Source organism: Melanostigma gelatinosum, assembly GCF_949748355.1.
Source record: "Melanostigma gelatinosum genome assembly, chromosome: 21".
In the NCBI taxonomy this organism is placed as follows: domain Eukaryota; kingdom Metazoa; phylum Chordata; class Actinopteri; order Perciformes; family Zoarcidae; genus Melanostigma; species Melanostigma gelatinosum.
The window spans coordinates 7310656-7382135 of record NC_136654.1 but is presented as its reverse complement, the minus strand read 5'-3'; the positions used below and the strand labels follow the sequence as shown (position 1 = coordinate 7382135).

General features: G+C 41.9%; 6 protein-coding genes and 1 pseudogene across 7 annotated transcripts in view; 3 read left to right on the top strand and 4 right to left on the bottom strand.

Moving 5' to 3' along the window:
• The window catches only part of LOC306794794 (putative nuclease HARBI1), a 1655-nt gene extending 846 nt beyond the window's left edge, over nucleotides 1-809 (bottom strand). Inside the window, exon 1 of the mRNA XM_079293000.1 lies at nucleotides 28-809. Coding sequence (XP_079149126.1) covers nucleotides 28-709 — 682 coding nt within the window. The 5' untranslated portion in view covers nucleotides 710-809. The remainder of the gene's footprint in view (nucleotides 1-27) is intronic.
• Nucleotides 810-1468: 659 nt separating this feature from the next.
• pigp (phosphatidylinositol glycan anchor biosynthesis, class P) lies at nucleotides 1469-3385 on the bottom strand. The gene is made up of 5 exons (XM_079293009.1): nucleotides 3221-3385; nucleotides 2873-2957; nucleotides 2491-2563; nucleotides 2224-2342; nucleotides 1469-1952 (listed from the first exon to the last, which is right to left on the bottom strand). The coding sequence occupies exons 2-5, from the start codon at nucleotides 2952-2954 to the stop codon at nucleotides 1819-1821; spliced, it is 408 nt and encodes a 135-aa protein (XP_079149135.1). The 5' UTR covers nucleotides 2955-2957; nucleotides 3221-3385; the 3' UTR covers nucleotides 1469-1818.
• Nucleotides 3386-3542: 157 nt separating this feature from the next.
• Nucleotides 3543-6419, top strand: rexo4 (REX4 homolog, 3'-5' exonuclease). Its single transcript, XM_079292995.1, has 8 exons — nucleotides 3543-4038; nucleotides 4146-4483; nucleotides 4571-4717; nucleotides 4960-5153; nucleotides 5239-5327; nucleotides 5417-5491; nucleotides 5607-5681; nucleotides 5869-6419. The coding sequence occupies exons 1-8, from the start codon at nucleotides 3814-3816 to the stop codon at nucleotides 6019-6021; spliced, it is 1296 nt and encodes a 431-aa protein (XP_079149121.1). The 5' UTR covers nucleotides 3543-3813; the 3' UTR covers nucleotides 6022-6419.
• Nucleotides 6420-12659: 6240 nt separating this feature from the next.
• On the top strand, nucleotides 12660-53886 carry LOC306794788 (voltage-gated potassium channel KCNC1-like; annotated as a pseudogene). The gene is made up of 5 exons (XR_013773209.1): nucleotides 12660-12708; nucleotides 19872-20559; nucleotides 36270-37251; nucleotides 38325-38519; nucleotides 52076-53886. The product of XR_013773209.1 is annotated as a voltage-gated potassium channel KCNC1-like (transcript).
• Nucleotides 53887-59563: 5677 nt separating this feature from the next.
• Nucleotides 59564-62890, top strand: LOC306794789 (potassium voltage-gated channel subfamily A member 1-like; the record flags this gene model as incomplete). Its single annotated transcript, XM_079292994.1, has 2 exons — nucleotides 59564-60250; nucleotides 61988-62890. The coding sequence occupies 2 exons, from the start codon at nucleotides 59564-59566 to the stop codon at nucleotides 62888-62890; spliced, it is 1590 nt and encodes a 529-aa protein (XP_079149120.1).
• Nucleotides 62891-65371: 2481 nt separating this feature from the next.
• On the bottom strand, nucleotides 65372-66348 carry fgf21 (fibroblast growth factor 21; the record flags this gene model as incomplete). Its single annotated transcript, XM_079293005.1, has 4 exons — nucleotides 65372-65662; nucleotides 65750-65853; nucleotides 65982-66059; nucleotides 66201-66348. The coding sequence occupies 4 exons, from the start codon at nucleotides 66346-66348 to the stop codon at nucleotides 65372-65374; spliced, it is 621 nt and encodes a 206-aa protein (XP_079149131.1).
• A 3524-nt stretch (nucleotides 66349-69872) lies between these two features.
• The window catches only part of LOC306794786 (liprin-alpha-3-like), a gene marked incomplete at its 5' end in the record, with an annotated part of 14733 nt that continues 13125 nt past the window's right edge, over nucleotides 69873-71480 (bottom strand). The window contains 6 exons of the mRNA XM_079292991.1: nucleotides 69873-69940; nucleotides 70067-70129; nucleotides 70402-70564; nucleotides 70872-70940; nucleotides 71114-71289; nucleotides 71400-71480. The exon at nucleotides 71400-71480 is cut by the window's right edge and continues 17 nt beyond it. Coding sequence (XP_079149117.1) covers nucleotides 70083-70129; nucleotides 70402-70564; nucleotides 70872-70940; nucleotides 71114-71289; nucleotides 71400-71480 — 536 coding nt within the window. The 3' untranslated portion in view covers nucleotides 69873-69940; nucleotides 70067-70082. The remainder of the gene's footprint in view (nucleotides 69941-70066; nucleotides 70130-70401; nucleotides 70565-70871; nucleotides 70941-71113; nucleotides 71290-71399) is intronic.

Genomic DNA, 71480 nt, shown 5'->3' with positions numbered 1-71480 from the left:
ACGTTATGCTTTTGTTTTACATCTTACCAATGACCCAATATGGTCCATGCAGTTCCTCCTCAATTTCTTTTCCTTTGAACGACGAGTCCCACATTTCCTGCTCAAACGTGCTGCCCACACAGCACTTTTCCACACTCAGTATGTTGCCGTCGGAGTCGCATATGAACTGGCTCACCACCGACGTGTAACCCAAGGTGTTGACGAAAGACCTGAACGTCTCCTTCTCGTACGGAGAAGCTCTTATCTTGAAGTGAGCTGGAGCCAAGACGCCCAGCGCGTAGGGGATGCCGCAGACTTTCCGAATCTTGGAGGCGACATTGGTTTTGGCTTCCCGGAGTAGCGGGAAAGAGATGAACTGATCGGCCATACCCGCGATGACTTCGGAGACTGTGCCGATGACCGCGAGGCTGCCCGCCTGGTTCGGTCCGACTCTCTGCAGGACTTCCGCGGAGGTAACGCCGTGCGCGTAATAGTTCAGCGCCACCATCACCGCCGCGTCCACCGACAGCGCGGGTTTCTTCAACGCGACGTTCTTCATGCGGATGCGGACGGCGTCCGTGATGAAGGCGATGCAGGGTCTGGTGAGGTGGAACATCTGAAACAAAGCGTCGTCGTCGAAATCGTCGAAACGGCTCGGAGCCGCACAGCACTCGTCGTGTCCGAGCAGCTCGTCCTGGACCGCGAGCCACACCGGCAGTGCGAAGGCCATTTGTTTACTTGTGCAGTGGAACACGTGCGACTCTGGCTGAAGGTGCAACGACTATTACTGCATGACAGACAAACGACGTATAGCATCAAGCAACATGGAAGCACGGTCTTCTTCTTTTAGATAGTCCGAAAAGCTGCCCTTTATCGCCACCCAGTGGACAGGAATGCAGCTATCGGTACATTAATAATGAAGGGAATACAATCCCGATGGAGCAAGTACTTCAGTCATTTCAGTGGAACATACTTTGGGGAAACTATGTTCCATGACTTCCTGTTTTTTTACCCAGAAAAGTGTGATTTCCCCTCTCAGGTATCAGTGTGGAAGTAGAAACCCTGTACTAAAGCGAAACAAATGCTCATAAATTGAAATGTGTTTAGTATCTCTACAAAATACATTATCTGTGGGGAACTACAAGTAAAAGAGAGGAATTGTAGGTAACACACCATAATAAATATTATATTTTAACTTTTATACCTGTGGCCTGAATTGTAGACTCTCCTACCTCGGAGCAAGACCCACAGCCTTTGTGCTGCTTTTGTGGTCGATGTATGTCTCTGAGATTATGTATGCATGTCTCGTTTGTATCGGTCCGGTCATTCTGCATCTCTTTGAGGTCAGTACGTGTCTCTTCGGTCAACATTTCCCAAGTGAAAGGGGGCCCCTTACACTTTGGCCCCCTGGGCCTGTGACCGATAGGCCCGCTCAGTTATCCATCCATGACAGTAACGTTAGAAACTTCACCATGAAATCCAAAATGCAACAGCTCATTTATTTCATATGATATCGTCATATAAGTGTAGTATTGCACAAGACACGTGTATAAAAAGTATGTCATTTATTAAATAAAATCACCTTGTTCGTACAAGTTCCTTACTTTACTAACTATTATCAAAGTTACTTTGATAATAGTTAGTTATATTGTGTTACATCACATTCAGCATATCTCTGTTATTAACACACATTTTGTGCATAAAGGATTAGAAAAAGTCAATTCTTTCAGTACATACTTTCCCATGTTGCATTGTTCCTGGATAAATAAATAAAAGCAGAAGCCTTCTTTTATAAACAGAGGATAATCCCGTGCAGCTTTACCTCGATTCTTCCTCTGGCTAAATGACTTCCTGTTTGTTATGACGTGGGGACAAATAAAACATTTTGTTGACTTCACTGATGGAAACATCTTTCAGTCTGGGTATTCCGCCCTTGTGGGAGTCTGTTGTCTTCTGGCCTTGAGCGTACACATCTGTGACAAAAAGAAAACAATAAATGACGTTAGGATCAGGGAGTTCCAAACTCTATAAGAACATTTTTAACACTTGAGTGTTTTCTTGTGTCAGGGTCAGTTTCTTCTATCTAGGTCATGTGGGTTTCACCACTGCCCCGCCCCTTTACGAGACAAGCTGCAGGTCCTGAGTCCATTAACTACAATAGGAAGTTAATGGACTAAAACAAACGTCGCCGCTCGATTGTCACCTATCCAGTAGGTCGCAGTTAGCCTAAGGCAATGTGTTCACCTGTGAAGTTGTCCAGGGAGTTGAGTGGAGCCGTGTTGTTCATGTTCACTCCGAACAGCAACACCGCAGTGATCACTATTGCAACCAGAAGATAGATCGGTACAGCGAGGGCCCAATATCTACACGAGGAAGTAAAATGTTTCAGTCAACGGGTCATACAACTTCTAATGTGGTACATGTATTTCCTGAGGCACACTGTTTAATTTAACAGTCAAGAGAGGGGACTGGTTATTGGATAACTAATAACCAACATGATTTTCTACTTACTTTTGAGGCCAGTAGGTGAGCCCGATGGAATGAAGCCACTCCTCTGGTATAAATGCCCACAGGCAATACAGAACTACAGAGAGAAGAAAGGAAAGTAGACGTCACATTGCAGACGTGGTTGACTGGTTTTTTTTGTTTGGATTCCTAATCCCACTGTTTGACATTGAGGAATAGATGATTGGGCTTTATCTGCAGGTACCACACACACACACACACACACACACACACACACACACACACACACACACACACACACACACACACACACACACACACACACACACACACACTTCACTTCCCTGAATGTCTCTGATGGATTTTCAACATTAATTAGACATGTTTAACATTTTAATGTATGAAAAGGGACATGACAATTACTTACAGAAGCCAAACTGTGAGCCGAGGTAAAGGACAAACCCATAAATGGCTCTCTCAGGCAGAGGAGAAGGAGAGCTTACCACCATTATCTGAAACCAAAACGAAAGACAGAACGGTAGAACATTGTAGAAGTGTCACAATTCATGGCATATATAAAGCGTCAGACCTAAAGTTGAATCAATTTAACGTTAGTTCATATAACAGCTAACGTTAGTAGCGAAACAAAGCTAACGTCACCAGATCAACACACCTAAACTGAGCTTTTGATACAAGATGCCCTCAACATATGTGTGGAGTATTTATCAGAACTGTGAGAGAAGGACATGTCAAAAAAAATAATTAAAAAACAAACCCCGGGTGGCTTCTTTACTCTAATCTGCCATATATCGTCGATCAACTAGCTTGCCTGTGTTTGGTCCTATATATTTGTCGGTCCGATGTGAAACGATTGGCACAAAACGTGGCACGAAATGTTCCGCTTTCTCGAATAAAAACAAATAAACAGAAAAATATATATTTTTAACGAATCAACATATAGATTAACATGTCATATAAATTTAAGTGAATATTGTATTTGAAAATCGCACCGTTGGATTGTTTAGTTATTTCAATTACAATTTCCTGTTTCTGCCGGACACATTTCGCTGCTGCACATTTGGGAAATATACATTTCAGCATGGCTTTGGTGCAGCTTCAGTTAGCTACCGAGCAATTCTCTCAACAGTTCAGAGAAGTATTCGAACAACACCTCTGCGTCGGTGCGACTACACGTTAAACGTGCTCCTCGGAAACATCTTGGTGAGACAGTGTTGACCGCTACTTTTGTTTTTACGTTACCCTGTGACCAAGTGACGGAGCTCTACGGTCCAGCGTGGCTGAGGACGTCTTAGATACTTTACTTACTTTAACCAAATAACACGCAATATTTCACCGAAAGCGGCCATAATGTCGAAGGTGAAGTCTAAGACAAAAGAGTCGCCTGCTAAGACACAACCAGCCACATCGTCAGAGAAAAAATACACATCGAAAAAGAATAGGAAACGGTGGATGACAGAGAAGTTCATGAAGATAAAGCCACCACCCAAGAACCAAGATAAAGCTAAAGCTCAGCAGCCAATACCTCCAAAAGATGGCCTGCAATTCTCTGCTAACTGGAAGATATTACAGGAGGTTTGTCATTATAATAGCTTGTTACAATGTTTACATGTCTTATCTTTGCATCAGATTGTGTCACTTTCCTTTAAGATTGTTCAAAACTTTTGCAAAACCTTCCACAGATGCTAAAGGCCAGTCAACCGGAGAAGAAGCAGCCTGTGACACCACAACCTCAGAATGGTGCTCTTCCAAAACAAGGGGCTAAAAAAAAAAATTCCACTAAAAATATTTCCAAGAATAATGTCTGTCCCAAGGAGACAGATGCTGGGACAAAAGTGAAACACAAACCTGTTCCTAAACGTGTTGCCCCCAAGGACTCTCAGGTGAACTCGAAGGTTCCAGCTGTAAAAGAGACAGAACAGTCTGCTGCTCTAAAAAGGAAAAAAGACACCGGAAAGTTAAACAGCGAGCAAGCAGCCAAGAAACAAAAGCGTGTGGTGGAAGAGAAGAAACCCACAGAGTAAGTGCACAGAACTCACTTCTGCTGATACTCGTGTCCAAAAGAATTGTGGCTGCTAACTTCATATTGTTCTGTGTGCTATTGCAGAGAGGACATGTGGTTTGATGATGTGGACCCTGACGACATTGAGGCAACAGTGGGAGCAGAGGCAGCAGAGATCATGAGGAGGAAGCAGGGCATTCGGAAGAACCAGGACACAGAGAGTGCCCTGGTCAAGCAGGGAGCCTTTGCAGGGTGAGTGAAGGCGAAGTCGGTGTATTTGTGTAGCCCCGCAGATGTGCTTCAAAAGGGTTCATGTCTTACTTACGACAGTTAGGTCACAAGCCGACAAATCCTCCGAAAAACGTGAATGCAGCGTTGGCACCGGTCTTGTTGCATTGTTGTCTGTGCACATATGTAGAAGACGAGTTTGACTTTTCCGTATATATTCCCTTATTTTTGTGTGTTTCCCTTTCTGGCAATGCCCACTCACTTAGCCTCACCAAAGCCGTGGCCATTGATTGCGAGATGGTGGGAGTCGGTCCTCACGGAGAGGACAGCATCTTGGCTCGCGTGTCCCTCGTGAACCACTTTGGGAAATGCATCTATGACAAATATGTGAAACCCACAGAAAAGGTAACAGACTACAGGACAGCTGTCAGTGGAATCCGACCAGATGACATTAAAGACGGTGAGTCAAGTCGGTTATAATTTATTGCTTGAAAATAGTCTTCATGAACTGCTATACCGTAACTTCCATGTTTGCCTCATTGCAGGAGAGAATTTGCAGATTGTGCAGAAGGAGGTTGCTGATATCCTGCAAGGCAGAATCGTGATTGGACATGCCCTACACAATGACCTAAAGGTAGACTGGATGTAATATCTGAGAGGGAATTAAAAATGTTTCTAAATATATATAAGCACTCGTATACCAATCTTAAATTCCGGTTCCAGATTTTACTTTTGGATCATCCAAAAAAGAAAATCCGGGACACACAGAAGTACAAACCTTTTAAGAGGGCTGCTAAGGTACGTGTACTACTCTAAAGTCGACATACCATGTGTACGTGGACCATAGAGAGTCCCTCGCCCAGTGCTTAGAATCAGTGTTGTATTTTATGCGATTCTTTTCTTTTCTTTTTAGAGTGGCCGACCTGCTCTGAGAGTCCTCTGTCGAGAGATACTCAACGTTAAGGTCCAACAGGGTGAACATTCATCCGTAAGTCATCAACACTTCAGACACAATTGTCACTTACCACTTATTTTTCAAATCCGTAATAATGTGCTATTCTCTCACATTATTAACAGTTGATTTAGGAAACACAAACTTACAAAGAATACCTGTACAAATGTAAAACACAGCATCTTGGACTGAACTCCCTCGCTCTTCTTCAACTGTCCACCAGGTCCAAGATGCACAGGCCACCATGAGGCTGTACACGATGGTGAGAAAACAGTGGGAAGCAGAGATTAAAGCCAGTCATAATAACAAAGACTCTGCCGTGAAGAGTACAAGGAAACCAAAGTTTGCCAAGAACAAGAATCTCATGGGAAGATGATTTCAAAACCAGTATGCAAGAGGACAGATCGCATCTGGATCAGAGCAGCCGCGACTGAAACGGAGAGGTTTGGGAACATTTCCGTGAAAATGTGTTGTTAACAGGTGGCCTCTCAGACTGGTCATTCCAAGAATTGAAAGACATCGTTTCCCAGCATATCATCTCCAGCAGTCAGAGGCAGATGTTCACATCATCCAATTTCATCTCCTGTTGCTCATGAGAGCTCAATCATTTGTCCACTAGCACGACATCCGTTACGTCTGCATAATGGTTCCAGTGTTATAAATGTTTAGTTTAGATCTTTGTTCTCTCATGACTTGGTTTGCAGTGATGTGATTCCTGGTTGCCTTACATGTTTTAAGAAGTATGAATAAAATGAGAGATATTCTTTCTATGTAGCTATATTGCAATTATTGCTCATAAAACCCCTCACCAGTGATACCGGTTTCCTCAATGACAGAAATGAACCCATCTGGGTCCAGTCTGGCCTTAAACTGATCTCTCGAAGAAGCAAACTTCAAAAGACAGTCCTCACAAATAACCTCCAGAGGAGTTCTCATGAGCCACGCAGCATTTGTAGAAGTACATGCCATCTATATGTATTCTAGCTTCGGTCTCCACAGAACTATACTGTCAATGATTTTTTTTATTTTTTTTATAAACTGCGCCACAATGCGTAAGACAGATGTTTCATGAGACTGTTTTTACCTTTTATGATCTAATATGAATAGAATAAAAATCTCTTGGACCTTTATTATGTCCGAACATTAAAGTTTGGACATAATAACGTGAGCGTGAATAGTTATGCAACCCTCAGCAAGTATTCCAAGAAATAGCTTTCTGTCGGATCCTTTTAATAAAGTACATCTGTTTTTATGGTCAATGTGGTGGAAATTCATCTGTCAAACACTTTCAACAAAAGTATTAAACCGTCCATGCAGTGAGGTTTTATTGCAGGATGTCTGTATTAGACGACATTAGTTTCACCTATAGGTGTACATAATAATCTGACAACTGAGTGTAATATGAAAGGCTGTTCTCCACGATCAAAAGATGTAAAACCTGGTAAGAATCAGCTTCCGATGCTCTCTGGGGATTAATCACTCATTCATTAACGACTGCAAAATACTGTTGAGGTTCAACTTTTGGTACAGAGATTAATTCTGGATAGATTCTGAACAGTATGCTGCTGTTCAGAATGTTACACCTGCCAAGCAACTATTTCTGTGATATCTGGATACAGCACACATTCATCAAACACACACAGATTATGACCTTCCGAAAAATGAAGCATTGCTCAAGAGAACTTCAAATAAACATGATTTTATTTCTCAGAAATTGTAAGCAAATTAGAATCTGCTTACAAACAGCTGTTTTACACTCCCAAAAAGCTGCCGAATGATCATTTTCTTCTTCATAATAATTATATTTGCATTTCTTTGTGGATCCCAATGTTACTAATGAATACAAATGTGAAGTGGCAAATGCCTTGAATGGAAATAGTCTTCATGAACTGCTCTACCGTAACTTCCATGTTTGCCTCATTGCAGGAGAGAATTTGCAGATTGTGCCGACCCGCTCTGAGAGTCCTCCGTAGAGAGATACTCAACGTTAAGGTCCAACAGGGTGAACATTCATCCGTAATCATCAACACATCAGACACAATTGTCACTTACCACTTGTTTTCAAATCCGTAATAATGTGCTATTCTCTCACATTATTAACAGTTGATTTAGGAAACACAAACTTACAAAGAATACCTGTACAAATGTAAAACACAGCATCTTGGACTGAACTCCCTCGCTCTTCTTCAACTGTCCACCAGGTCCAAGATGCACAGGCCACCATGAGGCTCTACACGATGGTGAGAAAACAGTGGGAAGCAGAGATTAAAGCCAGTCATAACAACAAAGACTCTGCCATGAAGAGTACAAGGAAACCAAAGTTTGCCAAGAACAAGAATCTCATGGGAAGATGATTTCAAAACCAGTATGCAAGAGGACAGATCGCATCTGGATCAGAGCAGCCGCGACTGAAACGGAGAGGTTTGGGAACATTTCCGTGAAAATGTGTTGTTAACAGGTGGCCTCTCAGACTGGTCATTCCAAGAATTGAAAGACATCGTTTCCCAGCATATCATCTCCAGCAGCCAGAGGCAGATGTTCACATCATCCAATTTCATCTCCTGTTGCTCATGAGAACTCAATCATTTGTCCACTAGCACGACATCCGTTACTTCTGCATAATGGTTCCAGTGTTATAAATATGTTTAGTTTAGATCTTTGTTCTCTCATGACTTGGTTTGCAGTGATGTGATTCCTGGTTGCCTTACATGTTTTAAAAAGTATGAATAAAATGAGAGATATTCTTTCTATGTAGCTATATTGCAATTATTGCTCATAAAACCCCTCACCAGTGATACCGGTTTCTCAATGACAGAAATGAACCCATCCTTGCCGGAATTTCTATGTGTCAATTTGGGATTTTCTGTTGCAGTCATGGTGTCGTAGCTGATTTCACATGAGGGATTTCGGTTCCCTATGTGCCAACAGTATGTCAGAGTGATTTGCTGCCCAGAGGCTGGTGCAGAGTGTGCTCCACATTGCTGAAGTGAAGATGACTTCCTTGGTCTGCAGGATGTAAACTCGGCCTGACGCTGTGAAGCGGCAAACCTCTGAGTAAATTCAGATATGGAAATCGACTCATCTGCTGATAAAATACTTGTTTTGAAGTATTTGTATAAAGGTGTGTTATGATTGTGGTGCAACAGAATAGCAGAAGTGACTCCTCACTGGATTTCCCCTGTTGAACTACGACATGTCTCCCCCTAGTGGTTAAACTCTTAAAGTCAGAGGAAGATGCAGAGTACATTTGATAGATTTTATGGAAATGTATTTCTGAAGATAGTTTATAAAAGTTTCATTCTTTTTAACTTGAAGTTTTGCTTCATGCCGCATTGGAAACAGCTCAGATTTACAACACTGAAAAAAAAAAAGAATCTCACCAAATCTATTGGACATGTATTATGTCCTCACATTAAAGTTTGGACATAACAACAAGAGCATGAATAGTTATGCAACCCTCAACAAGTATTTCCAAGAAATAGCTTTCGATCAGATCTTTGGCGTTCTTCCTTTTCGGATGGAACCAAGACGCCAAGGCCTTGGCAGGTGCTGCTGTTCCTGTTGTGAGAAACGATTCGTTTGTCAGTTCTCACGACCATCAGGCTGAGACGACAGCAAGTCAGACATTCGATACATTTGTTCGGTGGCGAGTTCTGCTTCTTTTAACATGCAAGTTTAAAATGGTGAAAAAAAGTTCACGTGTTGAGCAGCTTTGTTTCTTTACAAATTGTGTGAACTTAAAAATTGTAAACAATTTCCCCGCCACAAACAACTCTCTTCAAAATGGCCATGAAGTTCAATAAAAACCTGTCAACAAAAGTATTAAACCTTCCATGCAGTGAGGTTTTATTGCAGGATGTCTGTATTAGACGACATTAGTTTCACCTATAGGTGTACATAATAATCTGACAACTGAGTGTAATATGAAAGGCTGTTCTCCACGATCAAAACATCGTTCAGTTACACCTCCCAAGCAGCTACTTCCGTGAAATCTGGATACAGCACACAGTAATCAAACACACACAGATTAAGACCTTCAGAAAAAATGAAGCATTACTCAAGAGAACTTCAAAAAACATGATTTTATTTCTCAGAAATTGGAAGCCAGCCAGTGTTACAACAATCGTTCATCCATTGCTCCATGTAACCTCTTGCTGCCTGTATGGCTCCTTGTGATGGCTCACGGGCGAAAAGAACAGAACATGTCAATTGTGAATTGTGAAGTTGTTTGCCAAAACTGCAGACCACCCCTAAAAAAAACATATTTAATTCATTTGTCTGTTATACACAGTAGGATGTACTCATACAACGATGGTCTCAGTCAGGTTTTGGTGTCATTTTCGAGTGATTATGTCTTTTAATTTTAAAATGAATCAGGTCATTAATACTGCTCAACAGTGCACAACGTAATGAAGCTGCAAGCGCACGGCTCTGGTTTGTAGCGTCTCTTCACAGAATAGCTGTCTGGACTGCAGTGCTGAACACATTGTTACAGGACTGCATTTAACAAGTCTCGTGATGACTTTGGAGGCATTACTGCTGTTGCTAGCATTGCACTTGATTCATAATTCAATAAGATGCCGCGTACAGTCTTCCACCCTACTGCACATTGTCTCAAAAGTAGTTTGAATCAACCTTCACGTTTGTTGTGGGTTTGAAACGTGCAGCAGATAATCAGCGGCTCTGCAAACTCTGATTTGTGCATCTTGTATCAAAATCTATTTTGTATCGCTGTGCAACTGTAGCTTCCACTGAACAGTACAGTACAGTCCCCACATAGCAGATGAACAGCAGTATTATTAGTGTTGCTGTGTGTTGTACAATGTTCTATACCCATACAATGACAATGATCACATTTGCAGGAAATGATGGTGAACCCATGCTGAGGACATCCTCTCACTTCTCTCTGTCAGTGCTTGGGAATATTCTCTTGACCACACAAAGTCTTCTCAGGGCTGCTGCTCACTACTTCCTTATGCATGAGCTGCGCCATGCCGCCGCCGAGTGACTAACTGCGGATGTGCAATGCTCACTCTGAGGACGAACAAAGTTGAACATTCAGTATTCATGCATGGCTGATGGAGAAACACTGTCAGCTACTTTCTGGAGGCGATTTCCTTCTGCATTTGTTTTGGTCTCTGAGGGTGAACTCACTCTCGGTTTGACGCAGAAAGTGTTGCATTTGAATATTCCAATGTTGCACTTTAACTTCATTCTTCAAGCTGGTGCATTTTATTGTGTTTGTGCACATATTAAGAATTCTTTCAATTTTCAACATTCAGCTCCTTTTTAACTTTGTATGGTCTACCAACACACACTCTCCCAGCTGACACAATTACCAATGTTTATGTGTCAGAATTATTGAAAGATATGGTTCACTCAGGAAATAAAGTGCTTTATGAGTAATAACAGTGGCTCTGGCAGTGGCTCTGTGTTTAGCACTGTAACCTCGCAGCAGTTAGAAGCCTGACCTCTATCTTGGTGGAGTTTGTTCACTTGGTTTTCCTCCAGTGTCAACACATGCAAGTTAGGTGGTTTGAAAACTCTGTAGATCGATCTGAATGTTGCTTCTATTCGCCTCAACTTCAGAACAATAAAAAGGGTACGACTTGTTTACAAGCAGCCCTTTTGCATCCTTAAATTCTTAGTTTAAAAGTGACGTACTCTCCTTTCTTCTTTACTCATCACTGTTCTGTCCGCACTTTGGTCTTAGAAGAACATTTCGCGGTCAAAGGAAAACGCTACAGGCACCTATAAGCAATCACCTTTTGCCTTTTTACAACTGCTGTATTTTTTATGAGGCTGTGTTGCTCTTCACCCTGAGTTTCCTGTCGATGAGTGCATCAGCAACATTGCTGACCATGTACTTCCACCATGGCTCAGACAGAAACATTGATTTTATATTCATCATCGTCTCATATAATCTGGTATTGTTTCTGCAGTATTTCCTTTCAGGAATGTCATTGAAATCGTGACGTTTTTTTTAAAGATACAACAAATTCCTTAATGTTTGTTGAGAGCAAAGAGTGCCTTCGGAGCAAAGGCAACTTCATCAGAACAGTGTCTCTTCCTCTTCTTCGTCTTGTTATTATCATTGGTATTATTGGACTTTTTACTCCACACTCACCATCATATAACCCACCTGCTCCTCTGCTGTACCACATGACTGCTGATGTCAGGCAAAGTCAAGGCTGGGAACCTGGAGACAAAATGGTGCGTCCGTCCAGCAGAGTGAGCATGTGTGGGCTGCCTAAGTGGGGAAGAAAGAAGGGGGGGGGGGGGGGGGCAACCACATGAACAGTTGATTAAAAACAACAACAGCACAGTCTTCCCTGGTATAGCCCTGGTGTGTGTATTCTTTTTTTATAGCACATGTCTTTATGAAGTTCATCAGCCATATGATAAATTAGCCTCTGTATTCACCGGGGTCCTCCCACTCCTCTGTCTTGTTCTCTAATCCGCCCACATGTATCGTCTGAGGGGGAAAAAAAAAAGAGTGCAGAAGGTGACGCTCCTCCAAAGGACCAGAGAGAGGTGTCTACAGGCTGCATCTCCATTGAAACATTTGCAAGGGGGAGAGAGAGAGAGAGAGGAAGAGCTGAATGGTAGCTACACCCTGCGCCTGCACGCGTAGAGACACTGTAACAAACGCTGGCAGTTGTTGTTTTTTGGCAATAACAAAGAGGTGGGAGAGGGGGCTCTGAAATCGGGGGAAATAGCAAAACAAAGAAGAAGCCAGTATTCAGGGGGACTTCTGCTTCATTTCATCCGAAAGACTCATCCCTTTTCCATCACCAGCATGACCATAAGCTACAGCCGAATAACAGTCGGCAATAACGGTGTCAAAACCAGATTTCCAGCAACAGACGCGCGCAATCATGTTGTGATTTTATTATAATCGCGGGAGAAAAGAAACAACTGAATGCCTGCAAAAAAAAAACTGGATACTCTCTGAAATCATAAGAAAGAGCGATCTAACAAAGAAAACTACGTTTTGATTGCTCTTTAGCCTTGATGTGCGCGTTTCTGCACGCTCTCGAAACGCAACCTGAACCAAAAGCAAGTAAGTATTAACCGTGTCTGTGTGTATGTCTGTATCTTGGTGGCTTTATTCTGCGTTTATCGTCTGTTAACAGGTCATTTACTGGCCAGCGCCAATGGAGGGGGGGCGGGGGGCGTCTAGCCTACATTCAACAAGTATCGTTATATCCACAATAACTGCGATTTGTTTTTCTTCTGTTGCCTGTTTGTGTTTTGATCAATATCCGGAGGAATCAGAAGGTGTGAACATTTTTCAAATTGGACTCATACACCTCTTCACTGTGTTTTTGTTATTATTTCTAGCTGCTGTATTACAAAGAAAACTCTACTTTTACGCTGTCAGATTGCATCCAGTCCACTCAAACCCCATTCAAAATAATTCAATTCATAAACATTTCTCATTGCACAAATGGTGGGTGTTTCCTCATCTACACCACCAGATCAGAGCAGTTCCATGCCTCTGAGGGGAGCGTGTGCGTGTGTGTGCATCCCTCTCGGCATCATTGTGTGTCTGCCTGCGTGAGCAACTCTTTCCATGTGTGTATTGCTTCGTGCATTTGTGTGCATGCATTTGATTGACTTGCATGTGCCTGCAGTGTGTGTGTGTGTGTGTGTGTGTGTGTGTGTGTGCATCTGTGCAGCGTGGCAGCAAGTGTCAAGGCCTGAAATGGAGGTTTGATAAAGGAGCCATAGGAGGAGGGTGAGAGGGCTGACACACAAACACACAGGTGAGAGAGGGCGAGGAGGAGATGAATGGAGCAGAACCACAGCAAGGACATAGCGTCACTGAGACCCAGGAAGTCTATGTATGGGGGTTGAATGTCTAGACGTGCATGGTCTTCTCCCCCCCCCCCATAAAAAACATCACCGTTCCACTGCATTACACACAATGTCTGTAGTTTCATAACGCCAGCACATGCCTCGCTTTTTCTGTCAACTGTCTCCAGCGTGCTCTTCCCCTGATGGGAACTCTCTTCTTCCATTTCCCCCCCCCCCCCCCTCCTCAATCCTGCATTATGAATCTACGGCTGGGGCTATTTTTAGATCGAGGGTAACCCAGAAAACACCCTTTTTGATTTCAGCAAAAAGCTATGTAAAAAAAAAAAGCCTCCCCACCAGAGACAGTGGCGCGCTGTCAGTGGATGTGATCGGTAGAGTAGTGATGGGGCTCGGAAGGAGGACGCTGCTGTTTAAGCAACGGGGGGAATGAATCTATTTTGAGGCTGTGATTGAATTACGCATCTGCCGTGTCTTGGGTTTGTGTGTGTTCTCTCCTCTGACCCTTCCTCTCTCCTTGGCCGCAATGGTTTCTCTGTCATCTCACGTCTGCGCATCACAGAACTCTCCCTCATGTCCTTCAACTAATTCCTGACCTGATTCTGCTTTTAAACCTTCTCTGCTCACCTTCCATTCCCTCTCGCCTCCTTTCTTGTCTCCATTTCCTTGTGTTTTATTTCTTCACATTCAAAGCCAACTTCTCTCCCTCCTGTTGAGAGTCTTATCTGTGACTTCCCGACCCCTCGTCTAATCGCTGGCTAGTTCACAGGTCGGGGGTCAGTGCAGTAATACTTCTCCCATCATCCCGTTTGTCTGTCTGGCCCTCTGAACCACATCACTGCGCTGCTGGATCATAATGGTCCTAATCATGTAGTAAGAGCAGCATCCTTAATTAGGAGCAGCCAGGTTTAAATGACTTAAGAGACAGTCGGGAGGTGTTGAGGTTAAAGCTGTTTGCTCCTGATGCAAATTCTCTAAGAACCAGATTTTAAACACCACGAGATAGCTCAGATTCATCCAGGTCCAAAAATATCTTTCCTTCCCGACATGAAACACTATCCCATTGCTCTTTTTTTTTTTGTTGCCTGCACTCTGTTTCAGGATTTTTCTGACCTCTCCTACACCACTCACTGCCCCTTGAAGGGAACTGTATAACTCCTCAATCTTTACCTGCACCCTGCCTCCTCCTGTCACCAGTGAAGTCTCACCCAGTGGGCATATCTATCCCCAAAACAATCTCAACATGTGTCCTCCTGTGGGCAGAAAGGATTTAGTCATGGACACTTGCTGGGCTTTCAGAGCTCTACAGGCTTCATTTCTGCAGGTCTATTCCTGAAACTGGCCTGATGTATTAATCATCCGCAGCCAGCTAAAAGGAGCAACCCAGGAGCACTGATTATTTTTCTTTTGCAAAAGAAAAGTGTCTGGAAGGGACCACAGCAAGTTCCTCAGAGGGCTGGGGGTGATTGACCATGATGCACAAGACGTGGTGCTGCAGTATGTGTGGATTGGTCAGCCCCTGGAGATTTCCACGTGGAGTAAAGGAGCTGCCATTTCCTTTCTGCTTGCTTAATTGATTGGCTATTTAATTCATGTTCTGGGAATTGGCCACTGGTGAGCTTTATTGTGATGAGAAATGCCTTGTTTTTTCTCTCCTCTGCGTACATCAGCTGTCTCAAAGCTACTGGGTCATTGTGTGGCCTTGTTCCCTGTTTTTTCCTGCATACGCACCTTGTTTTTTTTGCTCTCCATCCATTCATGACAATGATCTCATTCTCATTCTTATTCATTCATTCCACCTATACCTCTCACCACTATCCTCACACTCACGCACACATCTGGCTTCTACTCTCCTGCCAGAATCAGAGTTACACCATGAGGTGCAATGACAATTGGAGAGGGGAGAGGACACTGTGTGGTGTGACACCGCACTAAAAGGGGAGGTGACCGCAGTGCTTCCACCGCGCTGCAGTGCCTCGCTTTCTCCTGTTGGGGTCTCCTCAACACCGGGGAGTGTGTGAGAGAGGAGAGGAGAGTGAGATAAGGTAGAGATGAGGGGGAGAGGAAAGAGGAAAGGAGGGAGGTGATATGGGGGAACAGCGTGAAGCCTTGTGGTTACATCCTTTGATGAGGTAGCGGGTGGGAAAAATAAAATTGGGTGCGCACCAGAAACACATACGTAATTCTTGCTATCGCTCTTTCTCACACACACACACACACACACACACACACACACACACACACACACACACACACACACACACACACACACACACACACACACACACACACACACACACACACACACACACACACACACACACACACACACGTTAAACACTTGCCTGCAAAGCCCTCCTTTTCCCCAATGGTACGTTTGCCATTTAGCTCAGCTGTGTGTCTGTTTTCCGTGTTATCCTTCATCTCCTCTTTAATCATCAATGTTTCCATTCCTCTTATTAGTATTGCAGACCATTTCTAACCTCCCCCCCCCCCCCCCCCGACTCCTCCTACACCTTTACATCCATTCAGGTGCTATCCTGCGCCACTGCAAGGTCTTTTTTGTCCTCTCTGTCTCTTGCCCCACCTTTTTTGTCTCTCCCCTGTTTCATTTTCCCCCAGACTGCTCATTTCCCCTCCTCCCCTGCCTTACGTACTTCCCCCCTACTCTCTCTATCCTTCTCTCACCTTAACTGTCCTACATACCTTCTTCTCTCATCCATCTTATCTCCCTCTCCATATCTCCCACCCCACTCCCCCTCTGTGATTGGTAACGTTTTTTTTGCTTTTTCTGCCAACTGCTGGGTCTGTTCCGCATAGTCAGCACTCCTCAGAATTCCTCCCTTGCCTCCTCTTTCTGTCTCTCCCTCTCCCCCTAGCGTGTGCTCTCCTCCCCTCCCCCTGGTTAGTGCTGCTGGTACCTCACAGTCAATGCATCCTATAAGCCCGAGCTCCCTCCCCCTCTTGCTGCAGTGTTTCTGCTAATATATATTGGCGTCAGTGCAGCCGTCGTGCGCAAGCCATGTGCACGCTCTTTCTATCCCCCAGCCCTGTTCTCTCTATCTATCTGTCCACTGCAGAGCTCCTCTCCTCTCTCTAAACGTTCAGAATGAATGAGCCTCATTTCGCCCTCAAAATGCCTTTCTTAGCCCGTTTGTTGCAGCCAGGTGAGTGTGTGTATGTGTGCGTCTCCCTCCCTCCCCTCTCCTCTCCCCTCCTTCTCACTATCTCTCCTCTCGTGTATATGCAGTGGTGAGGCAGTAGTAGCAGGGTGGCGCAGGACATGGTGGCCAAGGCAGGAAATGCTGCAGGGGAGAGAACGAGAGCTGGTGGTGGAGATTGTTCCTCCTCTCTGCACACCCCCTCCCCTCTTCCCTCTTCTCCCTCAGTTTTTAGCCTCTACCTCATTCTTCATTCCTTCCTGCATTCCTTATCAGCTCTGTGCTTTTTTCATCTCCACTGGATCTACACCCCCTGTTCAGCTTCTTTAGCTTCAGTCCCCCTCCATACCTCTCCTCCTCATTTTTTCCCCATTCCGCTCTCTGGTTGTTTTTTGTCACGCAATTGCACTGCTGCCAGTGATTAAAGTGCTGAGGCAGGCTCTTAAAAACTGAAACTGCTCATCACACATGACTCAGAGGGAACAAAAAGGCATCTATATGTGGCTGTCCGTGTATAAAATGTTGAGCAGTTCACCAATAAGCTACAGCTGCCTATGAAGTAGAAGTAAGGGGCGCAGGGGAGTTACAAAGTGAAACCAGAAAAAAACTCATCCAATGAATAAAAGTTCCACAATGAGATAATAGAAGTTGCTTCTTGAAAGTTTAGTGTCCCGTAAGAGGAGTTTGTCCCAGAGAGAGAGAGAGAGAGTAAGAGTGCGCCACTGTCCATGGTGCTGAAACATAATCCATCCCACAACATGGTCCCTGCTGGAAAGCCCCACAGGAAGATGTTTTTACTCTCTGACTGCCTGACCTCACTTCCAAGTTGTTCAGTTTTAGATTGTATTGCCTCTCATTACTTCCTTATTAAATTAAAATAGTCCTAATTTATCAGTTAGTTGGAGAAATACAGAAAACTACTTCTGCAGAATGATGCAGTGCTCTGAAACTCATGAGTGCAGAACATTTTTTTGTCAAGCAAGCATATTTGTTGCTCGTGCGGAAAACACTGTGAATACTACTGGATATTTTAGATAAAGTAGAGGTTTCAGGCTTCAGTGTCTTGATTTTTCTGCACATACAATACATACATTTTTGTCAGCGCACAGTATGAAATATTTGTGCTTTAATGTCTCTGAACTCTGACTGCATACCCATGCAATAGCCTTGGTCTTAGTAGATCTTACCTGAGTGTTGTTAAGTCCAGGAGCTTCAAAAATGAAAAAAAGAGAATTATTGCACCAAAAAAATAAATAAATCGTAATGTCAGTATAAGATCTGACGAGAATAGGGAGACAGCTAACTTTTCCTGAACAAAAAGTTGTTTCTTCAGATAATAAGTGCAGTGAAATAAGCAAAACAACTGAGTAAACACCAATAACAAGTAAGAAAGAACGACTGCAGTGAAAGGAGATGAAAGGAAGCAAACGTCTGAGGGAAAAGAGGAAGATTGAGTTGACCCAAAGTGAAGGAAGCTTACTTTGGTAAAGGGAACGAATGGGACAGCAGGATGAGTGAAGCGAAATGGCAGACAAATGCAGAGTAAAATGCAGTAAAGAAGGGGGGAGAAAGAGAAGAAGAAAAGAATGGCAGAAGGGCTGTGAATGGGAAAAGGACCAGGGTTGTGAGAGCAGGGAGAGGAGAGAGAAATGAAGCCTTGATTCTCCTCCTTCAATGAAATGTGATTCCTTTATGCGGAAGATGAGAGCGAGCGAGGAAGAGAAAGTGAGGGAGAGAGAGCAGTAGGAGGGAGAGGGGGAGGGCCAGTGAGAGCTCACAGGAGAGGAGGGGGGGAGGAGGAGAGTGGTGCATTTCTTTGAATAGAGAAAAAGGTTAACAACATAGATGCTGCGCATGTATGGGCTTTCTTGCTGTGAATGCGTGTCTTTTCTGAAGCACCGTGAGCCCCCCAGGATGGCAACGCAGATCAAATAATTTCACCTCGGTTGGAGAAGAGAGAGAGAGAGAGAGAATAACTGGCTTTTTACTGCAGCAGAATTCATTCACTTTTGTTGTGCACTCTCCTTTTCGCTGCTCTTCCCCCCCCCCTCCGACACTCTCTTCAGCCCCCTTCCTCCATCAATTTGGGGAGAGATAACATTACACCTGCTGTTCCCTGAGTGTACTGCATTCACTTTATTTCCCTCCACATCTCTCTCTCTCTCTCTCTCTCTCTCTCTCTTTTCGTCCTCATCTTCGGGTCTTTGTCTGAGCCTGCCTTGTTTTCCTGATTTTACCACTTTTTCGATCCTTCCATTAAAAATCTGATTCATGGCCTCCCCCCAACCTCCCTCTCTCTCACCCTCTACCTCTTCTCCATCTACATGCCTTTACACACACACACGCGCACACACACACACACACACACACACACACACACACACGCAGTGCATGGGAGAAGTGGCAGAGAGAGCATTGACACAATTGTGCATCGCATGAATCTCAGTGCGGTTGGAGGGGGCTGCAGCAGTGTGTGTAGCACGCACATAGGCTGATTGAGGAGATCTAACATTAGTACGGACACCGCACTCTCGGGAGGCAATTAACACCTACACACACATGCTCATACACACGCACGCACACACACACACACACACACACACACGGTGCTGCGCAACCTTACGTCAGACAGGCATTCTTGGGAAAGGGGGAAAATAAGCAGGGTGACGGATATCCACGTCTCCCCTCTTCCCCCCATCTTTCTGTCACTGTTTTCTCCGAACACATCTTTGGGTGCTCGGATGCAGGGTTGCTGCTGGTGGGGAGGGGATGGGGATGGGGAGGGAGGGGGGGGGGGGGTGCTCAAGCTTCGCAGTGGCTTAATAATGGAGTGGATTTGAATGTACACTGACATGAGCATTGACCATATCAATGCCACAGTGATGGCTGGAAAAATTACAGCAGAGAGCATAAGGGATGGGGCAGTCACGTCGCAATAGCTGAAAACACCTTATTATCACTGCGGTGTCAACAACCAGCCTGTGAGGATGCTGACCCATGAAGGTCAGCATCCTGCACTAATAAGTAGGCATCGTTGTGGATGCTGTGCTAAAAACAACTTCGCCACCCCTTATTTCCCCAGCTCCCCCCAAGGTCGTTCTGTGCCCTTCCACCAGCTGATTATCAAGTGAATAATTGCACATACAGCTGGCTTTAGCGCGAGACTCGTATTGGTATTGCAATGTTGACAATCCACATCTATTTCTCCCTTCTTCTAAAATTTCTGCCCCTTTTTCTCTCCCCGCAGACTCCTCAGACTCCTCCCTCCTCCTCCCTTCGGTTTCTCTCATCCTCTCCCTCCCCCTCGGTCCTCTATGCTCAGTTCGGTGTGTGTATCCTCTTTCAAAGGGCGCAAGGGTGGGAACAAGTCGTCCAACAAAGCATGTTACAGCGCAGACATGACTTGTCCGTCGGAAAGCGAGAAAATCGTGATAAACTGCGGAGGGGTGCGGCATGAGACCTACCGGAGCACCCTAAAAACGTTGCCTGGCACCCGCTTATCGTGGCTCACCGATGCGGACGCGTTCAACAACTTCGACTACGACCCCAAATTAGACGAGTTCTTCTTCGATAGACACCCGTCAGTGTTTTCCTTCATCCTCAACTATTACCGCACTGGGAAGTTACACTGTCCCAACGATGTGTGCGGTCCCCTGTTCGAAGAGGAGCTGGCTTTCTGGGGTATCGATGAGACGGACGTGGAGGCGTGTTGCTGGATGAATTACCGGCAGCACCGGGATGCGGAGGAGGCACTGGACAGCTTCGAGAATCCAGAACCAGACGCGCCGGACGACGAACCGGCGCTGGGCGGTGCGGATGGGGACTTGAAAAGACTGTGCATGCAAGAGGACGCGAGGAAAGCGGGCTGGTGGAAAACCTGGCAGCCCCGAATATGGGCACTGTTTGAAGACCCATATTCCTCCAAATATGCCCGGGTGAGTTACGTCTCTCCTGGAGGGACCAACATGTTTATGTGCTGTTGCATATTCTGCCTCATGATGTCTCACTGCTTGGGTCATGATAAGTTTTTGAAACTTTTTTTTTTTTTTTTAAATGTTCTGTCTACATTATCATTGAAACCAGTCCGTCAAAATGAACTGTAGGCTGACTGAGGATAGCTTGCATTAAATAGCAGGATATAGACTATACTGGCATTGAATAATTCATGCATAGGGAAAATGGAAAATGGTATGGGAGCTATATTTATTGGATGGTATACTAGATTATACAACAACCAAAGGTTTTGTCAAACGCAAGACATCCATGTCTTATACTTGATATATTACATATTTCAGACCAGCTGGATTCACACCGAATACCGTTTTATTGCTATCATAATTCCTATCATTGTATCCTTCTACTTGAGAAGGTTTGATAAATACTTGTCTCTAAACGTGGCACCCGCTGCGCCTCCTGTATCCAAACGCCCTCATTAGGTCACATTTGCCCGTTTGCGATGCACATCAATGCGCCGTATTTCACGGTAGTCTTATTTATTGTAGCACTGCACTGCTCATACGACGCCGATTCGTCAGTGTTGAAGTGCATGTCTTTCCCCACATATGCCCTTGGTACTACAGTCTGCTGGGTTGTGTTTTGCCGGTCCCAACCCCTCTCCCAATTGAATACATGGCTTTTACGCACGGGCTTCATGCTGTTACGCACAACTCGCTCCTATTGTTTTCATGTAAATACTTCATGATGTATATCTTAAAAGCAAACGTTTGATAGCATTTGATCATACAGGTGTACGAGTAACAAGTACTCCTCACTGTGTTTTTGATCTGTGGTACATGGAAACAGTTACGGTGGGCTTGTGGTTCTTTTTTTCTCAGACCCTCCAGTTACAGTCGGAACCAGCTGCTTTGATTTGTGTTTTAGTGATTTCGTTTTATCATCCCTGTCTTGCACCCTGTCTACTATTTAGCTGTTATGAGGGTGTGTGAGGACCATTGGATGCATGCCCATAGGTGCACATGCAAAACCAGACGGTCAGCTGAGACCTGCAGTGGCCAATTCATGCCATCACGCTGAAAATAGTTTTTGAAAAAAAACATCTTAAAATACAAATCACTGCACACTCAGCCATAAATACTGTATCTATAATCACTGATGAAGACAATAGCTGCACAGGCTGCTACTCGTTATTCCCAAACACACACATACACACACAAACCCCAGGTATAGATCTACATACCTGCATTCAGTATCCTCCGAAGGAAGAGTAAAGTGTTGGGCTGTGACAGACAGTCTGGTTTAGGCCACCTGATCCGCCTCTCTGGACTTGGGATCAGGCAGGGCTTCTCTAAGTGTCACTCTCATCCCAATTGGATTGATTTCTCACTATCTTTTCCTCTACTCAATGTAACAAAACAGCACATAGTGGTGTGATTCTTTGCAGAATGTCCAAGTGTTGCATGAGAGGGAGATAGCTTCAGGGTTTGGATTTTCAAATTAAATAATGACAGGAGCAAGGCAAACAAAAGGGTGCTTGACATGTTTCTGGAAAAATAAATGGATTTGGTGCTGAATTCTAATTGATCATTCAGTACGAAGAGGCATCATTTGCAGCATTGCCATACCTTGAATTCAAGCTACTGTATACCTGCTGCCTAGCCGCTAGAATGCTGTACATTATGTAATGATCAGTTTTACACCACATCCTCTTACAGCGGCCAAGAGCTCACGGATCATACAAAAACATTTTCAATGAGTGTAATGGTTGCAGATAGTGGTGTTTGTGATCGTTGGGGTTATGCAGGGTAGGTGCAGGTCGGTGGGATTCATTTCAATGGCTGCAGCTCTTTTTGTGGGTGAACACAGCCCTGTTTCTCTCTGTAGGTCTAATATGCAAGTGCTACACGTCAAACAGCGTTGTGACCCAGATCACTTGTTGTTTTTTTCCCCACCCTCGCTCTTTCTGAAAGCATTATGTCCAACGTGGCAGAACCTCTTGGTGTTTTCGGTCCTGTGGGATGCAAATTATATGTGGAGAGAAAAAACGGAGAGATGGAGGGAGGCTAGGACAGAGGGGGAGAAAACGAGATGCTGATGTGGAAATACAATGAGACAGATGAGAGAGAGAAACAGAGAGAGGAAGCGGGAGACGAGAGGAAATAAAGGGAGGCAGAAGCAGAGACATTACTCTAATGATTTAAGGGGTTTTTGTTTGCATGGCTGTCGCGCATCACCAATCAATGTTTTGATCAGAGCGTTTCGACACGCATGCGGGGCTATTTTCTTAAAAAAAAAAAAAGAAATCCCCACCTCCTTCTCCGCTCATGCATGTGAAGCTCGATCGGGGAGCTACCGTAGCAGCACACACATGTACAAACACACATATGCTGGTGTCTGTGCTGGCTTTTCTGCTGCAGTAGACACGGGAGAGAGGAGGGGGAGCACTGGAGGAAGAGAAAAGAGGTGGAGTGGGAGTGAGAGGGATAGACGGAGCGAGGGAAATGGAGAAGGGGTGAGATAGTGGAGGAAAATATCGAGGAAAAATGGGACTGAAGGGCTGCAAGGGACACGGAGCGAGACGAAGAGGACGAAGAGGGGTATTGTGATAAACAGGGAGGAGGTGACACCCACAGGGAGAAAGACGTTGCATGATGGGGGTGGGGACCCTTGTCTTCGCGTCTTCGATTATCTGTGAAGGCTTGAGCTATCCAATCTTCCTACCCCGGCCCTCCTGCCTGCCAATTGATTGATAATTAATTGATTATCTTCTCTTTTGTCTATTTTTAAAGCCATTTTCTCTTCCTCTATCACCTCTTAAAATATGAGAATGCTCACAAAGACTAATGCTTGAATGGTAACACAACCGTTAACACATTGACAAAATGTATTTATGTATATGTTTCTGTTTGATGAGGTGGTATACAACATGATTTGCGACTGATTTCTTATTGATCAGTGTTCGGTTGACAAAGATCTTGCAGTGCAGCTAAGACGACAGAGAGCTGTTCTATGATGTTTGACAGATTGTGATCGACTATCTTACTGTTTTAAAGTATAGTCTGCCTGAATGACAATGATCCTAATCGGATATCCAAGGATCCATCATTATTGACGTTGTTGTGTTGTGTGTTTTTTGTCATTGAAGGTAATCTAATTTGATGTAATCACTTGACACTATCTTGTCAAACGAAGTTAGAAGTTAGACTAATTAAATGGTTCAATTACTGACAGGAATATAGACATTTTGGAAATGTCGCACATGTAAAAAAAAAAAATCATTAAGTGAGTGTTGAGCAGTCAATATTGGACATGAAAAGTCTGAATGATGGCGGTAAAGTTGAGTAAATGCTACACACATTAATACAGTGTAATTTCTCGCGTCATGGAAAAAATGAGATGCTGAATTTTCAAGAAGCGATTTGTTTTTTTTTAAAGCATTTCGATAAAACTAAATCCATTGCTGATTATCTGTATGGTGCCCTATAATGTCGTGCCACTGTCCCACATGGTTTAGCAGTGTTGGTCACTTCCAGTTTCGCACCAGAAGTGCACGTTGTCTTTCTCAGAAATCTCCTGACAAAGCACCATTTGTAGCTCAGCATGTACAAGATGCCCCTTTGTCCCCCCCCCGTGCCTGTATTTGGTTCATTTTTGGGGGAGCAGCACTGTGTCCGGAGCCCCCTGTCCGTGAAGGTCAAGTTCTTTGTTTTCTGTCCTTTCTCCACAGTGCTGCCGTTGTGCCGGATGGCCTAGAACATGTTGTCTCCGGGTATAGAAAAGCACTGTGGTGGAGAGAAAATAGAAAAGAAGATGTATTGAGTCAGTGTATGATGTTGGGTTGGAAATAAATTGACCTATAGGCAGGCTTCCGGTGATGTTGTCATCTTTGTCTGGGAAATTGCGTTACATTTTTAGGGGAGTTCATGAGACAGAGAAGATGAGTTCTGTGTCGAGAAATACAAAAGTAAAGTTTTTACTTCTCCAACTTGCCATTTAAAACACCTGTGTTTAAAGCATGATTTTGCTATGAATCATTATCAGACTCATTTATGCTAGGACACTTCTAATTTCAAATAGTGTTGTGACTAATTGTGTTTGCCCCAGAGCCACGTACAGAACCTCCCGACTCCAGTCGGAGCGTCATGGGAACTGTGGGGAAGCTGCCAGCAACCCTGGACTCTACCTTGCCGTATTCCTCCGTTATTCTTTCTGTTTACCCATTAAGCTCCAGGGAGAGTTAAAATCACAACTGCCATCATTACCTCTATCTAAAAAAAGGTGCACCTCACCCTGAAACTGCAACAAAGTCGTCCTTCTCTGATGAGAGGATGAGACTATGTACTTGTATGACCATTCAGCGCATAAGAAAACACAAGTCTGAAAATAGCTGAAGCACCAAACCTGTCTTGACAGAGAAAAAAAAACCCACAGCAGTAGCTGCTGGCAAGGGCGTGATAATTAGTCAACCTGCCTCTCCTGTGCCTCCAATTGGTAAATGTATTGTGTTCTGTTTCAATTTTCCCAGACAATGTCTTGTACCGGAGGCCTTCTCATGTTGTGTTTGCATCCTCGGAAGTCACAGTCCCTCTGTTCGTAACTTGAGCACTGTCTGTTGGCGATACTTTTCTGGATAGGTGCTTGATGTCTCATAACAGGGGCAGAGACATGATCTCTGTTTAAAGTAAGTGATTTGTTTTTATCCGGCAGCAGAGCTTTATGTTGCGTCGCCAGAAGATATTTAATGCGTCTGCTGACACGAGAAGGACTTTAGACATTTGTACACAGTTGTAGTTGTCGAATTACGTTCGTCCTCTCTCCTGTCTTTCTACTCTGCCTTTTTTTCCCTTGCTCCTCTCTTTCTGTTCTTTCCTGTCTCACCTCTACTACCTAGTCATCTTGTCTAACAATGGAATACATGAGTACTTGATAGACAACCTACAAGAATGAAATCGAATAAATCCTGCAAGGCATTTTCAAATTTCACATACAGGAGACAAAATACCCGCCTCCCTTCCTCCCGTATTATGATCCAACTAAGCTCTTCTTCATCAGCCTCTCTTTTCCACATCAACCAGTTCACCAAACTCTGAAAATTCAAAATAATATATTATTTGAATAATGGTGATCGCATTTTGGAAAACATTGTGCTGTGCACGTCTGTGCGGTAAATATGTATGTAGCAACCGGTTAGCTCAGGTTAGCACGAAGACTGGAAACAGGGTAACAGCCAGCCTAGCTTTCTGTAGAAAAAAAATGAATTTGCCATTTTTATGTGCCAGACTTTGGCACGGACGAGTAACTTCCTGAAGTCTCCTGGTTGCCAGGCAACTGCTCAGAGGCAAGAAATTGTTCGGCACATGACCCATCCGCAAATTGCAATTTTTCCACAAAGGTTTTCTCTACCGATTAAATAAACAAGATATAAAGTTTTAATTAGCAAGCTTTAAAAGTGCTTGTAAACAGATTTTGTTGTCCTTGAACAGAGCTGAACCAGCCGGCTGCTGGCTCCAGCTTCATATTCACTGTACAGACATGAGAGTGGTATTGATCCTCTCATCTAACTCTTGGCAAGAAAGTTGATTTTCCAGAATGTCAACCGACTGCTTTAAGCATCACGTTACATTTCAGACAGAAGCATTTCACATGCTGTGTGATTATGTTGCAAAAAATCGCTTTCTCATCACTCCAAATTACCTTTCTTCTTCTCGTTTGGACCTCCTCTGCCATTTCCTCCTCCTACTCTGCCTCAGTCCATTTAGCCGCGCAAGTTAAGTGCTGACTCGGCACTACACACCCCTGTACTGGCAGTCAATTCGTTAAACCGTTGTGGCAAACCCTGGACATGTGCTCTTACGCTCTCGAATAGAAAAGAGTTCCGGACACCGGCAGTGGTGGAGAGCTCACACGGTGCCGGAGCCGATTACAGCGGTGGGAGTTTGAATTCTCTAAATGGGGCAAATCTTGTCAAATCACACGAGAGAGCAGTGTATTGTTTACTACAGTTGCACAGACCGCCACACACACAGTGTATGTAAACAAACAAGTAGACAGTGCGCTCATACGCACAGAGAAAAACAACACTTAATTGCGTGCTGAATCAAAAGTCCTTTCGCTGCATAACGATCGTCAATTATTCATGAGCAATAGAACAGCACATGCTGTAACTAAAGAGAGACTTAATGTGGTATCGAAACACATTTACCCACTTCCATTACAACATGCATCTCACATTTGACCCCCTCGAACAGCCCGGCTGAACATAGATCACTCTCGGTGCCCCCACCTTTACACACTGGCCCATGCTCTGTAAGTGTAGCTGCCCATAAACCATCCAGCTGAGCGTCCACACTTACAGCACACAGATGAATCACTTCATTTGACACGCCTCCACATGTAACTCTGCAGATCACTCTCACACATGCCAATGTCCCAAATGCATGCCTTATACAAATACATAGATCAACAGACAGGATGGAAAATAGCTGAGCGATGTTTCAAAAGAGCTTTCCAATCACTCATCATTTTAAGAGCTGAAAACGAATTTACATTTTTATTATTCATTGTCCTGTAGATCTTTTTATTTAAATCATCAAACAAAAAAAAATGCAACTTTCCAGAGTCAAAGGCATTATTAGATAGAGAAAAATAGAAAATCCACAGATTTGAGACGTTAACATCAGCAAATAATTTGGTACTTTTGAGATAAATGATTAATTAACGATCAAAATTCCCAATTTATCTTCTGTTAATCAATGAAGCAACGAATTGTTTCAGTACGAATGATACAATCATGCAATTAAATAACTTCAGAGAATAATGGTGGCTGACCATTTTGGGATTTTTCGTTCATGTTAGAAAAGCACGAACTTGATCTGCAAGCATCCCAGGGCTGACTATTTCTTATTAACGATGAATCTCTGGATTCTTTTCTCGATGAATCAATTAACACATGAATGTCAGACAGTTGACGTCATCAAATTGCTAGTTTTGTCCGACAAACAGTTGAAACTATCACACAATTTACTATCACACAAGAAAAAGAAAAACAGCGAACCCTGATCATTAAAAATCTTAATCTCGGGAACGTTTGGCGTTTATGTTTGAAAACGCACTACTTTAGCTCTACTGATGACACGTTTCTGGATTTAGCATGTAGTCTATCGTTGGCCATGGCGTCGTTCCACAGTGGCACTTAAACAGTCAAACTGCATCCCTGCTCATTCCCTTGGAAAATGACATTGGAGGGCGTCACTGGGACAATTCCTGTGTGACCATCTGCTTCCTCGTGATTGTCCCTTCTGTCCAAGTGGCAGCGGAGTGGAGGCAGAGCGAATGACTACTCTAAATAGAAATGTGATCTGGACAAGTGTTTAAGAGTCTGATTCAGGAGTGGAATTGGACGGAGGTGTATCAGAATGCCGTGTTTTTTATAGATTATTTTCTCAAATTTAGGCGTTTATATTCTGTTGTTTACCTCTATGAGTAGCATGACATAGAAAGGTTTACAGCCAGTGATCTTGTTTTCCAAAAAGGCCTTTTGTGCATGTCCCATTTCATTTTCAGTTTTATGATGGACCGATGAAGTTCGTTATGGATCGTTACTGAAGCACAGAGGGCGAAAGGGCAGAGGGAGAAAGGACAGAGGGGGTTGAGAAGCAGCGGAGGAGGAGGCATAAAGGCAGTCGGTCATCACAGCTCGGCAGAGCTTTGCCAAACATGCGTTACATGTCTCGAACGACACAAGGATGGAGAAAGGGGTGAGGAAGGGAGAAGAAGAGGAGGATCGGTTGAGAAAGAGGGGGAGGGCTGCGTCGCAAGGACAAATGCACATAGCATGCTGCAGTAATCCGGAGTGAATACAAAGCAGATGAGAGGGAACGGACACGTGTACAGTTCACTCACCTCCATGCGATGTTTGTTTGTCTTCAGAAAGGTTTGACATCATTGCAGGGAATTAAATGGAGGGGACCTGAACGCTAGAGCAGATGCATCACTGTGTGTGTGTGTGTGTGTGTGTGTGTGTGTGTGTAGGAGAGCTTACCGATTCAACTGTAGTGTGTCAAGGAGTTGAGTCATTCAGGGAATGTCTCAAACAGAAGTCTGTGTTGTGATTTCAATTTGACTAGGATCTCTTCCAAGAGCACTGACCTCAGAGAGTCAGTGCTTTCAGCAATAAAATATACGCGAGGATTACCCCGAGCTGAAGCTAATTATATCTGGAAGGTCAGTGCCACCTCCCTCCAACCTCAGTCGCTCCTCCTCCTCCATCTCCTCCTGCATCCTGATATGACTTTCCGTCGATTGCACTGATACGATCACTCAATCAATAACTGATTATCGATCCATTGTTTAGGTTATTCAAAACACAACATTTCAGATATGATGCGTTAATATTCATAGCTATCCAGCATCATCTTAGAATTGAAAGCTCCGCCTTTAACAGACATTAAGTCAATTTAAAAAGATTGTGCTGATAATGCTAACTTAAACTTAACTGAACATTTGAATGCAGACCTTCTATTGTGCAATATTAATAGCTTTACTGTTAATAGTAAATAGTTTTACTTTGCACACTAAGTACTTTTTCTACCACTGCCGATACCCACATTCCCAGTTAGAGAAAGGGTGAAAAATGAAGCAAGACAGCGTTTGCCTGGGGGGGTGCCATGCTGAGCTGCAGAGCCTGAAGCGTCGCTGTTTGCGTGTTTATTTAAAGTGTATTAATATTGAACGTGCCACATGTCAAAATTGCACCCAATCCTACAAAAGAGCGCCAAGGGGTCCCCAGCAATGCACGCGCCAAGTGTGAAGTAGATCGGGATAATGGTTCCAGAGATCTGCGAAGGACAGACAGACAGACAGACAGACAGACAGACAGACAGACAGACAGACAGACAGACAGACAGACAGGCACTCCTTGCTTTATAGTTAGATTGTGAAGTCAATGCCTTTAATATCTGCAATAACGTTTGTTTTTGATGACTGGGTGAAGCAGAAACAACACAGCATTGATATGTTATTAGCTTTTAAGTCAATATAACAACAAACCTGTTTGGCAAACAGCTGCGTATTTACAGTACACATACGGAGCGACATCATCATGTTTTTCAGCTCTGCTTTTGGTCTCTTGAGGGAAATATCTGGCTCCTCTCTGCTCCACTATGTTCACCAGCTTTACACTAACCTTGTGTGAGCACCGTTAAGTGCTGAGCAGATAAACATACAGCGAGTTTATCAGAGCTATTGCAGCTAAATACAACGCTATGGGAGCGGTGAGAATGAAGCAAAACAGTGAAGGTGCAGGCTGTCAAAAAACAAAACAATTCGCTGAAAGAAGCTAAAACACTCTTGAGTCAGGTAATAGTTCTCAAACCCCTTTCACATACAACTGTTGATAGATAGAAATTCAGCTGCTTTAAATTCATTAACTAATGATGGTCATTGGTCATCCTTTTTTTAACACTTCACGAAATGACTATTCAGATTAATTGAAGTAGATACGGGCAGTCAGTGGCTTTCCATGTGATAGCAACTGTATTTTGAAGACTTAATGTAAAATGACGGTCTGAACACTGTAACTATGGTCAACATAGACGTGTTTCATGAGCCACGCCATAAGATCTTAAACTCACACGAGGAAGCCTTGAGGTCAAGGGTCATAAGCGGCTAAAAGCCAAAGTTATCCAAAATTCAATGCATGAAAAAAAAAAAAGAAAGCCTCTCTCTCTTTCCTCTCAGTTTTGCTGCTTGTCCATCTCACACACCATGTCACTTAAAGGAACCATCTTTTGATCTTGTTCAGGAGTGTTTGACTATTAGGTTGACTATAATGTTAAGATTTATTATAATCGTAGCCTAAACGAGCAAAACCTTCAATTAATCCACTCAGAATATCACGGTGATAATGACAACAGTGATGATGGTAAAAGTGAAGGCTATTCCTGTAACCCACCCAAGGTTACACTCGCACTGCACGCTAAGTGGCTACTTTGGAAGTCTCCGAGTGACGGCTGCAGCCATTCACCGAAGACAACAGATGAATCACCTGATCCGAGTCCAACCCAGTGCACGGGTTGCCCTTCAGCAGAACGTTCTGGATCTCTTTTCGATGTTTATTTTTCAAGCCTCATTCAGGTGCAGATTTCACATCATCCCGCAACATCTTCTTGTCATTGCTGCAGCGGTCGCCCATTTGCTTTGCCCTCTGGGAAAGACTCCACATGCTCATTCTTCCCGGGCGCTGTTCGTCACACTAATGCTGATCAAACATCACCGTCGGTGCACACGGAAACAAAAGCAAAACCCTGTATCTGTCTTTATATCTCCGTCATGGTCTCTCACCCTTGCCCTCACAAATGCTAATCTTTCAATCGATCAATCAGCAGCCGGTCTGAATGATGGCGGTTCTGCCCTCGCTCCTCTGCATTCAGCCCTTCATGCCAGCTGTGCGAGCGGTATTTGGCTTCGTCCTGTCCTTGGTGCCTGAAAGCAGAGGCTAACGCAGTGGTTGTCATGGTGACAGAGAGCCAGGCAGGGCTGTGGTGATACTGTAATGATAAAGCTCTTCTGGATGGTGCCGCAGTAAACACAGCGCCACTCGGGTCCCGTTAAAGAAGAGCGCACCGTCGTGCATGCAAAAACGCCCGTAGTGCTAATATCAGCTCCGACAATCTCCCCTTGGTTATATATGACTTACATTGATGCTCTCCCAACACCTCCTCCTTTCTTCTTCTCTGTCTCTTTATTGCACTTTCACTCTCCGATGCCCTGCTCTATGCCCTTGATTGGTGAGATTCACGTCATTGCCTTCTCTCCTCCGCTCGTCCTTTTAGCTCCTCTCCCTCCATTCCTTCACTCTCTCTTCTTCATTCATCCATCCAAACACAATCAACGTTCTATCATCAACTTCCTTTTTACGGTTGCTCTCTCTCTTTCTCCCCTCTCTCTCAGAGGCTCTCTCTCATTTGCTTCACTCTCTTTCTCTCTCCATCTCTGACTCCCGCTCTTTTAAATTTATGTTGATGATCTTTCCAAATCTAATTTCAGAGTCTAGAGAGCGAGGGAGACTCTATTGGGCCTTGCAGGTCACTGGACTGCAGGTGTCACACATATGAGCTTTAATGTCGGGGATTCAACGCATTGAGCTTCACACAAACATCACAGTGGGCCTCTGACTCATACATTCAGAGCATTAGCGTGGCCGTCCAGACCAGAACACGCACATACCTTCACGTTGCAGCGAGGAGAGCAATGGAGGGAGAGAACAGACACAAAGTGCCAGGAGATGAATAAGTGTGAAGTGACAGATTGCTACTCCTCCTTTTATCATCTTCCTCCACCTCTTTCTTTCTCTCTGTCTCTCCACTGATCCCTCTCCATCACCTCAATGCAGTGCTCATGTAGTTACCACTCACTATCTGCGATCAGCAAGTGTGCAAACACACCTCCTGTGCCCATAGGCTGTTTGTCTCTCTCACATTGTGAGTCATGTCCACACACACACACAGACACACACACACAAAGACTTGTGCCAGACACTTACGCCAACAGATGTAAACACAAGCACATACAGTATACACACACACGCATGCACCTGATGTGTGGCATTAGGTGCATGTTAAGCAGTGGGGGTCTTCTCTATCACACAGCAGACCTCTGCTTGACATGCTGCTGCATATTTAAAAAGGACAGGCCGCTGTGATGGATTGATCAATATTGATTTGATGTGTAATCCACTGTGCACTACTGTATCATTTAATTACTGAAACCCCGAATGGACCTTTGTTTCAATAATGTATTGTGGCTTTTAACTACCTGGTCAAATTAATCACGGCACAGTAGGTAAAAGCTGCACTTAGCATGTTTATCGCAATCTGGGTTTAATTTGTGCCCTTCTTAGATCTGCATGTGTTGGTGTCACTGGTGAGTCTGGCTTTTCTAGAAAAAACGCTTTGTCGACACTGACACATTAAAAATAGTTCGCGCAGCTCCACGGAAAATTGGGAATCACTGAAACAGAATCGATGTGGTGTATTTAAAGTGTCAGCAAAACAAAACTATTTTGCGGCAAGTTTTTCATCAGACAAATTTAGCAAATAACATATCTATTTTTAAATCAGGTTATGATGAACATTTTAAAATGTGGCCCTCCACTGTGGCTGCTACAGCCCATTACTTCACCTGCAACCTCTTCTGTATCGGAACCACACAGCAGGCTGAGTGTCATTAGACGGGTGTATTGACATTATGGAAACTCCTGCTTAATGCAGCTTTGAGTCAAATTTATTTATTTTTATGTCCTGTGGACAAGATTCCAGATAGGCACAGAACTCCCTCTGTCCCTTTGGTTGACAGAAGTCAAGGCCTGTCATTTACTATTAGCCTTCAATCTCCTGACATCTTGCCCTCTTTTTCTTTTCTTTTTGTTTCATTTCACTTTTCCTTTGTCCTTTCCGTCGTCTTCTTTGTCTTTTTTAAAAGTCCTGTTTGCATGACGGTCACATTACTTTAAGATCATCAGAACACTGACCTACTTTAGGTTATCTTTGCAAAACTTACATCAGGATGCGTTCCTCTTCTTTTTTTATTTGTGTTTTCCTACGCATGGACCCACATCGTCTGGTCGCCCTCTCACCTCTCCGCCTCCTCCGTTGTTTCCACCTGTGTAGCCTACATAGACAATATGATGTTACTGTAGTTTTGCCACTTGTGTATATGTGTTTGTACATGTCTTAAAAGCACTGCAGCATAAAAAAAACTGACTTTGATGACAAGTCTCACACTTCTAATCATCCTCAACATTTCAATACTTTGTACGAGTACCAGTGCTGCTCATCTCCTCAGTTTAAGTGTTATTATACATATCAATCATCTCATCGTGAGGAATATTGGCAACAGTAACAACAAAAGTGCATAACACTTCAGAGCAAATCTCTCCTTCCCTAATTTGCACGTGTGACGTATTTCTGGTGTCCAGCCAATGAGGGGGCGTCCTGAGATGTTCCCACTGGTGCTATCCTGCTTCCCTAGGACATGGGGGCTGGTATAGAGGTAGAGGTAGGAGGGTCATTGAGAACCTCTGTGTGTGTGTGTGTGTGTGTCTATGTGTTTTCATGACACAGAGGGGTACAGCATGCAGCAATCTGAGAAAGTAGGTCAGACAACGACTAGTGACAAACATAGCAGAGGAGAAAAAAAGTAGGGAGAAGAGATGGAGAGAAAAAAGGCAGCAGAGGTTGGAGGTGTGGGGGTAGAGGCTTGTGAGAATATGGAAAACCAGACAACCTGGAACACACCTGATAATCTAAACTGCCAAACTATTTAGGATACGGATATGATCCTTAAAAAAACATGTCATGGCAATGTGTTGATTTAACTGAACAATTTCTATAAATAGGCAACGCGACAAGATTTTGTGAGAAGACGCGTTCTGGTTTCGGTTTGTAGTCCGAGTAGTATTGACCAATCATGTTCAAGCAGTCCATGGAGCAAAGGAGGTGAAAGGCATTGGACGAAATGCAATCTTGGAACCCACCGGCTATCGTCTGACGATGATTTCGCTTTTGATTGGTTTAAAATGAGCTCGTAACCTGTCTACTTGTGAACCAATCCGGTCGTACGCGTCGTCTCTCAACTCCAACTCCAGTCGCTCACCTCAAGTTGCTCATCGGACTGTAGACAATGACAAACGCACGGAAGCAAAGTCTTGGCCCAGATACTAGCAGGCTACTCCAGAACCCCAAAAAATATAGTCCCTCGCCCCCAGAGCCTTATCCGTCACCAGACCGACAGCCGATGGGTTTCGAGATTGATTGAACAACAAATAGATACCAAAATAACCGCTGACTTCCCTGGAAGGTCACTTCTTTGGCTGAACATTTAGTTCGTCAGCTGATCTCCTGAATAAATAAAGCTGCTCTGAGTCTTAAGTGTTCTACTGAGGGTATTTCTGTCATGAAGGCAAAAAATGTGTAGGCTATCATCCAATTTCAAAATCAAAGAAAACCTGGGAGAGAGAAGCGAGACCTTTCAAGAAACATAACGGAAACTGGTTCCCTCCATTTGCGTCGTTATAAGGCTTCCTCTTATGAGTGTGCTGCTCTTTATTACATAAAGGCATAATGTCGAAAATACACGATGACACGCAGAAATACACTGAAGGCACTCAGGCTTCCTATATATATGAGCTCCACTCAAGTATGAGTTCCCTTTCTCTTTCACTCTTCAGGCCATGTCTGTTTCATTATTTATTTGATGACTGCATCTATAAATACACTGCAGGTCTTGTAGGAATGGACCGCGACGGGGAAAGATTGTGCAGTAGCACACACTGGTGGTATCACGCTACTGCCATTGATTCAGTGACAACTGAACGGGTTACAGTATGTAACAATACGCTTGGGTAGATATACACAGATGTACATCACACAGATATTCAGAGCGAAGAAAATTGCCTTTGAGCGACGAAAAAGCAAGCAAACCTGAAACAAAAACTCATTTAGAATACAACAGCTTATTGTTTGCTTTCTGTCCAGGAGTTTCACCCAGAGGACAAGGAAGTAAACACGCAAACATGGCGCTGTAAGACATTGTAGTATAGGAAGGATGCCACTTGTAGGAAAGGTGCTGACTGAATGATATGACGGCTGATGCTACCCTGCAGCTTACTTGCACCATCAATCAAGTGGAGGAGCAGGAGGGGAATCCTCATTTTAAAATATCCCTGTTGTAAATATTGTAACTTTCTAAATATTAAAAATAACAACAACACTGATGTAAAAATAAGCTTGTTTGCAGGGTTTGCCATCATACTGTCTGTCAACAAATGTTTGCTTGGAAACTGCAGTTGGCTTTGACTGTTGCACTCATGTTTTCCCTCTAACAACACAGAACACACAGTGAGCTATAGGGTTGATGTGTGAGATTTCCACTTGTTAACTGGACTACAGCATGCACATGATCAGCTACTTATTGATATTTGATCTTTTCCCATTTGTCTTGTTTTATGAGGTCCTTTCAGACTCAAAAACCAACGGGTCCCACAGGTTTTGGGTCAGACTAAAGTGTGTGACCTGTTTATTCACATTTGTTTTAATTCAATATGTTTTAAATCCACTCATAGCTTATTATAAATGTACATATATACTGTTTGATAATATTACAATAATATGACCATTTTAATATTCAAGTTTTAGTTCTATTAAAAATGTAATTTCTCTGTAAATCATAATCTCCCGATGGCACATAATGTGACAGGATACTGACAGTACATCTATTTTATGACTTCGTTGTTCATCACAATCATTTATGACTGTCAGAAACAATTTGATCACGACTAATGAGTGTGATTATACTTGGACTTTGATCACAACGGGTCAAATTGTGCCAAGGTCCTTTTCGGGTCAGCTCCACTCGCCCTCTGGTCCGTTACAAAAAAGGTCTTTGTTTGTTTTTTCAATTAAGACAAAATCCAAATCTGATTTGGGTGAATGTTTTCTTTTTTGTTAGATGCAAAGACCTCAATGTAGATGAACATGACAGAGTGAGAAGTAGTCAGGAGTAGTTTTTTGTAGTATAAGATACACACATACTTTTCTATGTTCGTGTTGCTGAATTTCTTGATTTGACTCTTCACACTCACTTTCTCTTTCTGCTTTATCTTCATGTCTTTCTTCTTTCTTTCTTCCAGTATGTGGCATTTGGCTCCCTGTTCTTCATCCTCATCTCCATCTCCACCTTCTGCATGGAGACGCATGAGGCCTTCAACACCATCCTCAACAAGACAGAAAACGTCACAGTGGGCAACATCACCCGTGAGGAGATTGTCTACGAGGTGGTGACTGACAGCTGGTTGACATACGTGGAGGGCGTGTGCGTCATTTGGTTCACCATTGAGGTCCTGCTGCGAGTCACCTTCTGCCCAGACAAGCTTGAATTCTTCAAAAGCAGCCTCAACATCATCGACTTCGTCGCCATCCTGCCCTTCTATCTGGAGGTGGGCCTAAGTGGACTGTCCTCCAAAGCTGCCAAGGATGTCCTGGGGTTCCTGCGTGTTGTCAGGTTCGTCCGTATCCTCCGAATCTTCAAGCTGACCCGCCACTTTGTGGGCCTCCGTGTCCTGGGCCACACCCTGCGTGCCAGCACCAATGAATTCCTCCTGCTTATCATCTTCTTAGCCCTCGGTGTCCTCATCTTTGCCACCATGATCTACTATGCTGAACGAATTGGCGCCGACCCAGATGACCCAACAGCCAGCGCCCACACCAACTTCAAGAACATTCCCATTGGATTTTGGTGGGCCGTTGTGACCATGACCACACTGGGCTACGGAGATATGTACCCGGAGACGTGGTCAGGGATGCTGGTGGGTGCTCTGTGTGCCTTGGCTGGTGTGCTGACCATCGCCATGCCTGTACCTGTAATTGTCAACAACTTCGGCATGTACTACTCTCTGGCCATGGCCAAACAAAAGCTGCCCAAAAAGAAAAACAAACACATTCCCCGAGCACCCCAACCAGGTTCCCCCAACTACTGCAAGCCAGACGCCCTGGCTATGGCTACTGCATCACCGCAAAGGCTCTTGGGAAATGTCCTAGGTGGAGTGATGGGGCCTGGAGGCCTTGCGGGAGACTGTCCTCTAGCCCAAGAAGAAATTATAGAGATGAACAGAGGTGAGAGATTTGTTTTTTCATGTTAAGTTTCTTCATTTTGTCAACAAATATTGTCTTTTAATATCAAAACTGACAGTCATGCTTCAGGGGGAAGATGACTTCGACATACAGGGATGATTTCAGGGGTCCAGTGGAGAATTAGAGAGCCAAAGAAAGAAGTGGGAGCCCTGTCAAAGAAGTGATGCATAGTTGATTCTGGATCCACCCCTGAGAAATCACTGGCCCATTACAACGTATGTGTAATTAATGATCAACTGGTAGATCCACAGTTGCCTTAAGGCACCCATCTGTCAGTGAAGAACAAAAGAAAATGAACTCAATTATCTATTACAACAGCTTAATGCGTCTCAGTTTGGGCTGACTGTACACATTTTCTCTCTGGCATTAGCAGTAATATCAGGAGGAGAGGTAATTTGCCTCTTTGTTGGCTCTTTACATGCTGCAGCATCAGGCGTCAGTCACATGCAGCAATAATGCACCTTTAATGCGTTATTTTGCTGCCTTAGTCATCCGTGAGACAGAAAATATGAGTTTCATCAGTGCTTCTACTACATCTTGTCTGCTTGGCTTCCCTCCAGACTAAAAAGGTTTCCTGTAGGTTGTGTCAGTCGATGTTTTAGCAGGAAGTTGTATTCGTCAACATTTTGACAACTGGCTCCAAGACTGCTCTCCAATATCATCACTACATGGTGTAACATATTTTATCATGTTGCCTCAGTGTATCATTCCCAAACATGATTTATCACTCGACATTGACGGTTTGTATGTACATATATAGACATGATTGTTTTGTCTCTAAGATTCTCAAAATATTGGCAAGTTACCAAAGCCTAAATTAGTCCAAAGTAAAATTCACTGATATGTAAAAAAGAAACAAGCAAGCAATGTGTACATTTAGGATTTTAAAATGTGATAATTTTCCTATGAATTGCCTAGAAATATTGTTATTCATGACATGTATGTTTTCGCACTTGATCAACAGTACAAACGTATATTATCATTTTCGACACACAAGATTTTCTGTAGTTTTCTCATAATTCTTCCGTGTGTGGTTCCTCCACCTATTCCTCTAGATTCCAAGCAGAACGGCGATGCGGCGTCGGCCGCCCTGGCAAACGAGGACTGTCCCACCATCGACCAGGTGCTGAGCCCAGACGAGAGGAGCCCTATCGGGCGAGGGCCGACCCGGGAACGCTACCAGCAGGACCGCGCCTGCTTCCTGCTCAACACCAGGGAATTCCGCGCCACAGATGGGAATGTGCGGAAAGGTACGTTTCACACAAGGAGACGGATACAAAAACATGCACATCTTACGTAAACAGATCCACACAGCAAGATGCCAGGCACAGCATACTGTAAACCTACATATTATGCATACGTCTGTGCAGCCGATGCAGATCAGTACACAGAGGCTGCTGTGTAAATATAACAGCAGATCCAAACATTTAGGAAAGACGGTTTGGATGGAAGAGCACACATGAACTTTGGAAGCCTCAACTACAGCTCCAATCACAGCTAGCAGCAAAACACACTCACACAGTCATGTCGTTAAAACACATGCGTATACACTTCTGCTCTGCGTCTCCTGTTTCCAACTCTTCACATTCATATTGTCTGTGTTTCCATCTCCGCTTGGTACCATATCTTATTAATTCTGTCAGACAATTTGTTTCTGTCCCTCTACTTCTCTCCGTTCTCTTTCTTACCATTGGTGTCTGGATTTTGTTTCCGTGTCCCATAATGTCACATTCATTCATGCTCATTAACAATCTCTGTCTTTCTCTGTCTGCTGGACTCAAACAGTTGACCTGACCATGCATTAATTTACTTCTCGTCACTTCTGTTTCTCCCTCTCTGTTTCTCTCTCTCTCCTACCTTACATCCTGCTTTTTTATTTTTTCCTGCGCCCCTCCCCCCCCCCCCCCCCTCCCTCCCTTCCTCCTCCCTTCCCTTATGTGATGACCTTCTCTCCCTAACCTGCCGCACATTTCCCCTCTCCTCTGCCCCATCTTTCAACCTACACCCTCATTTCCCCTCTTCCTTTCCTTTGTGCAACAACGTAACTACCCCCCCCCCTTTTACCCCCCCATGTGCATTACCTTCGTGCTCATAAAATCCTGACACTTTTATTCATTTACTACTGCAATTCAACCACCACCACTGCCGCCAACCCTGCACCAAAACACTCCCTCCAAACTGCCAACACCCCTCGTTGAACAACAAACTAGAGGCAGCAGCCCTGGCACCCAGCCCAGACTCCCCTCTGACTGAGGATTGGTATAAGATGGAAGGGTCTCTGTTACAGCAGGACCTCAATGCAAACTCCACCTCCTCCTGGATCAAACCATAGACCAGAGGTAACACTGACAAAAAGTAAAAAAAGTAGTGGAGCCCTTAGCCTAGTCAACGTTTGACTGAAAACATACAGACATTTTGATCTGGCTCTCCATCACGTAGCATGTTTTGCAGTTGCACAAACTGCAGTACACGCCAACACGCATGCAAACACAGACGTAGCTGCACACACCATGCATGACTTCAGATCACAGACACACCACCATATCCACAATGTCGTGTCTACATTTTCAACAGTGTTTGAAGTGTCACTCATGAAAAGCCTTCTGAAAGTGTGCTGTCACTTTTACATGAAGCGAAGAATGCAAACGGTTGAGCTAAGATGAGGTAGCGCAGGAATCTGAATATCAAGATTTGGGTGGCATTTTAGGGTGCGTCTGATTTGTGAGGTATCTTATCCAATGAAACCTAACCTCAGCCGAATATCCTAACCGCATAAAGAAATTGTGAATTCAGCGACAATCTCTATAAACAATGTACAACAATTTTTTTTGAAAGAAAATGGGATTGGTCTGTGATATCGGGACACCCACAATAAGAAGTGCGCACAAAGAAGTGTACACTTGTGTGAGAGCTTACAACTTGCATAGAGTCATGAGTGCAAAGAGCGCATCCACGTGGGAAGTGTGTATGTGCAAATACATCCAGCAGCTCAAATGAAAATAACCCCGTCGTCGTGTCCTGTGTCAATAACCAATAAAACACAACACTGAAGAAGATTGAACAGAAACAGCGGGCCACGTTGTTGTCTGATGTGCCTCTGTGTTGTTGTTGTTGTTGTCTCTCTCTTCAGGTTGTGTCATATCACGCGTGTGTATGTGGGCTTTTTCATTCTTACGTGTTATACACTGTGTCTCTGTGTTTGTGTTGTCGTGTGTGGCTTCATTTACTTTTTCCCTTCGACTGTGTTTATTCGTGTTACTCCTCCTTACCCCACGGACCTCCGCCTTGGCAAACAAAAGCACTCACTGCAATTCAGAGAGGCTTTGCCTGAACAACAAACTCTTTCTACAGTTGTTTATTTTAAATCTATATATGTACATGTACTCATGCACAGGTCAAACATACTCAATGGCACTTCATCCTTCTATTCTAGAATATGTTTCAGGCTCAAAGATGGGCACAATTGCATGTACATGTGCAGTATTTCATGTAAAATCAATTGGCCAGCCTTGATAGTTTCACACTGTTGTGACACTGAGTGACGTGTTGTATGACAATCCAAGGCCTCAGGTCACTGGGGTCAGTAGAGCCATCCAGGTCAAGGGTCAAGGGATAGTACCTCTTGAAACATGCCACGCTGAAAACTAGCAAATATTTTGAACTGTTAATGTCGTTTCTTAATTCAGCTTTGTAAACAAGGCCAGTTATCGCGATACTTCTTTACAAAAAAGACTGTTGTGAGCGTGTAATGGATCTGAAATACTACTCCCTCGACCATGTATCTGTGCTTTCTAGTGTAGGCCAAAGTTCAGGACCTTTTGTATTTGTGCTGTGGAGGCCTGGATAGAAATCAAAAGGATTAGGAGCTGCACTCGGTGACTGAAACACTTATTTACCAGACAGACAGACAAGCGCTGTGACAGATTTGACTGAAAAGTGTCCACATGTTGTCTCAGGTAAGCAAGCCTCGAGCTTTCCGAGTCCTTCACTTACAGGTCCCTGACATTGCTTCAGTTTCAATGGTTCTTTTGTATGAACTGCAATTTAAGTCCTATAGAAATCCCTCTTTAAAGCAAATCAGGAGTCCATTGAAGACAACACGTGTCATTATGCTGAAGCTTCAGGGTTTGGGCTGCACTGTTGATTCATACATTTTGATTGGGGATCTATAATAGATCTGTAATCTATAATATTTAAGACGTTGAGCCTTGTGCACTGGAGACCAGCGCATGTATACAGCCCTATGATACACATAACCTTCCCGACGCCTATAGCGCACCAAGATTATTAAAAAACACAACCCATTGGGTTTATGTTCTCCTCTGATGAAAAAACATTCTGCTTCTTGTTTTTAAAGAGGGATTCTCACGCTGTCTGAACGTTATTCTTGTGTGCTTCACTTGTGATTTATTTCGTAGCTTAAGATGTCTTTGCAAACTTATTTTTATTACCTCTTCAGTTTCCTCTCTTTGATTGTTGGCCATTTGACTTCCTACGCACCCAAGGCGTATGCATGTCTCGCTCAGGTCAAACGGTCAATCAGCGCTTTGATTGCCCGCTCCCAATCACGCCTCGAGACCTTCTTCAAGGGCCTCCTTTGTTTTTGTCTCTCTCCCTCTCCGCATTCTCTCCTTTCAGTTCCTCGCTGTTTGATTAGGAGTTGTGTTATTTCTTTTATTTATTGGTTTTTTTTGTGCTTTATTTATGTCCTGTGTTTCTAACGTGGTGTGTTCGTCTTTCATTACGTATTTTTGTGGAGTATTATGTTGTGGTTATGTTGAGTTTTGTGTTGTAGTCTGAACACTTTATCTTTTTGATGTGCCTAAGATTACGTTTGATTTATTTTTAATTTATATATTTGGGTCTGTGGTTGTGTTTTTTTTTTTTTAAGTCTTTGAGTTTTGTACAATTGTGTTTTGTTGTTTGTTGTTTCAATTTCCCCTATGTTCTTCCTGTGTTCTCCTTTGAGTTTTACTATCACCTTTTATCTGTCTTTTATCGATTAGAATGATAAAAGGAAATTGGCAACACAACAGTGAAATTATTAACAAACAAACTGGCACAAATCTTCCATTTCCAAGAACTTATTTGACCAAAAAAACAAATTATTCATCACTAAATTCAACTAAAGCCATAAAATGAAAAAGAAAGTTTTAAGAAAAAACGTTTACAGTAAGACGGGCGCATTCGCTCTCCATCCACATCTCATCCCACTCCTTGTTTACGCAGTTTTATAATATTCATAATTAGGACATTAATTAGGAGAGATTGGTGGTGGAATTATATTTAAAGACCAAAGGTTTTATAATATTCACTTACTGGCCACCACAACACATCTGTTGTTTTTTTTTGCTTGTGCTCACGCAAAATTATTCATCACAGACAATTTCTGTTGTAGACAGTTATGATGTTAAGTGGCTCAGTACAACAACAGGCTACAACTAAATAAAATATAATCCCTTTAAATTCAACTCCCGAGCTCCTTTCGTGTGTAAACTCGGTATGTAGAACTTGTCCTACATTGTCTTGCATGTCCTAATGTGCATAACAATACAACTGTGTTTCTTTCAATGTTGCCTCATCACAACAAACCTGCAAATATTCTTTTGCCTCAGCCAGAAAACAACTTATAAATAAATATGTATGTATATGAATTTGAGCTTCAATGACCACAGCAGACGCGTACGAGTCTGTAAGACATACCGCTAACAAGAGCAGGCAGGTTACAGTTGCATGTCATCTAGTTTCCCCAGAAGACACCCATGTACTGTATGGACACATTGTGGCTTCTATACTGGTCATGAGGACACCGATACGTCTAATAATGGGTAACAGGAGATCACACCGTCTTTAACAGGCAATGGATCCCATGTAAGACGGCTACAGTACGGGGTTGTTCCAAGAATAGCATCTGAACAGTCAGCAAGTCCTGTGTCCTCCACGCGCTCATACAATTATAGGACATATGTCAGCTTACATAATAGCGACAGTCAAATAGCGCTCTGCCTTTTACATACATATAAGAATGGTTAAGCCTATTTTTTCGGGCCAATATTTTTCATTTTAAATGATCATTTCCTTGGTAAACAGTCTGGTCAGAATATTTGCAGTTTTTCCTCTCTGTTCCTCTGTGTTTTACCTCTCCATTACCTCCTCCTCCTGTGATTAACACTCATTCTCCATCCCATTCCCAGGCCGCCACTGCAGTGCAAGTGTAACTAAAGTCTGACTGTAGGTAGGTACGTACTCCCTTCGTAGTGTAAATTAAGTGTGACTTTGGGCAGGAATTATGTCATCACTGACTGTAGTGACAGCCAGACTCACTAATTCCCCTGATAGATGACCCCCAGAGCACAAAACCCCTGTTGATGTTGTAAATACAGTACTTAGCACAGTGAGGAGGGAGCTAGCAGACCGTGACAGACTGCAGTGGCTGAGACATGATTAACTTTATCAGCATTTTTATTAACTATCATTGTCTTGAATTCGACCAAGCAATACTTTTATACATCAGCAGAAGCAAACCAATGTACCAAGCAGCCAACTTAAACCGGTCACTGACATATATCGGAAAATCATCAGAACCACGTTACTCACGCATCTACATTATTCTTCATCAGATTCACCTTCATCCTGTCATCAGAGAGGAACTCTTTTTTTCCTTTTTACATATTTTACTCATATCACACTTGACAAGTGTGAACTCCCATGGTGAATACTCGTCATCGTTAATCGATAGCACCCAAGTAAAGCATAATATGTGCATATTTGAGCTGTTGGGACAATATATTGTTATTCCCTAAATATGTATATTTTTTTTTATAAAAAAAAAAAAAGACTAACTTATTTTAACGGCAAAAACAAGACGTTTCTAACTTTTAATGAGCAACAGTTGGTTGCATTGCAGAAATTGAATGTGGCTCTGAGGCTGGTATGAATTAGATCAAATTAAGATGGATTACATGCATACATTGTTTCCTGTGAAACTCTTGTGTGCGTGAAGGCAATGTGAAACCAGCACAGGAATGGTGGAGTACACCACCAACAATTAAAGCTACTTTAGAGAGGTAACTACTGGATGCGTTCAATGTATTCAATCGTCATTGACGAAAAAAGGCACACCAAAAAATTGTATCAAAAACAAAGTTTATTAAATTAAATTTAAGATTCACAATCTCCACCTCCAAGTTATTTTGTCTGCGTTTATTGTAGTTCTGCTATTAAAAACAGGTTTGTTTGTTTTTCTCTCTCTCTGCTGTGATTCAGCATCACAAACATGGCTGCCATTTGATGCAACCTGACAATGTGTCTCAATACATTTGGGTGGTGGAACTAAACTTCACATTGAAGCAGAACCACAGATTGACCAGACACCTTCTCAGACAATTTTTTTCATTTCAGCAGGAAGGACAAAGGGCGGCATGCTGTAGCAATGGGTGTCCTTTGTTGTCTGACTGTGCCCTTGCGATGGTTGGAGTTTGACAAAAAATATACACTTACTTGTTCATTTAGTCACAACCTCTATGAGCATTGCAGTTTTATTGCATTACATCCAAGTTCAATTTCAGCGAATGTCTCACATTCCTAATATAACTGTAAAACTCCATCCATTATGGGTCAGTTAGCCATTGATAGAGCAGATTAACTGCTACCTAACAATGTTGTTTTTAACTTCACCTGATGCAACAGCACTCCGCCAGCACAGCGCTATCATCTGGGTGACTCCTTCCTACAGGGGAAATTCAACATCTGCATGCTCTGTTGCACATAAACACAGCGGGAAAGGACACAAAAGCCAATGTGTTATTTCATAGATGAATTGGTTTTGTATACCTACGTTCAAGTACATACTCTAAAGTCACTTGCACAAGTGGACAAGTGGGCCGTGTCATTTCCCACTGTAACAAAATGCAAACTGATCTCCATTCCAGGATGCTATTACTGGGGGATAGGAAGTGTTTTTAAATGTTGCAGGGAGAACATGTTTGTGTTGGCCATCTGAAGTTTACAGGAACCCAAAGCAAATTATAAAGCCGAATGCAAGGCAATTAATTGTTCGACATAACTTCCTTGGTGGTCTAAACTTTTCCGCCTATAACTTCATGTGGTCAACTCCTACACTGTATCAGTGATATCGATGCATTTGCTACTTGTTTTTGTGTTAAACTGTATAGTGGTGGCCAAATAGTTGTCTAAAACACCTGAACATTGTACATCACGCTTTACATGATACAATGTTGGGTGCTTTATTCAACGGGTCGATTATAGGTGTTAAAACTCTTAATACCAAAGAAACGTTTGCTTTTCTGTTTTGAAAAAAAAGACATATCATAACTCGCATTTTCTTGTTTTGTCTTGTCTTGTCTGTCTTGTGTGTGTCTGTCCCCGTCTGTCCTTTATATGTCTTTATGATTTGATAACATTTACAATTTCTTCCCCTTCATTTTTTCTCTCCACTTATGTGATTCTTTTTCGATTTTGATTTCTTCTTATAACACCTTAAACCAATGCTGTGTAATCTTCATAACAAACCACCTGAATATGGAAAATTTGTCATGACAACACATTTCAACCATGATTTCCTTTTATTTCATTGGTATTCGATATCAATCACAAATAATCGAATCTAATGAATGGTTCGATGATTCAAATTATTTTCTTATTAAAGCAACAGGCTACGAGAAATCTCGCAGTCTCAATAGCATATCGGGAATGGCTGGGTCATCGCTGCGGCTTGCTCCCATCACGAGCCCACCCTTTGAAAGCTATGAGGCCCCGGGACCACTGCGCCGCTGTCGCTCCCCCATCCCCTCCATTTTGTACCAAAAATAAAAAGGATGTTCCTGATTGGATGTTAAAAGATGCCTTGGATTAGCTGTGGACTGATCGCATTAAAGCCTCCATTTGGATTGTACACTGTGCAAAAACAATAGCAATAACAGGAAATGATCTTGAATGTAGAAAGAATGACCCCTTGTCTTGTGAATCTAATGGTTTATGATGCATGAATCAGGTTAGCTGATGGGGTCGAATACCAAGTGTACACTGTTATTTTAGATCATAGGAAATGTAAAAAATAAATAAGATTTGGATGGGTTCGTAAATAAAATAGTAGCAGAGATTAAAACATTCTTAAAAAATGTGCACAGCTACATTATACAATTTAGGATTAAGTGTGGAGGTGGACATCCATTTTTTTAAATGTTCTGGACCAAACAAAAAACTCACCACTGTCCAGATAAATGACCATGAAGTGAGATGCTTCAGTTCATTTAGCCAAAGACATGATTACATTTGTAGATAAGATTGATGTTGAAAAGGTTTCTACTTCCTGTCTTTTGTAAATATTGATGTAGTAGCCTACAGCGTAGACATCATTTTGGTATTTTTTTTCCCAAAAGACAGCCGAGACAGATTTTATCATTGTGACATCATTGGACACTTTATGTTGATAGTTTACACAGAGGTGTCAAAAATGTAAAACAAAAAACTTAGCTGAAATGAAAAGAATGCAAATATTGTACCATGCAGTTTGTTTTGTTACATTGCTGTCAGGATTCCATGTATGCAATTGCTACCTTCAGTACAGTTAAAGAAAGGTCGATTCAGATTCTTTCTTGAGCAGTTGCATGCATGTTGTTTCTTACATTCCTACATATTTATCAACATATTACGCATCATATGCAATTAAAACAATCATATTCCCGAACAAAAATATGAATTTCATTATATGCCCCCAAAAAAAAATATATATATAAAATGTTGTTTAACAAGGGGGGCTTAGGATGAGGTTAGTTGGAGATGCGAGACTAAGTTGTGGAGGGGCCATTACATGTCTTACATGTGTAAGACGAGCTAATGAAATATGATTTTATACGTAGGAAATTAAGCGTTTAAAGGTCTTTGCAGTCGACAGATGAACAGTAAGCAGAACGTTTTTTTTAAATCAATGCTTTACGTGCAATAGTTTTCTGACAAGTCGGCTTGTTAATATACAATGCTGGTTGTTAGCAAAACCTAATGACGTCATGTCATTCAATGTTTGAGCTTCACGCTACCTGATAAACCCAATTAGTTGATTCTGTACTGATGACGGCAGATGGAGAGTAATGTATCAGCCTTTGGTTTTTAGCATTTGAAACGGGGGGAAACGATGTCCTTTTGTTGTAAACATTGTTAGGGCAGCTGAGGAGCTCACGAATAGCTGCCTGGGTAGCTACATGCTAACTGGTAAAATAGCACAATTAAGCTATCCCATCCTTAGCGATACATTTATTTTTGATGATGGTTAATGACTGAGTGGACATTATTAAAATGTTAATCAGAAAAGTAATGTAAATGAAATATATACTTCTATGTAGACCCACAATCTTTCAAAGAAATCTAATTACAATGTATTCAGAAATAATACATAAACTACATCAAATATAGCTACCGGTACTTATAAAGTCAGATATGGATGAATACATGATTAATAACATACGTAAACAAATACAAGCACTTTACTAACAGTCAATGTTATTCCTAACCTTTAAAGCTTGCATGTTGGGATAAGACACAGACCATATTACAACTAATTATTAGGTTGAACATTTGAGACTATCTGATCAAACGTCTCTCTCTACGGATGTTCAGCTTTTTAAAATATCTGCTCTGCTTCATTTTTATGTTCTTTTTATTAATACTTTTTCCATCATTTTTTATTTAAATGTTTGTCTAAAATGGTTTTGAAAATTAAAAATGCAATCTATTAATTATATTAATTGTAAAAGAATATGACATTGTTTACAATATTCCATTCCCTTGAACAATTTAAAATGAACAATCTGTTTTATAGCTTTTATTTTTGTAATGGAGGTTTTTCCTCAGACTGCCATTCTCACATAGAAATAGATGTAAAAGTTCAGCTAAAAAGATTAAAAAAAGAAGAGTAGCTCATTGACGTATGCAATAAACATGCAATATTATTTTAATGCTGGAAAACATGCTGTGCACACACATATATAAATATGCAGATCTATTTTGAATCATAAAAATGCACAGACTTTGTCGACTTATAATCTTTGATCCAGCTGTTCAAGGAGTATTACAATGACACCATGAGCCATTTGTCCTGTTTTACTTCAAGTCACTGTTACTGGTCCTGTGAACTTGTTGATGTTGTGGCTGCCACTTTTAATTGTTTTAGTTTTGTAACAGTTTTATATTTGTTTTCACCTGTACTGGTAATGTGTATTTCATTGTGAGGAATGCCTTTTCTGTACTACTGATTGTCTAAAGTAACATTTCTCGAAAAAAGATACAATGTTGTATTTAACTGTGCTTAGGTTCTTTAAAAGAGAAGAATTTAGTAAGACTAAAATCACGAGGACAAACTGTAAGTTCTTTAGAGGCAACGTTTGTTCGCAGGAGTAAAGAGAGAGTATTTAGAGTATTTACTTGTTTAGAGAGTCAGGTCCTGAAATTCTTGCTGTCATAATCTCTGGTCCCGATTACCATCATGTCTAAAATTCGATGTGCTTCCAGACTCTTCAACTTTGAGAAATTAGATATGCAGTATTGTGATTCAGGATGAAAACGATGACGTCACTTGAATGTTTGGTTGATTCTGTTGTCGACGGGGCTTTGAGAGGTGTGTACAAGTTGTAGTGTCTCATTTATAATCGATCCCACAGTCACTGCGAGAAGTAACGATTGGCTGGCTTTGTTTGAAACGGGTTTTTTCGAAGGCCATCGCACATATCTTCAGACCGAAGTTGCTAATAGTCGCGCTTGTACTCAGTATTGTTACGTTTCACCATTGTGATGTCAGAAAATGACAATCATTTTGTGTCGTCTGAAAATACCTGAAACAGCATGCAGAGCTTTGTCTCTCCAGTGAATCCAAGCGTTGTTTGACAGCAGCTCCTTCATGTACAACGTCAACCTAAACCAAGGGAAGGAAGGGAAACTCTGGGATAGTATGTTGTTGAGTTGATTTCACTGGCAAGAAATGCTTTTGTGAAACTGTAATGAGTTACACACATTGATTGACCTGGGTTCAATCCTCAAAGGTAACCTGAGTCCACATCAGCACACTTGAGTAATCGTCTGTATTTTTGTTAGCATCACTTCCTTCAGCGCACAAACCTCATGAAACCTGTCTGAGCGCACAAGCATACTGTATAATCTGAAAATAACTCCACAATGTGGATGTAACAACTTACGATACTTTAAAATATACTGGTATGCCACTTTATTTGGAATGTACATTTTCTGTTACGGTGAAGGGAAATGTCCATCTTATATATCTGCAGTGAATTGTTCAATCTCACACACCACTGCTTTCATTTGAACATTTATGACGAAAGAAGTACTGTATTTGTTTACCTTTGCCTTGTATTGTATCAACACTGAATCTGAAGAATGTCATAATTGTGGTTCTGTTGATCTTAAAGAGTCCTATCACATAGTTGTGGCCGATGCAAATCCCTCACTGTAGGACACTGTGACGTACACATTGTTTTAGTAAATGAAACAGGCAGATGTTGTAAGTGCCTCTATGAGGCCCTCGTAGGCTCTGATGTCAATTTAGGAGTTCATGCAAACTAGCTAGATTTAACTAGCTTCAACCTTCCAAATAGGTCAGTCGTTATTGTTGAATATGTACATATCTGTATCTACACATGTGAATACATTAAAGTCATGCAGAATGAATGTATCGATGTATACGTTGTGAGTGCGTTTCACCACAAATGATTTAATCTATCATCAGAAAGGTTTTATCTTGCAGTGCTCAATGAAGTGCCAAACTAACCTACCGACACCACTCACCCTGGCTTTCTGGTCGTAGAGGAGTATGTATTTCAAAAACAAAAAAACGTGTTTGTTTTAATTGTTTTTACAGTACTGTTTCTACACAGCATACCATTATTAATTCAGCTGTAATGACAAAGGAACAATTTGAGTGCGTTCTTGTTGTTTGCTTTGGTAAGAGCTGGTTCGACATGAACTAAGTGCACTGTATCATATTGAATATAAATGTACAGTACATGTAAATATTTAAATGGTTGGTCGTGTGATACTGTTTCACTATTGTACTTGGATTTAGCAAGCAAAGGAATACTAAAAGCTGCTGTACTGTAAGTACAGTCGTTTCATTTGTGATAAGAAGCGGAGGAAATGCTGTTTGAGTGCTATATAATGATAGAGAACTCGACAAACGAATGTAATGCGGGGCACACGTGAGGTAAAGCAAGCTATCAATCCTCTTGAGGCAAAAATACATTCGTCAAAGAAGTTCACCAAGAAGCTGGAACTATTCCTTTGACTTTGACCGACGAGTATCATCAATCAATAAGCTGTTGTGATTCACAGCAGCCGTGCTTAATGGCAGTATGTAACAAGACCAAGGCAGCTTTGGCACTGTTTCAGGATGTTGTTGGTGCCAGGAGACAGGAAAGGTTGTGCCCAAACAGACAGCAGTGTGTCTTTAGACTTGTGTAAATGTGCACGGTTTTTGTGAAAAGTGCAACGCAGAAGAAGGCATATAATGTACAGGTATTTATACATATGGCACTTAGATTCTGGACATTAGAAAGTCTGTGCTTAATGGGTGAGCATGGTGGGTTCGATGAGGATAGGCAGATACTGTAGATGAAGGCCTTTTATTCTTGGTTGACGAAATCCCGAACAATTACCGTACAACTGTCTTGCTAACAGCTCTGGAGAAAACTGCAACTATTCAGTGGAAATTGTCAGAGGAAGAGGGTGAGACGAAGAGCAGACGAAGAGCTAATGCGGCTGCAATAAAGGACGATGTTTATATCGGGTTGATGTTTGCTGATGAGACCACACCAGAAGCGTTTAATCTCCCCGTAAATAATGCCTGATGCCAGCACATGTGATACAAGAATTGTTTGCCATAAGTGTAGGCAAAGATTTGACAATGCTCAACCTGCTCTTGGTGACAAACATTTTCTTGAATTTGCACCTGTGTTTGCATGACGTGTAGCTGTCGTTGGGGGTTAAGCCTCCTGAAATGGTGTCAGCCCGATGTGTCATTATTTTACTTCTTTTAAATTTGAAAACTTCCATGAACAGCATTGAGTACAGTATGTCTGTATGTGTCCATCTGTCGAAAGTGTTTTTTTTTGTACATATCATTTAAATTAAAATGATTGCACGCACACACACACACACACACACACACACACACATTAGTGAATAACTCATCACCTACTCTTGTTGGAAATGGTCTGTACATAATTCACGACTGTAAATATAATGATTTGCGGAGGTTTGGCAGAGGTGGGCGCACGGCGCTGGTCAGTTGGCTGGCAGCTTGTTTCATTCAGTCTACTGTTTGCTTTTTCTAATTGTCGTCTGCCACCAGTTTTATTGTCACCATTTCTTGATTTTGATTTTCAAGAATAACTTCTGTGCCAACTTTGTGTATGCTGTATGTTGGAGACAGACTGTTTTCTTTAGCTGTGTTAGAGTTGTCATTACAGTTTAAATGTGTGCACTTCATTCTGACATGCACAGTTAACCAGCAGTTTACAGGTAATGGTAATCCCTGATTACTTCCCCTATTGTACATCTTTTTAGTTACACCATAAAACTGTGTTATTAAAAACAATGTAATTGGCAAATTCCAAAATATGAGATTGGTTTGTATTCGTGGATCTCTATTATAAACCAATCTAGTGCTTGTAATGTTACAAGTTTTAGTTAAGTTTCAATTTTACTTGAACATGATTTCTTACAAATTCTGATGATTCTCTGTGAACTTAAAATTAATGGCTTTCTGTTCTTGTCTTCACAGTGTTAAGTTTCTAGCATTCGCCTTCTCTCTAATGAGGAGTCAGTAACCGGTAAACACAAATTTGCGGCGGGAGCCACGTAAGCGTCAAGTGTGACACGGATGGACAGTTTAAAGGAGATCTTTGGGGTGACAAGAGAGAGACCAGAGGTGAATCATGAATTAAATAATCACATGGTCTGCTCCTCACGTTGTTACCAAAGCAGCCTCTTGGAACTCCGACCACATTTTTGTCAATTGTCTGACTGACCTTTTTTTTCGCTTTTTTTCTGAAAACTGACTGAGCATTGCACTGACACACTTTTGGGAGCGAAAAAGGACTCCTGATTACACATTCCAGATGACATCTCTCTGACAACATTATACTCGCCATCTTGTAGGATGACCAACTCGGCACCATCTACAGTGCTGAACAACTGAGCAACTTCACACGTGTCCGGAAAAAAAAAACACTCTTCTTCACAAAGGACTGAATGAACAATGTAGCATCTCTGCTAACATATTGTAGCATTTGTTGGCTGGGAAATAACTTGACTTTATCCATCGACAGTTGGAAGAGAGAGGAATTTATGCATTCGAGGGATCTTTTAGATGTCATTTTCCTCTTAGGTTCCTTTCCAGTGAAGAAAAAAAAGAAATAGAGTACATGAGAGACAAAGGATTGGTCTTTCAGTGCATATGAAATCAATCACAAATGCACAGTATTTACCAACACCCACACTATAGTCCCGAGTTCAAGTTTAGCACTTGTATAGCATGTTTGCCACTGAACCTATGTCTTCCATTCTCTTCTATCAGACTGAATCACTGCCCTCTTCACGAGTACCGAGATAATCAAAAACAGCACTAACTATGAAGTTGATCAAACCAAGCACATGTAGCATCAGCTCAAACAGGTGGTGTATGGCATTTACTGTCCATTTAGACTCACCTGAAACATTGACCAAAAGAAAATGGTGGGAAAAGACTTCTCTTTATCTCTCATGTACTGACACGGGCTTGGCGGAACGTCTATGTGGAATACCAAAGGTCCTGTAGCAAGCGCTTGCTGAATGACCTTCTGTAATGTATAGTATAGATTAAGAGGAATATTCCATTGAGGATGAGGCTTGTACTCACCCTCACACTGCCCATTGCCTCTGTTTGGTACAAACACATTCCTCTAAAAGTACTTTAACTGCCACGAGCATCTCACGTGCACATTTAAATATTACAAGTATTTTTCCCATGTCTGACTGACGCAGTGCTCAGTCACGAGGCGCAAACAGACTCAAGGAGACGAAACAAAAGTCTTAGAGACAATATCTTTAATGTCAAAGGATATTAGCCTGCCTAAAGTACAACAAAAAGGACGTCCTTGCCACAAGGACCCCTTTTTACGTCACATAAAACTGTCCATTAGCTGGAAATTCTGTTTTATCAGTTTGAAAGGGACCAATCAGATAAACGCTCCTCCTAACATAAGGCCGACACTGCCAATTAGGCACAAGAATCTCAAGTTGAATACTGCCCCATCTCTCTCTTGTCCTTCTTGCTAACAACAACTGCTTCTGAGGCAAGTCGATGTCAAGATAAGGATGGCAAAGCCCTGAGGCAAAGGGAAAATGAGAAGAAATGGACCAAGAGTGGAAGTGTACAAAGAGAACAAATCTATATTTTGATAAACAAACCATAGCTGCGGAGGAAGTTTCCGAGCAGAATAGGTCCAGAACGGAAGAGACGAGAAAAAAAAAAAAGAGATGCAAATGTTAATAGAAAATGTGGCATCATGAAATGGAGTCAAAGTCCTGGAAAAAGATTGGAAGTGAATATTTTGGGGGGTGTATGGGGGGGGGGGTGGGTGAATTCATTTTCACCACAAGCACTGGGACGATGTTTTTTGAAAGACGATGAGCAATGACCGACTCTTGCCGATAAAGACGCAGGGATGACAAAGGACGGCCGCTGAGATAAACAAATGAGAAAAAAAAAGATAATGCATTTTTGTAACTTTGTTTACCAGCATGACTAGTTTGCATGACTGTCTTTTCTGCAAGCCCTTAGTTGAAGACAAGGGTGCTAGAGATACAAAAAAAAAAGAATATATAAAATGAATTAAAAAATGTTATATGCAATTAATGTTTTAAAAAAGATTATAATGAAAGAGAAGAGCTATATTTTGTTTTGAAAAGTAAAAAAAAAATGTGAATATTGAAACATGTATGTTTGCAAAGTACACCCTGAACTATGTTTTGTTTGATGAAATCTCTCTGCTACTACTGCCCTACATTCCCCATTCCAGTGTTTTCGACCGCTGCCATAGTTTTCCTTCGTTATGCACACAGTCCATGTGTTCCTCCTTGAATCATTTGCACAAACTATCGTAGCAGCAACAGCCGCAGCAGCAGCAGTTCCAAAACAACGGCTCTCCATACCACAACTTTGACTGCTTAAATAGTACTCATAGTTTGCTTTTTTTTCCTTTGGCAATAATACAAGAGTTGTCACATGATTGTAGCAGGGCAAATGGAGAACCTCGAGTATCTTCAACGCCTCAGTGATGAAGAGATTTGTAAAGGCCTTGGATATCCCATGGCAGGATTCTGTCAGTTCCGTTCCACTCGTCCAAGGTAGAAAAATGGGAGTACAAGTGCAGGTTATCCCATGAAGACCAATGACAGACTATGAAAGGTACGATACTGGCGAACAATCAAGAGAGATTTCAGGTTTGCATGGAACCAACTGCCATTCCAAAGTCTGTGTGTGGTGTAAAGGACTCAGGTGTGTTGATGGTGTGTGTGGATGTAGGTGTTTTCTTTCTAACATAATAAATTCTAGTATATAGATAACGATAATGTGAACACCTCACCGTGATGTGTAAAAAACGCATGCATAACGACTTGATAATCTCTCCAGGGGCAACAGAGTTGTAACATATCCCCTTAGCCTCCTATCATTGTTCGTCATGAGTCCAGTCCCGATAACTGTCAACACTGTGCCGTGTCGTAGAGCAGAAACGTCTTCCTTCGAGAGGCAACTGAAAACTACTCGCACTCACAGTGTCAGCATGAGTGTGTAGAGGTAGCTCGTCTTTGTTTTTTTTAGATGGTCAGGTCTTTGCAATCGTCATTACCCACAGAGTTACCGTCATCCAGCTGGCTTGTTGGCAGCTCATTACAGAACACAACACACAGTCATGTGAGCACCAATCAAAGAGACCCAGAGCTTCCAAAACGATGTCAGTGAAGTACTTTAAGTTCAGTGTTGTGAGAACGAGAGGATGAGAGATACCAGTGTCCACCAAGGGGAGATCCATGTTAAAAAAAAAACAGCTACGAAAAAAAAGCATGTCATTGTTGAGTGCTGTCCAAGCACCTTATCCTTCATTTGGTATTCCAAGTGAGTTTCAGGCCCTGCTGGTCCAGGGCTCAGCTCAGGCAGCTGAATGGTCCTCTGTCCATTCCCAGTACATTGCGGTTGGAGGCTGACCAGAATATTGTGTGACGTAGACTACGTAGACTATTCAAGGTTATCACAGGTCATAGAGCTTCTGTCTATTTGCAAAAAGGGTCCTTGGGTTTTTTGTTTTGGTCCCGTGTCTTTTTAAAGCTCCCGATTTCAGTTCCCAGTTTGGAAGGCATTAAGAAACGACAGTATGGCTTCGATGGTCACAAAGATGTTCATGAATATTTCAGAGGTAAACTTCTATTAATGGCGTGCACACTTGCAACAACTTCACCCAGCTGTTTGTGTTTTCATGGCCGAGTGCTGTCTGTTTCTTCCCTTACTGCTCACCGTTACGTTTTTGCCATTTCCTCATTTCTCTACATTGTGACTGCTCTGCCGATGCCAGGCTGAGAAAGGTGTCTTTCCTTTTCTATTGCTTAATACTGCCATTTGATTGAGTCATATTGAACAGAATGAGTTACAATGTTGAGAGTGCTAAGTCTGTTTTATTTTCTAAAGTTCGCAATCTGTTATAACATGTTAAAGATTTCCCTTTTTCCTTTATGTTACTCACATAACCAAAATAACAAAAATGCTTTACATGGTAAGTAGTTGCCACTGTTAACCTAATGGCTACTTTGTGTTATATATCATATATCGTGACAATATTATGACATGTCCTCTCCAGGTGTTTGGAAGGTGTTATGTGGTCCTCGGGTTGACACATCCTCTACGACATCCTATTGATTTACTTTATGTGCCTGTTTCTGTTGAGTATGTTTTTTTGTTTTTTGTAAATTGAGGACACTGTATGCAATCTGCACCACGAATGCCACTGATCGACACTTACTGTATGCTCCCTGAGACACAGATGTTCTGTCATCAGTTCAGATGATTGCAACCACGTGTGTAGTGGCTTTATGGCTTTCCATAAAGTGACTCAGCAATCACACTAATCTAAAAGTGTTTTATTTTACAAAGTGATAAGACCAGAGTTGCTTTAGAGGAAATGTTATCATACTGAAAAGATTTTTCTAGTATATTTAGTATCTTATTTTAATTAGAAATGATGTGACAAACACCACAAAAGTCATAACGATACACATGCATCTAATATTACAGGCTGACATCATGCATTTACGTAAGCATTCCAAAGAAAAAAGATGTATGTTCATTTTACATGCCATCAAATTGTATAAAACAGACTTAGGTACCAGTCCATTGTACTTCGGTCTTAGTAGGAGAGTGAATGGGGAGAAGAGGTGGTCACTGGAGTATCTGGTTGTCTTATGCCGGATTTTATTTTTGAAATGTTGGGACACAAAGAACAACTCATCAAGAACTGTATAAAGTATATTTCAATGGAATGTTCATGATCTATCTTTTTATATTTTGAAGAAAAAATAGAAACATATCAATAAAGTGTCATAATTGAACATACGTATTTCTACTATTGAGACTTAAAATGTATGAATGTCATTGCGATCTAATGTGAACCAATCTCCATAGCAGCTTGGACGAATAACTGATTAACAGTCATGAGATGCTTTTTCAGAGACATTAAAAAATTGCTTAATATCATTGAAATGAACTTAAAATAAATGAAAAAGTGACATCCATGTTGTGTCAGTTTGTTTGAGTTTCCTAACTGATGCCATGTGTGCTCCTGTGCACACTGACTTCCGTACTGACTGTCACAGTTAACGCTATATCAGAAATGGGATACCACAAAACAGAGATTGATGTAATCTGGCTTGAAGTGTGGACACAATGAAAACCCAAAGTCTTCCAAGAAACCGAAGGATGACACATTACATTTGCAACTGGAAGTTTAAGGGTGTGGTGTATTTTGATGCCAGCCTTTCCAATACGTTTCTGCAGCCATTCTTACCATCAAAAAAAACAAAAAGAAAGCATATATAATTGTAATCTATAATTGTGAGGTCAATTGCAACTGTGGCATGATATTTGAGAATGATCAATATCCAAGAACTGTAACTTTAGCCTCTAATATCTGTGAAAGCAGATCTGTTAGGATCTGTAATATTTCTAAACTGATACGGAATAAAACTGAGATGATAAGATTTTTTAGTTATCAACAAGAATGTTGCACTGTTAGGTTAGCGTTGTCTGACAATCTTGTACGACATATATCACAGACACGTTGTAAATCATAGCGAGGGGAAAGGGTTTGAAATCATCAATTTCGGTTCATCAAAGTATAATAAAACTGGACAATTAGGAGATCTCAATGGAACACCTGCGTAGGGGAGCTAAATCATCTTCGCACTGCTGTTTGGAGAATGCTCATGTGCCATAGGCTGGTGTAAGGAATATCAATGTGGCTTGATGACTCATCTATTTTCTAAAATCATGTTGGTGGTGATGAGTCTGTGGTGGTATGTGCAGCCATCTCTAGCTGCATAGCTGCATGAGCTAAAGACTTCAAAGCCATTTGACAGAACCAGAAGCCACTATTTCTCTGTCACAGTATTGATTTATCCAAGATTTAGATGCATAATCCGAAAAAGAAACAGTGCATTTCTATGGGGTGTCATCTTGTGGTGGATATACACGTCATTACCACCTCTAAAACAAGAAGAATCCCTTACTGCATTCAATCAATGCTTGATATTCATTTTGTTTTTATTTGCACTCTGTAGATATCTTCGAGCTTTTTGCTTTTTAAGCACATTTTACACAAAGGGTTGTCAGATTCATAGTATGCACTCTGACTTACATCATTTGATGACATGATATATGCCATCCAATGGGGATGTAGCAGCCCAGTGAGAAGTGTATTTATTCTGTGACTCAAGGCAGCTTTGAGGAAATGTCGGCAGAGGCCTCCTTCAGTTTTTTCTCCTTTATGCCAAAACTTCATCTCCCTCTGGTGGTAATACACAGTCGTGTCTGCTTTGGTAGATTCAGATGGATGAGGACCTAATAACAGTCATTTTATTGTCAACTTGATTTCCAGAATTTGTATATATCTTACACTGTGCAGGTTCCTTTAACATAACTATAAGCACATTCTTAAATTGAAAATGAAAATCGATTTCAACTGATCCATATATCAGTAATTTAAGCACATCATTGAGCAAAATTAGTGATTAAACGTAAAGTAATCAGACAATACATGTTTTTTCCTACAGCTGTCAGTTCCACCGTTTTTATTTTGTCTTCAAGTGTTTTTATTTTGTGATTCACATTCAAGTCAATATACATTTAAGTTAATGAGGAAGAGCGAGGGACCTCTGTCAGTCAGACCACCATGCTTGTTCGAGAGGGTAACACCATGCAGTGCCAGAGGTGACATTTGATAGTGAGGTTGAAGGTTGTCTTACCTCATAGCTAAAATGGAGGGAAAGGACCGGGAGGGGTTGGAGGGATCTGGCAGAGATTGAATTTCAACAGGACAGCATTCCCAAAAAAATGTCAAGACAGACAACGTGAGGCAGCAAGGGACGGGATGAGATCACGGATGATCCCCGAGCTAACAACTGGAAGCGTATTTGGTGTACAACCTGGTCAGAGAGTGTAGCTGCCAGTGGACCGAAAGTCACAGCCAAACAAGGACTTTGTTTGTATGACAGACGAACATGATGACAGAGAGAAACACAGACAACCTGATGAGCCACAGGAGACGAACAATGTGATTTTTCATCCTGCCTGTCTGTCAGCAGCTGTTTTACACTTAGTGAGTAAATGCTTTCATCTGGCTAACTGGAAAATAACATTGCTTGTTCTTTGCCATTTTATCCACAGTTCATCTTTTGATTTCAATTTAATTGTTAACATTTAAAGGAACGTTTTGCAACTTGTTTTGGTGAATGTGTATGTTTAACTGCGATTAAATATGTCATGGAGAATGTACCTGCTACAGTATCTACCTTATCGCCATATGGTTCTAATACTATATATTAAAGCCAATCAATTGAAATTGAAATCCACTGATGGAGCTATCACTCTGGTTTCAGACAGGGTTTGCTTTTAAGTCCAGTTGTCCTACGAATCCTCAGGAGAGTGGTTTGCAGCGCTCCCTGGCCTGCGATACACACAGGAATGGACAGCATTGACCCACAGGAAGACGAAAGAGGAGGCAGAGGGAAAGAGAGCGGCGGAGAGAGCGGTAAACTGCTGAACAACCATCTCAACTGTGAGGAAAAAGGAGAGAAGGAGACCAAAGGGAACGAGACAGAGAAGAAGAAGGAGGGCCGGCGTTCTGGGTCTCTATGGAGGAGTGGATGGGCGCTGAGTGAGAGGCTGGCCATCAATGTCTCAGGGATGCGATATGAAACTCAGCTTCGCACCTTAGCCCAATTCCCTGACTCGTTGCTTGGTGACCCCAGGCGCAGGTTACGCTACTTTGACCCACTTCGAAAGGAGCTCTTCCTGGACCGAAACCGTCCCTGCTTTGATGCCATTCTGTATTTTTACCAGTCAGGCGGGAGGCTTCGGAGGCCCACAAACATACCCCTGGACATCTTCATGGATGAGCTGATGTTCTACCAGCTGGGAGAGGACATTGTGAACCGCTTTAAGGAGGACGAAGGTTTTCCAAAAGAGGAGGAGAGGCCGCTTCCATCCAACCAGATCCAGAAAAGACTGTGGGTGCTGTTTGAGCACCCCGAGTCCTCATCGAGCGCACGTATCATAGCCAACATCAGTGTCATGTTCATTGTGGTGTCCATCCTCATCTTCTGCCTGGAGACACTGCCCGACTTCAGGAATGCCAAGGAGGCACGGGAGGTAGGTAATGTGATTAAAGTGCATGTTTGGGAGGCAGAACAGGGTGGAGAAGTTTTCAGAGTTTCCAAATGTCCTGAAGATTAAGTGGACGGCAACATGAAAGGTGGTGAGTATCCGCCTTTTATTATTTGGTGATCAGGAGTATAAAAAGAACTGGGAATGTGCATTGGCAGAAGAAACAGGGAATTAAATCAAATGTCACATTTGGCGTACAGGTAGGTACAGATTTGGACATGAGGATACATTGATGGATGTCCTTCAAATAATTCAAAGCCACGTGCTGAAGCAGAGATACCAACAGCTTAAATCAAACCACCATTAGGTCTTGAATGGGAAGTCTGTGACAGCCTGGCTCAAACTGAAACATGATATCACAGGAAGCAGGTGTTTAGGTAAACACACACTGGGTGAGTACATGTCTTAAGAAGAAACATGCTGACATGGGGACAACTATTTGCCAATATGTCTGGGAGCAGACCAGAGAGAGAGAGAGAGAGAGCGAGACTAAAGGAAAGACAGGTTGGTTGTCTTGGTAAAAGGATAAAAGGTCACACAAGTAACCTAACACATCGGTGAAAGGTGAGTCAAAACCTTCCGGGCGGCTTAGAACCTGAGACTAAACGATCTCACAGAATGATGAGCGCACGTTGGGTCATGTTAACACATTCCTCCTGGGCCGCTGTGCCAGGCCAGGCTGCCAGGAACCTACTGTAACTTACACCAGACCCACTGAACTGCACTTGCAATGTTACATGGTTGCCAGTGAGACGGGGTAGCAGCCAAGGTTGAGATGGACGAGGAGACGATCTCGTGTTTCTCTTCGGAGATCTCGCAGGGTTATATTTAGTCTCAGGAGAGCCCTTGAAGCACATCAACACACTGTCACTGACCTGCTAATGAAAGTCATTCAGAAGACACGTGGTTTATACTACCCTGAAACTTTATATGTCACACACAGCCAATTACAACTGATCCCTTTATATCTGTGTCATCCGCTCTTGATGTTCAGATGTTTTAAACAGCCACTACTTGAACGTAATGCTGGTAACAGACACGGAGGACAGAAAGACAGGTGGACTGAAAAAGAGATAGGCGAAGCCATACGATTGAAATTGAAAGCCGCAGATGTCAAGTGCTTTTATGATGGTGTCAGACGATGGTGGACAACATACTGCAGTTATATGCAGTTTATGAGAACACCATAAAAACAGTATTTCAGCATAACATGATATACAGTTGAAGGATTTGACTGGCATGTAGGCGTAGATGTGATCATAGATACTACTCTCATATCTCTTGGCTTAGTTAAGCATAAAGACTCGTAATATTATGTGTGTGTTTTTTTAAAAATCCGTACAAAAACTAAAGTGTAAAAACGGCAATTCGCTGTTTTATTCTGTGCCAAACTACTCCAGTCAAGAAAAGTTGCTCAGTTTATGGTTGTGCCATTTTTACACTTCAGGTTTTTAGACAGAATAAATAATAAATATAACGTGTTATTTGGTGATCTTAAGACATACTGGTAGGTGGACTCTATGTGCTAAGTTAAGGTAGCCTGCTGCTGGTTTTATCTTCATATTTACTGAACCCCTTAAAAGGGGTTGAATTATTTATAGTTTGAAGAACAATTAGCAAAATGACATTGTGTTATAATTGGGTATTTTCATTCTTGTTATAGTGATACTTTGACAATGATGTTTTATATCTTTCCCGTCTCTCCTGTCTCCTTTACTTCAGGAATATTTTTACAAGTACCACTCCCAAGCAAAGAACGTGTCAGAGAACATGCCTCTGCCACAAAATCCTTTCCATGACCCCTTCTTCCTGGTGGAGACCATCTGTATATGCTGGTTCTCCTTTGAGCTCCTCATGCGCTTCACTTGCTCCCCCAGCAAGATGCACTTCTTCAAGGATGTCATGAACATCATCGATTTCAGTGTCATCGTGCCCTATTTTGTCACTCTGGGAACAGAGCTAGCCAAGGACAATGATGCCTCTCCAGCCACATCTTTGCCCATCATCAGAGTCGTCAGGTTAGTGAGGCTGTTCAGGATCTTCAAGTTGTCTCGTCACTCTAAGGGCCTCCAGATCCTCGGTCAAACACTGAAGGCCAGCATGCGCGAGCTGGGCCTGCTTATCTTCTTCCTGTTTATTGGCGTCATCCTCTTCTCCAGCGCCATCTACTTTGCTGAGGCTGACCACACCAACACAGACTTTATCAGTATACCACATGCCTTCTGGTGGGCAGTTGTCACCATGACCACAGTGGGCTATGGTGACATGTACCCAGAGACAGTGTGGGGTAAGTTGGTGGGCTCAATGTGCGCCATTGCCGGTGTGCTCACCATCTCGCTGCCAGTGCCCGTCATAGTGTCCAACTTTAGCTACTTCTACCATCGAGAGACTGAATGTGTGGATCATACCGAGTACACTCACATCCAGACGAGTCTGCGGGAGGACGAGGGCCCAGAAGGGCAGGAAATAGAGGAAGGGGATGGAGACCCAGAGGCAGATTATTATGCCATTGAAGGCAGCTGCAACCCTTTGAATGGGACTCTGTTGGATGGAGTGTGCACAGGGCAGAGCGCAGAGTTCAGAGGTCACATGTGTCTGAGTGAATCACTGGTTACTCAAGTGTAGGGTGGGTAAGCATTGTTGTGTACCATTTGACAAAGGCATTAAAAAATGACGAGGTGAATGAAAAAGCAGAATGAAACACAATGAATGAAATTAGAAAAAAAGACATTGGAAAGTATAAATATAACACGAATATGCCTACTCAGTACTTTGTACTGAGTAGTGTATTGCCTCTCCTTGCTCATTTATAGGTATTTATTACAGCACTAGTCAGCCAAATGTCGCTGGAAGACAACTTTTTGTATCATAGTTTTAAAGAATAAAATGCAATAAAAAGACATTCAGTTTTACATTCTCAGGGTCTTGATATGAATATAATATGAGTTGTTATTTATTAATGCGATTAGAGCTTGTGTTTGAAAAAAAAAGAATTTCTTTCTGAATGTGTGTCCTGTGCGTTGAAACTGTAATGTCTTAGTACTGTCACTTTTTGGCTTCATGTTTGAAGTGGAAGCAGGTAGAATCTAGATCATTGTCAACATAGATGTCAAGTTTCCCCAAAACGTAACCAAACACCAGCAGAGCTGTCGCTGCAGACAGATTGAGATTCTCGTAAACCAACCCCACATTCTCATCATTCTTCTGTAAGTAATGTACAAAGTTTGTGTAGTTTTTGTACATTTGTGTAGTTTTGGCTCATGTGACCTGAAGTGACTGACATGTCCTTTATCATGCTGTAATACAGCACTGCTGCATTACTTAATGACACGTTCATGTTAAAGAGGAATGTATTGATTGCTGTGACAAACCTTCTGCATTTACCTGCTTAATTATGGACTCGTGTTTTTAATAAAGATTATATTTTCATAATTTTCTTTAAAAAAGCAGTGCCAAAAAAAATCATATTTGCCTATTAGTTATGGCAGTGTTATTTTAGAAATACAACAACTAATCCTTCACTGCTTAGCCTACTGCAGCTCTAATCACAACATTTAGACACAGAGGTCTGCCAGATACAATCTGTGTTTCACTTTTATGGCCGACCTTTTCCACAGCTACGAAGCTGTTATAAGTAGATTCCAATCATGTTGCTCTCAGTTTCACTGGAACACATTCGACTTCCCACAACATCACAGTGATGACCCACGGAAAGTATGTGGACCAAAGTAACATTGCTTGTGTAAATGGCTTCAATGATGTGTTTTAGTTTGTGTTCGTTTAACTCTCCGTGAAGGGTAAATGAATTAAGGTAAACTATTTGCAGAATAACAAACCTATAAACTTACCACCTGTGCAGATTACCAATCAAGCAGCACTGAGAATGTACATCTTCAGATAAAATAAAATCAATAGGATTTAAAAAAAAAAATGTTTAAAGACATTTTTCAACCTTAAAATGACAATTCGTATGTCAAAAACTCACTGTGTGTTAGTTTGAATTCTTGAGGAAAACTTTATTTTTCCTCACATGCCTCCCAAGCGGCAACCTCCAGGGCAGGTCAGGGTAGCTCTAAAAGCGAGTCAATCCTCTTAGACCCAACTGTTTACAGCCTGGTACAAAAAACTGTTTTGGTCTCTATAGCCCTGTTCATGACTGTACCCAGGTACATTTTTATACAACTCACTCTTTAAATTATCGTCAGGCTTAGCTGTCTGCTCTGCTGCGTCACCTGGTCCACCTCTAGGCCCAATTTTGGATCAACAGGGAGTCGGTTTATGGTCATAAGAGTCGTGTGTTTGAGCAGTGAGTCTAATATACAACATCTCAGATATCAGATTGTGTATCAAACCAATGACATTTCCCGACAATGAACTATGGACCTCTTATAGCCGTAGACATTTGGGCCATGGATTTGAACTGCAGGTGACTTTGGTCCAAAACAGTTCCTTCACGGATCTGCTGTTGATTTTTCTTCTTTCTTTTTGTGACTGTTTCCTAACTTTCAGGACTACGTTCAAATAACAGTAATATAGGCTCATAACAACAACAACAGCACTATTATATACATACCCAATTGTATACAAGTTTACAGGCAGAGAACCTGGACTATTTTCCATCATTACTTATTTGTCCAGCAGAGAGCGCTCCCGCTGTCACAATATTCATCCCACTTGCTCACTCCTCCACCATGAGAGCTCTGCTCATTGGTCTTCCTCGTTACCTTCATGGATCCTTCTTGGTTTGTTGAATTGGTTCACTGAATGTCTGTATCATTGCACGACAGATTCAGGCAAACAAATGTGAAATTTATACCATGTTTATTTTCATTCAGAACTTCTCTCTAGTCTGATAAACATGAGTTGTACAAACACTGTCCGTTCCTCACTCAGACACAAACACGCTCTCAAAGCGATGACTGGAACATCTCAGAATTCATTTAGTTCGTTTTTAAATAGCCATTAGAAACACACCACAAACACAATAAATAAATAAGTTACAATAATAGTATGTTCATGAGAAACATGTTGAGCACAAAATCAGGTCCCTGATCAATAAAAAAATACTTCCCATATTAAGTTACAGATCTCTACAATTCAGTTTCTTTACTTGTCCACTGAGAACTGAGGACTGACCATAGTATTCAGACCCATTCCAAGGACATCATCAGAGTCCACGTTGAAATGTCTCTGGTTGTTTGGTGGCTGTTCAGACACACTCTCCACCGCCAAAGAAATCCGAAGTGGTAGGAACCGAGTGAAGGGCACCGTGTGTCGATCTGGGGAATGTCTTGATGCCAGAGACAGAGGAAATCCGTTGTGCGAGGAAAGGAAACGGGTGTATCCATCTGCCAGCAGCAGTTCTTTGAAGGTGCAGTCGGCCTCTGAGTACTGCCCCTAAAAGGATGAACAGATAGTCAACTGTCAGTGACGACAGGAAGGATGGAGACTTGAGGAAAATGAAGTATTCTTTGCTTACTGTACCTGTCCACTCAAACGACCCCCACTGTCCATGCAGAGAAACATCGACGAGGACTGTCCCTTGATAACTACATGGCCTGATTTAACCGATTTCAGCTCCAGCACACCTGAAAGCACAGAAACATACATCGACCTCAAATTATCCGGTGTATTGTGTGAATGTTTTAGAAAGGAAAATATCCTAAACTGAGCCCACATATGCTTTCTGTTCCTGATTTATCTCACAAATACTCACTGTAAGTGGTCTGAACATCGCTGCCCGACACTCTCCCATCCAGAGTCATCTGTAGGTACATCCCCCTTCTGTGATTATCTGCAACAAGAAGAAAGACAGAAATCTGCATTGTTAAGAATGTAAGGTCTTTAAAGAGCAGCACAATCTGATTAATATCTACATATTTGCATTCATTATATTATTAAATTATCAAAATGACAAGAAGGCTTTTAAAAATACCTGTGTAGAGGTGAACCTCTCTGACTTGAGTACTGAAGGATAGAAGTGGGTTGGAGTCAGTGAGATAAAATGATAGAGAGAAAGGAATCGGGATGATTAAGAGAAAAGAAGACAGGTAAGAGAAAGAGCTGCATGGAAACAAAAACATTTGGAAAAAAGACTCAGGGACATAAAAAAGGAATAAAAAAAAAAAGTAGCTTAATTAATGAAAATAAGGAATAGCTTATAAAATAAATAGGAAATATATTGCTCTGTGGTGAGGTCTTTTCGAACAGGAGCAAGTTCTGTGCCCTTTATAAAGGAGTTTGTAGAAGGAGGTCGTACTTCCTGAGCGTATGAGTCAGATGTTTCTGCATAATTAAACTGTGATTTAATGCAGAGAGGATGACCTGTGTTTAAACACTATTTATGGGCTTCTTCCTGTCGCTTACAGTTAGAGTTTCCCATAAAGTTGGGTGTTTGGGAATCAGATGGGATACAATTCCTCGAAGCCAACTAGCACATAAAACATAGAAGTATGAATTCATTTTATGTTTCCGAATGTTTCCATTTGTTTACACTTGTTTAGCAAGTTGTTGAACACTATTCAAGGACCTCTGAACAAAAGTGTATTATGTATTTTAATGAAATTGGATTTTCTTTCTTAACTACACATAAGCACCAGCTGGAATTTTGATTTACTCTCATTCTCTTCCAAAAAAACCATTAAATATATGCTTTTTAATTAGATTTAAGTAATCAAGTTATGTATTACTGAGATGTTGTAAAGACAAAATGAGATACCCCTCCACACCTCAATAGCTTTTTATTTTTATTTCAAAACTTTTAGTACAGACACCTCGTTTTAACTCGGGATTTGTTCACAAATTATGCTTCGTCATGTGTGGACAAAAAAACTTGAAAGTAACTCGGGGTGCTTTTTCATTCTGGCCTCCACTTAAAAAAATATACAAATTTCACAACTACAAGAAGATGTAACACAAACACATCTCTCTGCGTCATCTGCTGAATAAATTATGACAGAGTGGAAGAGACTGGGGTTCCCAGTGTTTATCTTATTTTGGTGTGTGTGTTTGAAGGAGAAAATGGGTGAAACGGATCACAAGCACGAGTGTTTATGTGACTGCAGCTGTGAGACGTCAGCTCGTAAACTCACAAGTTAAGAAACCCACTGCATCACGAAGAACACCACACAGTGCATTACCACCATGTTTCATTTCACTGTGATGTTACTTCAGGGCTCAGTTCATCCACATCGTTGTAGTTTTTACTTGAACGTCAGAACAAACAGCATCAGACAGCAAAACATTTTATTACACCACCAAAGTCTCCTTTTATTTACAATATCTTCATTGAGCTTCCAAACTGTTAACAGTGTCACATCAGAGAAAGTATTGTGGCGCCATTATTATGTGTGGCTCATCCGTGACAGCGTAATTAAAAGAACACTGTATTTGTGTAAAGATAATGTGAAGCTTGCCCAGACACGTCTCCGGATGTTGAAATGAAATATAAACAGAATGGAAGTCATAAACACTGAAAAATGTCCCTTCGTGCTTATGTTGCGCTCATTATTATTACTGAGTGTCATGTGGGCCTCATGCTTGCCCTTCAGTGTAAAACTATAAATATATATATATATATATATATATATATTTATAGTTTATACTCATATTTTTTGACATACTATACTATGAATTGTTTATGACATATTTCGACATGTTAGATTGACTTCTTTCGACATGCTACACTAAAACCTTTTTCGACTTTTTTAATTGCAGTTTTCAACATGCTATCCTATATTGTGCTTTTTCCTGACTTTTTTCTACATGCTATACATAACATTTTTCGACATACTATCGATATACCATGACTTCTTTATGACTTTTTTCTATTTGCTGTAGTATGACTTTTTTATGACTTTTTTCGACATACTCAGTTCCAGTGTTTGGAAGACCTTTGTTTGGAACATAGTTGCTTCAATAGTCACATATATTTCATACAGCATTTACTTACTACATCCAAACCGGGAGTTGTTTGTTTTAAATCTTGTGCATTTTACATTCATTTTCGGCAAACAATTTCGAACTGCTCCTAGTATCAGATTCATTGGTGTAACATTCCAGCTGATATGTCGCTAACTTGCAAAGGAACAGTCAATACCTCGTACGATGATGTCATGAGGTCATGTGCCAATACGGCATTTTAGGAACTTAACAGGTAACGGCTGGAACTTTTTTACACTCCTAGGATTCAATAGATACAACTCAAATTTGTTCAACAGTCTCAAGACTTTCATCGTGGTAAGCTCTTACTTTTTGGTGGAACAGCGTTGCTATTGCAAGGCGGTCAGTAGGCCCATATTGCGTCATAGTCGTAGTGGCATCTATTGACCAAAGGAAGTCACCCTATGTGACAAATATCATCAAATTTACATGAAATTGACATGGTATGTGTCCTGTAAATGACTCCCTTGCTGCAGTTTGACACTGACGATGAAGATGTCAGTTCTACGAGCATCTGCATTTCAACGGTTCAGATGACTGATACCTTTATACCTGCCCCCACTCATCTTCATCACTGTGAGGGGGAACAGCAAATAACTCCTTCAAGTGAGCGTTTTACAGGTATGTTTTTTTAATTACAGCTTTTACAATCATTATCATTATTACCATATTATATTCAATTATCATCACTACTCTCCAATAATAGGAATTTAAATCATAACACTTTTTTCAAAATGTACACATACAAGTAGCATATCCTTAAAGTCCATAATTTAAAACATGTTTCCTTTTTCAACCAAAAATGAAATTACAGTCAGTCTTAAAACTAAGTATGAAATGAACATAGAGTTTAATACACACACATACATACTGTACATACATACATACATACAATAGCAGTTATCAATACAAAATGATAAAAATAAAATACACACATATTACAAAGTCCTGACCCAAGCTTTCACATCATTAGATGATTGATAGCATGATGTTCACTCTAAAATGGTTGATTTCGGCATGCATATTAACACAAATGCGTGATTCTTTTTTTCCCACTTTAAACAGGATTTTGTCTTAAAGCACTTTGCTACCGGTAATTGTCTCATTGTCCGTCCTATTCACATTTGTGCATCTCATGTCTGTTATGGCTTAAGAACATACATTTAACTCCCCCTGTGTACAGTCATATTCTCCCTTTGAACCACACTTTCACCAAACTCTAATGTATTCTGTATTTTTTACTAGCCAGAGTATGTTCTATGATCAGTCTAAATCATAGGAAGGTCACCTGAAATGATGTGTGACGGGGTATCTTTCTCTCGATCTCAACAGGAATGCAGTTTTACATTTAAAAAACTATAAATTCATTGTGTCAATATTGCCATCTCACACTCAAAAACAGAAGATGTATTCACAATAGGTGATGGTCACTTTCTACAGGCCACTTTCTACAGAGTCAAACAGCATCATGCCACAACTATGGATCAAGATGGGGTGAGAGAGAGAGAGAGAGAGAGAGAGAGAGAGAGAGAGAGAGAGATGGATTAACAAACATTCACTCATTATTTTATCATTTTTTAAGAAATCATTTACTCAGTGTCTTTGATTCTTTGAGGAATCTCACTCAAATGGTGTTGATCATCTTCTAGTGTCCATTTTTTATTTTGATCCTTCGGGCTTTTTCTCCAAAAAACGTGTTTTTTCCCCCCCATGGATTAGGATAGAGGTGTGGCTCTACAAAATGGAATAAAACACACAAGCACCATGAAAGCTCCTGCAGAGATGAGATGTTTGATTTGGTGTTCACACAAGCTATATTTAGCTACAGATACCATCATCAGTGAGGGTGCTTTTTCTCACCTGGTGTGCTTATCTTTTAACAAGAATATGTTCTCACGGACCCCGACTCTCCTCTAGGACCTACTGACAGAGAAAAGAGGTAATTGGTAAATAAAACTGACTGTGGAACTATGAGACAAGCAGACCTAAATCAGTGCAGTGGTTAAAAGTTGATCACATAAAACAAACACTGGAAACTGTGGTTTTGATTGACTTGGTTTGCTGGTATATATTGTGACTGGTTGAACATTTTATCATGCATTTTCTTCAAACAGGAAGAAACCACTGTGTAATGCCTGATCCTGGGAGCGCTTCTGTCTTGTTCATTTTAGACGCTGTGAGCTGCAGCTGCTCACCTTCACTCTGGACTTTTCTCAGAGTGACGGAGGGGGTTGAGATGGCGGAGGCACGGAAGTTGGCAGGTAATGTTTCTGAGGAGTCAGAAGTCACGCCGCGGAGGTCCTTCTCTCTGAACATCTTCCTCCATGATGGTGACCGTGTAAAGGTTTTCGTGCCGTCCTGTAGAGACAAAAACAAAAAAACAGCATCCTCAGTGGAGGATATCTATTTCATGGCATATGCATTATGCCATGGCTCTCTTTATAAGATAGACAGATATTTAAGTCTGCTATTGTACCATTGAAAGGAAATGAACCTGTCATGACACATATTTAACAAAGGGCCAACATAGAAAGGTTTGGATCAAAGGCTCTATTGTGAAGTACAAAAGTCTTAGCCACGGTGGTTACAATCATCACACGTTCCCGCCTCCTGGCAGGAGTGATTATCTTGAGTGATTTTCGACTGACAGTCTGCGTTGTCATACCTCATCTGGCCTCCTGTCTGTTCCCATGGTGATGAGAGCATTGTACTCCTTCTCTAGGAGCTGCCTCGCCTGCAAAGGAGAGACAAACAGAGCTTTAAGATCATAATTAACATCATGTAAGAGTTAAAGATTAGGATTAGCTTGGTATTCGGCAAACAGAAGGCGTGGCAATGACAATTTCTGACAACAGTTGTGGGATCACTGCTACAAGTTGAGAATAATGGTGGTGTGCTGTGGAGTACCTGTATGTTCGGGTTGGGTATCTGGAGGAGGAGGGCCAAGTCAGTGTAGTCAAAGGTGTCATCTAGCGCCAGGAGAGCCCCGTGCACCCCGCTTTCTAATAGGTTGTCAGCAAACTCCTTCAGGCCGATAGACTGCACCCAACACATCACTCGCTCATTGGACCACACCATTACATCTGTGGCGAAGGACACAAAATGCACGACTGACCAAAGAGCATGAGTAAATGTTTGCTTTGATATCATGTCATGAAGAGAAGATTTGAGTATTAAAGCGAAGAGGCCTCACCTTGGTTATGGTGTTGACTCTCATCCCTCCTCCTCTCTAGCTCCTTCCTGTCATAGTTCAAGCGCTTCAAGCACATGATAC

What these genes read in the sequence shown, in the direction of transcription:
- pigp (XM_079293009.1), bottom strand. Translation starts at nt 2,954, where the DNA reads ATGGTGGTAAGCTCTCCTTCTCCTCTGCCTGAGAGAGCCATTTATGGG. An exon ending in CTCACCTACTGGCCTCAAAA is followed by an intron (nt 2,343 to 2,490) that starts GTAAGTAGAAAA and finishes TTCCTCGTGTAG; the next exon opens with ATATTGGGCCCTCGCTGTAC. An exon ending in CTCCCTGGACAACTTCACAG is followed by an intron (nt 1,953 to 2,223) that starts GTGAACACATTG and finishes TTTTTGTCACAG; the next exon opens with ATGTGTACGCTCAAGGCCAG.
- rexo4 (XM_079292995.1), top strand. Translation starts at nt 3,814, where the DNA reads ATGTCGAAGGTGAAGTCTAAGACAAAAGAGTCGCCTGCTAAGACACAA. An exon ending in ACTGGAAGATATTACAGGAG is followed by an intron (nt 4,039 to 4,145) that starts GTTTGTCATTAT and finishes AACCTTCCACAG; the next exon opens with ATGCTAAAGGCCAGTCAACC. An exon ending in CTTTTAAGAGGGCTGCTAAG is followed by an intron (nt 5,492 to 5,606) that starts GTACGTGTACTA and finishes TTTTCTTTTTAG; the next exon opens with AGTGGCCGACCTGCTCTGAG.